General features: G+C 34.7%; 3 protein-coding genes, 2 long non-coding RNA genes and 1 pseudogene across 8 annotated transcripts; 1 reads left to right on the forward strand and 5 right to left on the reverse strand.

The window, feature by feature from the left end:
- Positions 1-18615: 18615 nt before the first annotated feature.
- On the forward strand, positions 18616-29147 carry LOC146948818 (E3 ubiquitin-protein ligase RGLG4-like). Of its 4 annotated transcripts, none has more exons than XM_085745013.1 (11): positions 18616-19162; positions 20020-20104; positions 20242-20382; positions 20475-20588; positions 20821-20918; positions 21012-21091; positions 21244-21349; positions 21581-21708; positions 21940-22051; positions 23059-23115; positions 28787-29147. In XM_085745013.1, exons 1-11 carry the CDS (start codon positions 18923-18925, stop codon positions 28871-28873), a joined length of 1248 nt encoding a protein of 415 aa, XP_085601139.1. In that variant the 5' UTR covers positions 18616-18922; the 3' UTR covers positions 28874-29147. The 4 variants fall into 4 exon arrangements, with proteins under 4 accessions (XP_085601139.1, XP_085601137.1, XP_085601140.1 ...); XM_085745011.1 differs by lacking the exon at positions 23059-23115 and adding an exon at positions 28603-28662; XM_085745014.1 differs by lacking the exons at positions 21581-21708; positions 21940-22051; positions 23059-23115 and adding exons at positions 28024-28151; positions 28415-28517; positions 28603-28662.
- A 262-nt stretch (positions 29148-29409) lies between these two features.
- Positions 29410-31419, reverse strand: LOC146948819 (protein FAR-RED ELONGATED HYPOCOTYL 3-like; annotated as a pseudogene).
- Positions 31420-31947: 528 nt separating this feature from the next.
- On the reverse strand, positions 31948-37042 carry LOC146948820 (RNA polymerase II C-terminal domain phosphatase-like 4). The gene is made up of 8 exons (XM_085748433.1): positions 36897-37042; positions 35467-35543; positions 35284-35381; positions 34035-34215; positions 33575-33864; positions 32720-32905; positions 32605-32643; positions 31948-32496 (listed from the first exon to the last, which is right to left on the reverse strand). Exons 1-8 carry the CDS (start codon positions 37040-37042, stop codon positions 32191-32193), a joined length of 1323 nt encoding a protein of 440 aa, XP_085604559.1. The 3' UTR covers positions 31948-32190.
- A 7048-nt stretch (positions 37043-44090) lies between these two features.
- LOC146948821 (uncharacterized) lies at positions 44091-45105 on the reverse strand. Its single transcript, XR_015027037.1, has 3 exons — positions 45075-45105; positions 44768-45006; positions 44091-44679 (listed from the first exon to the last, which is right to left on the reverse strand). It is a non-coding gene; the product is annotated as an uncharacterized LOC146948821 (long non-coding RNA).
- A 383-nt stretch (positions 45106-45488) lies between these two features.
- LOC146948822 (uncharacterized) lies at positions 45489-47580 on the reverse strand. The gene is made up of 4 exons (XR_015027036.1): positions 46773-47580; positions 46608-46668; positions 45873-46505; positions 45489-45788 (listed from the first exon to the last, which is right to left on the reverse strand). It is a non-coding gene; the product is annotated as an uncharacterized LOC146948822 (long non-coding RNA).
- A 2771-nt stretch (positions 47581-50351) lies between these two features.
- LOC146948823 (protein GAMETE EXPRESSED 1-like) lies at positions 50352-53178 on the reverse strand. Its single transcript, XM_085745010.1, has 6 exons — positions 52528-53178; positions 51735-52322; positions 51527-51653; positions 51247-51433; positions 50899-51046; positions 50352-50780 (listed from the first exon to the last, which is right to left on the reverse strand). Exons 1-6 carry the CDS (start codon positions 53001-53003, stop codon positions 50519-50521), a joined length of 1788 nt encoding a protein of 595 aa, XP_085601136.1. The 5' UTR covers positions 53004-53178; the 3' UTR covers positions 50352-50518.
- Between the last annotated feature and the right edge of the window lie 18911 nt (positions 53179-72089).

Here is a 72089-nt window from a genome sequence, read left to right on the forward strand (position 1 = left end):
TAAATAAAAAATATAATGTTATTTAATAGAAACACTACATGGATGTTGATATTATGAAAATAGTCGAGTTTCCAAAATTTTATCATATCTATTTTCTCATATATGTACATAAAAATTTATTTATGCATATATAAGCAAGCACATAAAATCTGCAACGGGTGCGGTGTAAATGTTAAACGATGTTTTGCATATATAAAATAAAAAGTAATTCAATAGAAACACTATATTAGTGTTTATATTTTGACAATATTAATGAGTTTCCACACTTTTATCGTATCAACTTTCTCATATATTTACATAAAAATTTGTTTATCAAGATAAAAAGCATAAAATCTGCAACGAGTGCGGTGCAAACATTGAACGATGTTTTGCATATAAAATAAAAAATTATTTAATAGAAACACTACATTGATGTTGATATTTTGGAAATAGTCATGGGTTTCTAAAATTTTATCATATCGATTTTCTCACATATGTACATAAATTTTTTATGCATATATAAACACATAAAATCTGCAACGGGTGCGGTGCAAACACTGAACGGTGTTTTGCATATAAAACAAACAGCTATTTAATAGAAACACTACATTGATGTTGATATTTTGAAAATAGTCATGAGTTTTTAAAATTTTATCATATCGATTTTCTCATATTTTTTATTTTTTATTTTTGCAAAAAGAGTGGTAGCTAAGATGCTAACCAACCCAAAATATATATTAAAGAGAGAAGGATAAAATACAAGATGGAGGGGACAAGACCAAAAAAAATCCATCAAAAAGAGATATACCTAAAAGAAGGCATCCCTAGTAAATCTCTAACATAACAATCATTAATAAAATCAGGAGTATCATTCCAAACACCCAAACTTGCAAGGTAAGGCCGTGATTTGCTAGATAGTCAGCAACTTGGTTTCCTTCTCTATAGATATGTGTCACAATACAGTGCATATCCCTCAACATGACTTGCATATTGTTCCATCTATTTCTTAGTTGCCAAGGCACAAGTGTAGGTTTTTGAAAGGCTAACACAAGCACGGACGAGTCTGTTTCCAACCATATATTCGTCCAGTTGTTATGAAAGGCAATCTCAATAGCTCTTAAGGCTCCACAAATTTCAGCGTGAAAAGAAGTAGAGTGACCTAAAGGCTCAGTAAAGCAAGATAAAAAAGAAGCATCATGCTTCCTAAAAATACCACCACAAGCAGAAGGACATGGATTTCCATTTGATGCACCATCTATATTACATTTGAGCCAGTTGAAATGTAGGGGAGATCAGATGACTTCTTTAACCAATGTAACTCTAGGTTGGTGAGTGGCAACATTAAAAATCTTCAATATAGTAAAGTCCCTGATAGAATTATTGGAAGCTTTATAGGTTGCATTACCTGCTAATGAAGTAGCAGAAATGATAAGGGTTATAACATATGCCTCCAAGTAATGTTTTTGTTGCAAAACCTTGCCTGCTGACAAACCGAATTGCGTTGAAAAGGTTGATTAATGCAGATGTAACCACCACGTTACACTGAGGAGACCAATTCATATCATAAATCTTCCAAATATCTTCCAGACAGGTAAAGTTTAGGGAAAGATTGAGAGCAGAAGCTAACCAAGACCAAATATTGATAGCATAGGAACAAGTGAAAAACATATGGAAAGTGTTTTCCACATGTTTGTGACATTGATTGCACATTGATGGAATGTTGCTGCCCCGTAACATGAGATTTTCATCAGTTGGAAGTTTGTTATACATGAATCTCCAGACAAATAGGGACTTAGAAGGAGGAACATCTACTTTCCAGATAACTTTAGCCCAATGTAACTCCTGAAACTGAGGTTGCTTGAAGGTTTATGCTTCCTTGAGTTGTAATTCACCGGATTATGTATGCTGCCATTGAAGAGAATCAGTAAAGGGTTCCAGAAGAATTGTAACGTGTTGAACCAGGTTCATCAAATTTTGAAATCTTTGTTGTAGTTGTAAAGGAATATTCCATTGACCGTTTAAAATATAATCATTAACATTTGAGGTCAATTCTCTGCTAATGTGATCAGGGATATTGAAGGTTTCAGCAAGGGGAGGGCCACACCAACTATCATTCCAGAAGTTGATAGTTTCACCATTTCCAAGCAGCCATGTTGAATTTGCAGAAATAGTTGTGAATTCTTCTTTGATACTACTCCAAATGGAGGAGTATATATGGTGTTGGATAATTTTGCCACCTCTAAGGACCCTATCTTTCAGAAGCTTTGACCAGGATTTCTCAGACTTCAAAACATTCCAACAAAGATGAAGATTAGTTGCTGAATTTAAACTTTGAAGAGATCTCAAGCTCAAACCACCTTGTTTCAGAGGTCTACACAACTTTTTCCAAGCAACCGTTACCATTTTTCTCTTGTCTTTGTCCCCACTCCAAATGAAATTTCTGATGCATCTTTCTAGATCTTTGATGAGAGAGGTAGGCCAAGAGTAAAGGGAAATGCTATAGATCAACATGCTTTGAATCACAGACCTAACTAGTTGAACCCTGCCAGCCATAGAGAGAAGAGAGGCTTTCCATGCTGACAGTTTCATAAAGATTTTATCAACAACAAGTTGAAGGTGGATCACTTGAGGCTTCCCTCTAAAAATTGGAACTCCCAAATAATTGAAGGGGAATGAACCAGTATTAAAGTTAAGAAGTTGAACAATATTTAGAAGTCTAGATTGGGAAATGGATCCAGAAAATATGATGGATTTTGAGGTGCTAATTACTTGGTCAGAACTGAGGGCATATCTGTCAAATAATTCCTTTAAAGCATGCAAACCTGAAAGTTTTCCTTTATAAAATATCATCAAATCATCAGCATAAAAAGAGTGTGAAGGTACTGAAATGTTTCTGGTGCCTTTGATGAGATCAAGCTTTCCTTGCTCCACTAATTTAGTAATGCTCATGCTAAGGACCTCTTCAGCAATACACAAGAGAAGAGGTGACAAGGGGTCACCTTGTCTCACACCCCTTGAACAAGTAAAATAACCTCGAGCTTTACCATTGAGATTAGCATCCTCTGAAGCAATACACAAGCAATCTTTAATGTTCCTTTGATGAATAAATCCCATTTGCTCCTCAGAAACTATAGATGGCATGATAGGTGCTAGTCTGTCAGCAATAACTTTGGATATGATCTTGAATTTGAAATTAGCCATAGCAATTGGCCTGTAGTGTTCAATAGCAGTAGCATCAGGTGTTTTAGGAAGCAAGGCAATAATGTTAGAATTATAACCTGGAAGAATCCAACTGGATGTGAAGAACTCAAGAACAGCTTTAGTCACATCTTCTCTGATGATTTCCCAATAAGTTTGAAAAAAGTAAGCTCCAAATCCATCAGGACCTGAAGCACTCTCTTTATTAAAAGAAAAAACTGCACCTTTGATTTCTTGTTGAGTAGGAAGCATAGTCATGATAGCATTCATCTCATCTATAATTAATTGAGGGATTACTTCTTCTGCAAGTAATTGGTCATGCAAAACCATGTTCGAAGAAAATAGACTTTTATAATAAGTAACAACTTGATCAGCTATTTGTGATTGGTCTGTGAGAACATTCTCTCCATTTTGAAGGGAGGAAATGATTTTTGAAGACGTTTTGATCTTTGCAATTCTGTGAAAGTATTTTGTGTTCCTGTCTCGCTCTAAATGCCAATTGAGTTTTGCTTTCTCTTGCCAAAAAGATTCTTGCTTGTTCAAAGCATCATCAAGAGTCTTATGCGATTCTCTCTCTTCAGCAATAAATGAGTCAGATATTCCATGTAGTTGAATCAGTGCCTGAATGTCATTCAAATTTTGCTCAGCATTTTTAACATATTCACACACATTACCAAAGCTCTCCTTGTTCCATACCTTCAATTTATCTTTCAAAATCTTAAGTTTTTTGTTCAGGATAAACATAGGGCAACCAATAACAGGATTATTCCAACAGTCTTGGATAAGTTGCGTCCAATCAGGATGTTGAGATCACATCCTCAAAAACTTAAACTGGGAGGCATGACTAATATTACTCAGATGGAACTCTGGAAGAATGGGGTGATGGTTTGAACAGTGTTTAGTTAGAGTGGAAACAGATAAAGAGGTACAAGTGTCCAGCCAAAACTGATTGCATATAGCCCTATCTAGTCTTCTTTCAGTGTGTCTTAAACCTCCTCTATTGTTGGACCAGGTCAATTCAGAACCAGAAGTAGGTAAATGAATGAAATTGTTTAAATCAGTCCAAGATTGAAAATCTTGTATAGGAATTCTAGAAGGATTAATTCTACCTCTGTGCTCATGAGCACCTAAGATAGAATTAAAATCACCAATGAGGCATCAGGGTAAAGGATATTGAGATTGCAAAGAAGTCAGAGATTGCCATAGGTTCCTTCTTGTTATGTAATTTACGGAGGCATAAATAGCAGAAAAAGCTAGTGTTTTATTGTCTTCTATCAAAGAAAAAGAGACATGTTGGGAATCAATAGCCAAAACAATAGGGTTAAGAGACAGTTTGCAAAAACACCACAAGTTGGGAAGAAGATGTTGTCTATCATTAACTGCAAACATCTTAAGATTCAAATTGTGAAACCACCTTATAGGGAAATCAGCATAGTCTAACCAAGGTTCAAAGATAAATAATAAATCAGGTTTATGAAGAGAAATAAACCTTTTGAGTGCTAACTTAGATGGGGAGTTAGCCAGTCCCCTTATATTCCAGAATAAGATCTTCATCTAAAAGGTTTTTGCAGAACCTTCGATCTGGTTGAGTATGAATTCTTACTTGCATTCGCTACTTTCTTCTGAGCTTTTTTCTGAGCTTTGGATAAAATCATCTGAAAACAAACATCATCAGGTTGTGCATCCAAAGTGGGGGCTGGTTCTTTCTCAAGTGTTGCCAGTAAATCAGCTTCTGCCTGCTCATTCTCAGTCATGTTTTCCCAGGAATTGTTGAAAAATTCCATATCTATTTGCACTCTAGTCGGAGTAGGAACCTAAATCTCTTGTTCTGCATCTTCTGTAGGATTTTTCTGCGTGGCATCCATAAAGGAACCATCTGAACTATCTTCGTCAGTAAGATCATCTCTTCAACAATAATAGGTTGTGGTGGCTCAACATTGAGTTTAACCTCCAATAATCTATCTTGTTCTTTCAGCACAGCTGCAGGACTCAGGGCAATCTCTGGAGATTTACCTTTATCAGTAACCTTATTCTTACTTTGAGCTTCCTCATCATTTTCACCAACATTAACAACTTCTGTTTCAACATTAGTCACCTCTTTAGATTTGTTCTGTTCCACTCTGCCATCTCTAACTTGCACAAAATTCTGTTTATTATCTCTAGCTTGTTTCCTTGGCATCAATTTCTCTTTATTCGGCCCAGGTTCACCTTCAGGATACCATTTCTTGAAAAAATCAATGTGATGCCTTATTGCCCTGCAATGAGTGCAATAATCTGGTACATTTTCATATTCAATATCCACATAAAACGCAAACCCTTTCCGTTCAACAAGCAGTTTGTGCCTTAGGGCTTGTGTTAGGTCAAGTTCCACCAAAACTGAAGTAAACTATTTTCACAAGAAAGGGGGGTTTGAATTGTGACCTGTTTAAAATATGTCTGATAAAAAAATTTCTCAAGTATATATATACTTGGATTAGGTTAGTATGTTAATTAATAAAAAGAATAATATTGTGAAGTGTGTGAGACAAAAATAAAAGAGATAGGGAAAAGAAAATCACACACAAGAAGTATCCTGGTTCACCCAATATGGGTTAGTCCAGTCCCCACAATCCTGTGAGATTATCCACTAGGTAGTTGTGTTAAGTAACGTTAACCACAACTCCTCTTTTATCTTCTTTTTACACAAATGAGTAACTTTTACTCTTTGCTAGATCCGACTGATCTTTCCTGCAACCGAGTAAATCTACCTTTGCTTTTACAACCAAACAACAAACGATTACAAATCACCCTTGCTAGATCTACCTGATCTATCCCTACAAACGAGTGATTTAACCCTTGTTTTTTACACACTTGTTACCTACAAGCTTTACAACCCAATAAGAAATAAATTCTTACTTGGACCAAATATCAAATAAAATTGAGTAGTGCTTTACTAAAAAATAGCTCAAGAACAAAAGAGCAATTTCTAGTTCACTGGAAATAAAAAGAGATAGCTTTGTGTATTTTTGCTTGTGTGTATATTGCTTTGCTTTCTCAAAAATTCGGTGCATATAATCTTGTGAGAGGCTTGCTATTTATAGGCCAAGGAAGTTGCTTGCCTCTTGCCACCTATGCATACATGAGGAGCGTGTGTCTCAAGCCTGTTTTTCTTCTTTCACCTTCTTCAAATTTTTGCGGGTCCCATACATGCTCAAATAGCCAACCAAAAAGGACCTTGTATATTTTCTAACCATTCTTACCATGCCATGTGTCCATGTATACAAAATATCCCTTATGTCTTATGTAGATTCAAAGGATCCATATCATGCTTTCTTTCCTTCTCTCACGTGACTTTAAGAAGAGCAAAACAGCTCATGTGTTTCTTTCCTTCCTTCCACGTGCTTCTTGTTGATTGGATGCAAGAGAAAAATATCCATTTTGATTGCAAGACAGCCTTTTTCCTTCTTTCCAATTTTTAGCCAAAAGACCAAATTTGTTTGTACTTCCTTTGTTCCTTTGATTAGATATGTAGTGGTATTGGAGACAATTAAAACCAAAACCATGAATCAAAAACCAAAACCAAAACCTCTTATATGTGTGTCATCGTGTCCTTGATTTTGGGCAAGTTTATCCAACTTTTATCCATTGCATTTTATCTACTAATGTCTTGCTTTGTCCATTGTATAAGTCTCAAATAAATTGTTAGAAATCTTTGTTTTATCATTTCTTTTGAGTATAAGTTCCTGCACTAAAAATACTCAACCAAAATGTTAAATACAAAAATCAGAAATCAATTTATATAATTAAATTTAAATATATCTTTATCATTTTTAAAACAATTTTTAAAAGAGGATTTATGAATATTATCTCAACATTCTCCCCCTTTTTGACAATGACAAAATATATTTGAATTTGATTTTATAAATGTGTTCCGATTAAACTCCCCCTCAATATGATATAAATCTTGAGGGTTTGAAATAACCTTATTGTTTTTAAAAGAGGCTCCCCCTCAAATTGATAATCTAAGTATCAAAGCATAATTTTCTTTTGACAGATAATGATGAAATGATCAAAACAAATTTATAATAGACAAGAGCAACTTTTGAAACATTAATATTAACATTCCATTTCCAGCATAGTTAACTAAGACATAGATTGTATACAATCTTAATGTTCATATTTAGCAATAAGTTGCTAAAATACAAAAGACTAAAGTTAAAGATGCAAAGGATAAAGAAATACACTTAAGTGCATACAAACAAATAGGCACATGGGCCAAACAGTCTACTACCAAAACATATATAAGAGGCATTTTTCAAATTCATAACAGAGTGTGTGTTAAACAACACAGGCACACTCTTTCTCCCCCATTTTGTCATTCTCAAAAAAAAGGGGCACAACAGAAGTTGATTGAAGGAAGCTTGCTACTGATTATTTCCAGGTGGATTGGAGGAAGAGGCATAAAAACCAGGAACAGGGGGCGTAATATCATAGCAGGAGTAAATGAAGCTTTCAAAACATTCAAGCAGATGATTCACACTTGCATGAACAGAAGTGAGTTCAGTGAGGATTATTTCATTTGTGATGACAGGTTTCTTAGTTTCAACAGGAGGTTCATTTCTAGGAGATGTTCCTGTCGATTTATAACTTCCAAAAGAGCTGAAATGAGATGGACCTGGTGGAATCTCATTGAGAGGTGAATCATTGAGGAATTTGTTCAAAAAATCTGAACCAAATAGAGCAGAGCTATTAACGCTAGGAAGTGGAATAGGAGAGATTTGAAAGGGTGAATTACCAAGACCAGTTGAAAGACGGAGTTCAGTTGAAACATTTTGATCAAGAGGAGGAGGTGAATCTAATATTTTTGGAGATTCATGAGAGTGGATGGATGTTGATGAGGGAGAAATCTGGTGTCCAAGAACAACCATGGCATTCACGAGTTTGAGAAGAGGGCTTTCTTCTGCTTCCTTCCTAAGAAAAGGCTCTCTTTGAAGAGGAATCTGATGGATTCTCAAAGCTTTAGGCCCATCATTCACTTTGATATGAGAGATGTTTTTTGCAGTGAAAGGCTTCCAATTTCTCTTGACATCTTCTCCTATAAAGGAGATTTTGTATTCCTTGAAAATCTTAGTGAGTCCCATAGCATAAGGGAGGCCACCTTTACCATTGGTGTCACGTATGGCAGAGATCATGTGTTGAATGATCAAGTATGGAAGATTGACTCTCTTTCCATTGGTTAGGTGATAGAGCACCATGAGATCAGTGTCATTCACACGATATTTGGCACTACTTCTTGGCATCAAGCTATAAGTACAAAGATTGTGCAAAATCTTGTACTCATTCTTAAGTGCAGTGACAGGAAAATCTTTTCCAGGTTGAACATTTTCAAACATTTCTCTAATGACAGTGTTTCTATCTACTCCAGCAATATCATACCACTTACGACCAAATAGCTGAACACCAGAATTTGGAATTTTAAAAACCTTAGCTAGAATGTCAGTAGTGATAAGAATATTTGAGTTATTGACATCAGCTGAAATTAAGTCATGGCCTTCAAGAATGGTAGCTGAATGATAGAATTTTTGAACCAAGCCTGAGTAGATGAACTCATCAATCTCACAGAAGGCTTTCCATCCAATAATTTGCAGCACATCATCAAGGTGGACATGTCTTTTCTTCATATCCACGAAATCGAAAGTCTTGCTTTCAGAGAGAGGCCTGTTTGAGGATCCTACAGGAACAAAGCTGGTTTGATAAGGACTGGTGATTGTTGCGGTATTGACAGGTTTAGCAATGATTTCATCCAACATTTTCTCCTTCTTAGCTTCCTTGCGATCATATGGAACAAAGGTTGAAGATGAGGGTTTGAAGCGTTTTTGGTTTTGAATGCAGTCCTTAGAATCATCATCCAGATGGACATAAGAGACTCTCTTTTCAGACAGTCTAGTGGACTTTCTCACTTCATTTGAGATGGATTGTTTGGTGTTGATTCTTGGTGTGAAGAGTTCAGTGAAGTTTTCAGCTTTCACTGGTGCTGAGATGGTGAAGCTTTTAGGTGGAGAATACAAGAAAGGATCGATTGGGTCTTCAGGAATGATGTTTAATGGAGTTGTGATTTCCTCAGAGATGTAGGTGAAGGAAGCTGGAGGAGTTGGTGGTGGTGAGTGTTCAGGTGAGTGACGAGAAGGAGAGGGATGAAGCAGTTCGATTGCTTCAAGAGTTTCAGAGAAGGGTTTGTTTGGTTCAGCCATTTTGATAAGTTCAGAGAATGGGTTGGAAGGAAGATGAAGTGAGGGGTTTTTAATGAAGAAGAAGAGGTTGTAGAGGGGACAAGAATGACTTGTTTGAGTTGATGTTATGCAGGTAATTTACGTAACCCAACACTGAAATGATGATTCTAGGTTTAGCTCACTAGTTTAGGGAGAGATCAAATGGATCAATGGCTGAGATTGAGAGTCATTTAAATATGTCTGCTAAACTAGAAGAAAAAGGAGAGAAGAGCGTGAGTGATTAGAAAAAATAGGAAGGTGATTTTTAAAAAAAAAGATTTTGTGGGACATAGGAACCGATTTTAGAGAAAATCAAGTAAAAAAAACTTTCCTTCCCCTTTTTTTTTTTCGTAAAAAAAATAAATAATAAAACAAATAATTATTCTAGGTAAGGATTATTGATTATTTTTAATTTTTCTTTTAAAAGATAAAAACGATCTTCTACTAATGGTTTAGTAAAAATATCTGCTAATTGATCGTTAGTGTTAACGAAAATAAGTTCAACTTCCTTTTTATTCACATGATCACGAATAAAGTGATGTTTAATTTCGATGTGTTTAGACCTAGAATGTTGAATAGGATTTTTTGATAAATTTATAGCACTGGTATTATCACATAATATTTGAATATTTGCGTACCTTAATGAGAAATCTTCTAATTGATTTCTAATCCATAATACCTGAGAGCAGCAATTTGCAGCGGAAATATATTCAGCTTCTGTGGTGGATAATGCTATAGTACTTTGCTTGCGACAACACCAGCTGACTAAGGCTTCTCCTAAGAATTGACATGCGCCACTTGTACTTTTTCTTTCGATTTTATCTCCGGCGTAGTCGGCATCACAGTATGCCATGAGGTCAAAATGTGATCCCTTTTTGTACCACAAACCGACACCTGTAGTGCCTACAAGGTACCTGAAAATTCTTTTAACTGCAATGTAGTGTGATTCTTTTGGTGCAGTTTGAAATCTAGCACATAGACCAACTGCAAAAACAATGTCAGGTCTACTAGCAGTTAAATATAAAAGAGATCCAATCATTCCTCTATATTCTTTTTCAGGAAAATCTTTTCCATTTTCATCCTTGTCAAGACTAGATGAAGGATGCATGGGAGTAGTCATAATTTTGGCTTCATTCATCTTGTATTTTTTAAGAAGATCTTTGACATATTTTTCTTGACAAATGAAGATACCATTTTTATGTTGTTTGATCTGTAATCCTAAAAAGAATTTCAGTTCTCCCATCATGCTCATCTCAAATTCACTCTCCATGAGTTTTGAAAAATCATCACACATTTTTTCATTTGTGGATCCAAAAATGATATCATCAACGTACACCTGTACAATTAATAAATCATTTTTGTCAATTTTTCTAAAAAGTGTGGTATCAATTTTTCCTCGAGAAAAACCATTTTTGATCAAAAAGATACTCAATCTTTCATACCACGCTCTTGGAGCTTGTTTAAGTCCATAAAGAGCTTTAGTTAGTTTAAGCACATGATTTGGTTTTCCTAAATTTTCAAAACCTGGAGGTTGATGAACATAAACTTCCTCATTTAAAAAACCATTTAAAAAAGCGCTTTTTACGTCCATTTGAAAAAGTTTTATGTGTTTATGAGATGCATATGCAAGAAGTATTCTTATGGCTTCGAGTCTAGCCACAGGAGCATAAGTCTCATCATAGTCTATGCCTTCTTGTTGATTGTAACCTTGGGCTACCAATCTAGCTTTGTTTCGTGTTACTTTTCCTTCTTCATCCATCTTGTTTCTGAAAACCCATCTTGTACCAATGATGGAATGAGTTTGAGGATTAGGTACAAGAGTCCAAACTTGATTTTTTTCAAATTGAAGTAGTTCTTCCTTCATTGCTTCGATCCATGATTCATCAATGATTGCTTCCTTTATCGATTTTGGCTCGATTTGAGATATCATTGCTAAATCATTTGTTTGAAAGGATCTTCTTGTTCTTACTCCATCTGCGGTTTCACCAATTATTTGATCTTGTGGATGGTAATCAACTGTTCTCCATGATTTTGGAGGACTTTGAGGAGCTTCTTCGTTTGAAGATTGTTGGTGAGAGTTGTTGATGATAGGGTTGATTTCTTCATCTTCTTCAATGATTCTTTCTTGATTTTCAATTTCCTCAAATTCATCAAACTTAATGTGCATACTTTCTTCCAAGATTCTTGTTCTTAGATTAAAAACTCTGTACGCTTTTGAAGTTGTGGAGTAACCAAGAAATATGGCCTTGTCTGATTTTGAATCAAACTTACCCAAGTTGTCTTTGCTGTTTAAGATGTAACAATAACATCCAAAAATATGAAAGTAAGAAATGTTTGGCTTTCTTCCTTTCCAGAGTTCATACGGGGTTTTGTTTAAAATCTTTCTTATTGAAACTCTGTTCAAAACATAGCAAGATGTATTTATGGCTTCAGCCCAAAAATATTTCTCAACATTTGATTCATTTAAAATAGTTCTTGCCATTTCTTGCAAAGTTCTATTTTTTCTTTCTACAACACCATTTTGTTGAGGTGTTCTAGGACAAGAAAAATTATGAGATATTCCACTATCATTGAAGAATTGTTCAAAGGATGAGTTCTCAAATTCTCCCCCATGATCACTTCTTACAGAAATGATGTTGGCTTCTTTCTCATTTTGAACCTTTTTGCAAAAAGTTTGAAATGCTTCAAAAGAATCATTTTTGTGTTTTAAAAATAAAACCCAAGTGAATCTGGAATAATCGTCAACGATTACAAAGCCATATTTTTTTCCACCAAGACTTTCTATTGAGATTGGACCAAATAAATCTATGTGAAGAAGTTCAAGAGGTCTTTGTGTTGAAATAAAATCTTTTGAATGAAAACTACTTTTGACTTGTTTTCCTTTGACACATGCTTCACATATTTTGTCCTTCTCAAAGTTGATCTTAGGAAGTCCTCTTACTAGATCAAGTTTTGATATTTTAGAAATTGTTTCCATACTTACATGGCCAGCCCTTTTATGCCAAATCCATTTGTCTTTTTCAAGAGATATAAAACAGGATTCGACAGGGAGTTCATCTATGTATAGAACGTAAACATTTTTAAACCTTGATCCCGTAAATAGAATTTTTCCTGAAGATTTTTGTCTTACTTCGCATGTGTGTAGTTTGAATAATATTTCATATCCACTATCACACAATTGACTGATGCTAATTAAATTATGTTTTAATCCTTCCACAAACTGAACATTTTCAATTTTTGCAGAATCTTTCTTACCAATAACACCTGTACCTTTGATTTGAGATTGCTCATTATTACCAAAGGTAACGAATCCTCCTTCCTTTTTGATGAAGGAGAGGAAGCTTTGTCTATCTCCAGTCATATGTCTTGAGCATCCACTGTCCAAGTACCAGGGCTTTTTCTTGACTGTTATGAGACATTCCTGCAGTAGAAGTTAGTAGTGCCTTAGGTACCCATATTTTTTTGGGTCCTTGATGGTTAGTGTTATACTCAGAAAATTTCTTTTTATGAAACTTAACGGGACTTGTTTTGTGATTAACCCTTGGTTTTTGAAAGATTTGATTCTTCTTTTTCCTAAAGCAAAAAGGTTCTAAATGTCCATATTTTTTACAAAATGTACATTTGTATTTTTCACAAGTTTTCTCATTTCTTTCAGGAATAAAAAAATTCTTATAAAGTTTTTGTTTATGATTAGTTCTAAAACCTAATCCTGCTTTATCAAAGACACTTACTTGAGATCCCATGATTTTTTGAAATGTTTCAGTTGATTTAACAAAATTTGAAATATCATTTTTTAATTGTAAAACATTTTCTTTTAAAATAATGTTTTCCTTTTGAGAGTCATTTTTATTTTCAGAGATTTCTTTTGATTGAGAATTTTGAATATTTTCAATCAGATTTTTGTTCTCTTTTTCCAACATTTCTTTTTCCCTTTGTAGTTTAAGATTTTCACTTCTCAATTCTGCACATGTTTGTTCTAAGATTTGAGAGTTATAAAAAAGATTATCAAACAAATATTCGGTTTTTTCACATGATGAGCAAGGATCAGGATTTACCTCTTCATTGTCTGATTTTGCCATTAAGCAAAGATCTGCTTGTTCATCTTCATTTGCTGATTCTTCCGGTTCATCCCATGTAGTTAAGAAGGATCTTTGATTTGATTTGAAGTTGTTTGATTTTGTTTTGTTTAATGGACATTCATTTTTGTAGTGTCCAAGTTTGTAGCAACCGTAACAGGTAACCTGACTTTTGTCAACTTCAGTCTTTGTGTTTTCTTTCCTTGCTGAAAAGTTTCTTTTGTTTTAATCTCTTCTGTGAATCATTCTTTGAAGTTTTCTGGTGAGAAGAATGATTTGATCTTGATGATCTTCGTCATCGGGTTCTTGTTGTTGATTGTCAAAATCCATTTCTAGTTCTTGATTTTGTGATTCTTGATTTGTTTTGAAAGCAATCATTTTACTTTTGTTTGAGGACTTGTCCTCTTGCAAAAGAACTTCATGTGCTTTTAGAGATCCTATAAGATCTTCTAATCTGAGTTTTTTCAGATCTTTTGCTTCTGTTATAGCTGTTACAATATGTCTCCAAGATTTTGGGAGACATCTTAGAATTTTTCTTACTCTTTCATGGACTGTAAAGTCCTTTTCAAGAGAACGTAACTCATTCATAATGATAGTAAACCTTCCATACATTTCATCTATGGTTTCGGTTTCTTTCATTTCGAATAGTTCAAATTTACGAACACCAATGTCAATTCTTGTTTCTTTTACATGACTGGTGCCTTCATGATGTATTTTTAGTGTATCCCAAATTTGTTTGGCATTTTTGCATTCTTGTACTCTATCGTATTCTTCCCTGCTCAAAGCCATGGTTAGAAATAATTTAGCTTTAAAGTTTAATAACATGCGCTTACATTCCTCCTCTGACCAGTCTTCTTTACTCTTTATATTTAGATCTTCATCATATGGAATATAGTCTCCATTTTCAACTATGGTCCACATGTGATTATCTTGTGATTGTAAAAATAGTTCCATTTTTCCTTTCCAGTAATAGTAGTCTGCTCCTTCAAAGAGCGGTGGTCTATTTGAGGAGCCTCCTTCGGACATAAATTTTATTTTAGACATATTTCCTTTTCTTGGATCTTCTACACCGTTGGGTGTTTAGGCTTTGAATTTTCTTCCTTCTACACCGTTGGGTGTTTAGGTTGTGTTGAGACTTTTCTTCTGAATCTTTTTCCTCCTGCACCGTTGGGTGCGTAGGCTTTTTAGAGGCAGAGCTCTGGTACCAATTGAAGTAAACTATTTTCACAAGAAAGGGGGGTTTGAATTGTGACCTGTTTAAAATATGCCTGATAAAAAAATTTCTCAAGTATATATATACTTGGATTAGGTTAGTATGTTAATTAATAAAAAGAATAATATTGTGAAGTGTGTGAGACAAAAATAAAAGAGATAGGGAAAAGAAAATCACACACAAGAAGTATCCTGGTTCACCCAATATGGGTTAGTCCAGTCCCCACAATCCTGTGAGATTATCCACTAGGTAGTTGTGTTAAGTAACGTTAACCACAACTCCTCTTTTATCTTCTTTTTACACAAATGAGTAACTTTTACTCTTTGCTAGATCCGACTGATCTTTCCTGCAACCGAGTAAATCTACCTTTGCTTTTACAACCAAACAACAAACGATTACAAATCACCCTTGCTAGATCTACCTGATCTATCCCTACAAACGAGTGATTTAACCCTTGTTTTTTACACACTTGTTACCTACAAGCTTTACAACCCAATAAGAAATAAATTCTTACTTGGACCAAATATCAAATAAAATTGAGTAGTGCTTTACTAAAAAATAGCTCAAGAACAAAAGAGCAATTTCTAGTTCACTGGAAATAAAAAGAGATAGCTTTGTGTATTTTTGCTTGTGTGTATATTGCTTTGCTTTCTCAAAAATTCGGTGCATATAATCTTGTGAGAGGCTTGCTATTTATAGGCCAAGGAAGTTGCTTGCCTCTTGCCACCTATGCATACATGAGGAGCGTGTGTCTCAAGCCTGTTTTTCTTCTTTCACCTTCTTCAAATTTTTGCGGGTCCCATACATGCTCAAATAGCCAACCAAAAAGGACCTTGTATATTTTCTAACCATTCTTACCATGCCATGTGTCCATGTATACAAAATATCCCTTATGTCTTATGTAGATTCAAAGGATCCATATCATGCTTTCTTTCCTTCTCTCACGTGACTTTAAGAAGAGCAAAACAGCTCATGTGTTTCTTTCCTTCCTTCCACGTGCTTCTTGTTGATTGGATGCAAGAGAAAAATATCCATTTTGATTGCAAGACAGCCTTTTTCCTTCTTTCCAATTTTTAGCCAAAAGACCAAATTTGTTTGTACTTCCTTTGTTCCTTTGATTAGATATGTAGTGGTATTGGAGACAATTAAAACCAAAACCATGAATCAAAAACCAAAACCAAAACCTCTTATATGTGTGTCATCGTGTCCTTGATTTTGGGCAAGTTTATCCAACTTTTATCCATTGCATTTTATCTACTAATGTCTTGCTTTGTCCATTGTATAAGTCTCAAATAAATTGTTAGAAATCTTTGTTTTATCATTTCTTTTGAGTATAAGTTCCTGCACTAAAAATACTCAACCAAAATGTTAAATACAAAAATCAGAAATCAATTTATATAATTAAATTTAAATATATCTTTATCATTTTTAAAACAATTTTTAAAAGAGGATTTATGAATATTATCTCAACAAAAACCCTAGCATACAAGCCAAAAGTTCTTTCAAGCATAGGCTTAGCTGTAACAGAGTCAGTGCATAAAGGGGAACCTATACCACTAGCTATTGAAAACAATATGTTTTTCCTCCAATATTCTTGTGCCAGGCCATAGATTCGAGCCAAACTTGCGCAGATGAGTTTTGTTACGTTCTAGGGTTAAATTCCTTTGACCAAGCAAACAATTTTAGAATACCAGGGTTTAGATTCCAAGTAGCAGTGGATCTAACCCTTCTAACATCCTCTAAAGATGAAAAAATGAATTCATAAAAGCCCTTACAAAGTGAGATGATTCCCCATCGAGCAAAATCTTTCCAGATCAAGGATAACTTGGCTTTTAAGGCAACAACACTAAGAGGAGAAGAACCCTTTGGCCAAAGGATCCTGCCTTGCAGGTTGAGCTTGCAAGCATCCATACCTGTTTGATATTCATCTTCTGGAATCGGTATTGCATACTCATCACCCTTAAAAACTGCTTGAGGAAGCTGAGAGTCAGGAATCTCACAAATATTGGAGAGAACCTGCGCGAAGGTTTTTGTTGGTTTGGATTGATTGATGATTGAATTATAGGTTCAGAATCAATGTCAAGACATTTCCAAGGTATGTTAAAAGGTTTAATGGTGGAAGAAGCAAGAAAAAACTAAGGCGGTTTAGGGTTTCAAAACAAGGATGACGGTGAACAGTGTTTGATCGCCAGAATTTCTCTCTCTAGAAACATTCTCTCACCTCCCAGAATGATGAAATTTATGATTTGGTTCTCGATTTTCTCATATATGTACATATAAATTTATTTTAAAATTTTATCATATCGATTTTCTCATATATATACATAAAAATTTATTTATGCATATATAAGCACATAAAATCTGCAACGGGTGCGGTGCAAATATTAAACGGTGTTTTGCATATAAAATAAAAGTTCTTCAAGGATAATAAATGAAAATTATCAACATTAATTAATATAATGTTTATATTGAATATATTTTTTCTTATATATTAAAAAATATGATTATAAAAATTGATATAAATTTTATTATTAATTAACAATACCTTTTATGTCATCTTACTTTTATTAGCCAATGAAACAACTAATTTTATCTGCTATTTTTAACAAATAGAGCCTTAAAAGTACTAAAGGTACCTACTTAAAACCCGAAAATGAACTTGTTGTGTGTCCTTATGACCAATTATGTGAATGAGTGAAAACAGTGAATCAAAACTTTAATCAAGCCATCTGTAAAAAAAAAAAAAATCTATAATCAAGCCAAAGTCTTGTAATATCTTAGATTATTTCCTAAATGTTTTGATATATTTTTTTGGGAGGCATATAAAAGTTTCTATATTCTTTGAAGAAAAAAAAGTTTATATATAATTTACTGGACTGTTCCCGACAATTTAGAGGCCCGGTTACAGACTTGACATTTTTTATTTAAAAAGAATTGAAAAAATAATCCAGCACTATTTATAGCAAGGGCGGACCTGAACAAGGCATATGGAGTGGCAAGTGCCACACTTGTTCAGGTCCAATTTATTTTTTTTTTTTATCGGCTCATTGTATATTTTTACTCATATATTAATACAAAACCTAATTTATTTTTATGTTTATACATGCGTCTACATTTTTACTCATATATTAATACAGAGACATATTGTATTTGTAATTTATACACGTGTCTATAATTTTACTTGTATAAAAGAACCTATTTAGTTTTAATTTACATGTGTTTATATTTTAACTTATATATTAATACGGGGACCAATTTTTTTTTTAATTTATACACATGTCTATATTTATATTCATATATCAATACAAAGATTTTTTTTATAATTTCTATGCAAGTTGCGACTTGCTTCCAAAAAAGAGCGCAACACACTCACCCGTCCGTATGCACGGGTATCCTGTTAGAGGTCATTTGACATCTCTTGTAACCTATATATAAAGAGATGTTCTTAGAACAATTAGTAATGATATAATTTTAGTTCATTTTCAACAAATAGATTATTTTCTTTGTAATTTTGGTTGCTACAACTATTTTTAATATAACTTCTTATTAAATTTAATATTAGTATTGAAAGTCCAGATCCGCCCCTGATTTATAGTGATAGACAATTAAATTGTAGTTAAATATATAAGCAATGGTTCAAACATATGACTTTTACCTATGGATAAATAGACCTTTACGTAGAGACAATTCTTAATTGATAGCAAAATTGTTGTCTTCCAAACCTTTACCTACGGAAAAAAGACATTTAGTGACGGATTTTGTCCGTAAATACAAGTTTTTTTTTTTTAAATTTGAGGCCCCTCTAAGTGTGGGGCCCTGTGCCAAAGTGCTGCTTGAGCTTGGCCAGGGTCGGCCCTGTCATTTAGCATTTTATATTAGGCAAAGACAGAAGAATATAATTGTACAAAACTAGCAAGCAATATAAAGCGTCAAGAATAGAATCAGATACCAAGATATAGTACATAATTAATTTTTTTTCAATCTTCTTTAAAACTTCACCGCTTGTTTTGTTCATATGCTTTTCTAGGAACCACACTATCTGGCAACTTCGTTTGTATTTCGTTTTTTTAACCTCAATCTATTTATTTTTTTTCGTGATCACAATATTACATTACACACACATATATATACCTCTAAATCTTTCATTATGCAGAAAACCAAGTTAAATCTCTTCAAACAAAAAAGAAAACCTAGTTGAACTTGATTCCATGGGAAACCTCTTAGGTAAAAGTAAAAAGCGAAATCCTCAAAATTCTAGGAGTGATAAAGGAGGAAGAATCTTGTCCAACATTCCAGTTCATGAACCTATCCCATTACCACCTACACCACAAGTTGCTTCAATGTCTAAAAAATCAAGTTTTGGGACACATAATTCTGGACAAACTTCAAACACCAAGAAATCTTCCAAGTATGCTTTGATTAAAGATAACTTCACAACTCTTGAACAGGTATATATGTTTCATATAATGATTTTCTCTATTACTTTTTTTATCTCAAATATTAGTCATTATTAATTAATCAGTATGTTTTTTTTCCTTGCATCGAAAAAATAATTACTTTTATTAATTGAGTCATGCGAAGAATCTGTGAGAGTTTACATGTATTCTTCAACTTTTCTTGTTTATGTGTCTTTTGTTGCTTCATTCTGAGTTTTTCTTCTTTAGTACAATTTATGGAAGTCTTCCAGAAACAAAATTTGATTGAGAACTTGTATATCAAATTAAATTTGTGTCAGTCCAATACATTTGTTGGCCTAAACTAAATTTTAAGATGAGTTATTTTTTATTTTTAAAAAATTAACTTATAAGAGTGAGCAACATAAAAAGTTGGTATAGCATAAAGAGTTAAACATGCTAAGGAAAAAAGTTTGATAAAGAAAAACATACTGGAAGCATATAGGTCCACATTATGTAATTAGCAACAACTTTCAAGATTTTAAACTCTTCAATGAAAGTGTTTGTTAATGGAAGTAATAACTATTGAACCACACTAACTTGAAACATGGACCACATTTTCTATTTAAATTTAAATTAAAGGGAAAAAGGAACACCAAAATGTGGCGATGCTTGTTACTTTTTGCTTAATTAGTGTACTAACTTTTTTAAAATACATTCTTTATTTTTTCTGAAGAAGCTAAATTAGTCCACCTAAATTGGTATCGGGGAAAATCGAACGTGAGACCTCGAGGAAGAGCACGCTCCCAAGTCCCAAGTCAATAAAAGACATTCTTTATTAAGAATCGCTGTTTCATTTTTAAAAGAGAAAAAAACCAATATTATTTAATTTTCATTGTTCTTTTTTATAGGTTACTGCGGCACTAAGGAAAGAAGGTTTAGAATCATCAAATCTCATCCTTGGAATTGATTTTACAAAGAGTAATGAATGGACTGGTATGTTGATGTACATGAACAAATTTTAGACTAGTGATTTCATCTTTCCATTATACATTGCAAATTATATATAAAAAGCCATGATTAAGAGTTAAACTTTTCTATGCATGATAATGAATGTATCCTTTTTTTTGAAGGCCAAGTCTCATTCAATAAGAAAAGCCTGCATGCAATTGGAGATACACCAAACCCCTATGAGAAGGCCATATCAATTGTTGGCAAGACTTTGGCTCCCTTTGATGATGACAACTTGATTCCATGCTTTGGCTTTGGTGATGGTAAGCTCTAATTAATCCTTAGAGTAAAATGAATGTAATTAATGGTTTTTGCAATTCAAGTTATGGCTAAACTTTTACCATTATATATACAGCTACCACCCATGATCAAGATGTATTCAGCTTTCATAGTGATCATTCACCTTGCCATGGATTTGAAGAAGTTTTGGCTTGCTACAAAAAAGTTGTTCCAAACTTGAAACTCTCAGGTCATTATTACATCATCTTCACTTTTTATGTGTGGTAAAACAAATGTATAATTGTAGTTAGGGACGAATCTACGACTACAATAACAGAGTTTTCCCTATCAAGCTGCCATGATTCCAATATTTCAGTAGAATTTGATCTATTATGAGTATTGCTCCCAAAACTTAAAATATGTAGATTGTATTCTTTTGCTTAAGATACATGACTGAAGGAATGATTGGATTTTGTATGAAGGACCAACTTCTTATGCTCCGGTGATAGAGGCTGCAATAGACATAGTCGAGAAAAGTCATGGCCAATTCCATGTTTTGGTTATCATTGCAGATGGTCAGGTACAAATATAAAATGTTACCTTAATTAAATTATTATTCAACTGTTTGCATATGCTTGAAAATCATATTCATATGAATTTGTTGGATTTTAAGGTTACGAGAAGTGTAGACTATGATGATAATGAACTCAGTCCTCAAGAAGAGAAAACGATCAAAGCAATTGCTGATGCAAGGTAGTCATTTAGAAACCATGAACACAATTTTCATTATTTAGGAACTAATATGATGCTATTTATTATTTTCTTATTGTTCTGTTTTTAAAGTACTTCAAAACTGTTTCATTTGCTTGATATACATTAATGTTCATTCTTTATTTATGATACAGTAAATATCCACTTGCTATAGTTCTGGTCGGAGTTGGTGATGGACCTTGGGAAGACATGCAAAAGTTTGATGACAAACTTCCGACACGCGATTTTGACAATTTTCAGGTATTACATAGCAATAGTACAGTAAAAACGTTAGTCTTAAGTCATAACCTATTTTGATTCGTCCGCTATTACTCTACTTCTACGCAACTCTTTTCAGTGAAGTGTAAGGCATCAGATAATCTAACTGCCCTGTAGCCGTTAGATTAATGTAATTGTCGACGTTTGACTGAAGATAACTGAGACATTATCTTTTTCACCAGTTGGTCACATATTGTTTTTTGTTTTGTATAGTTTGTTAATTTCACGAAAATCATGTCGAAAAACACAAGCGAAACTGAAAAGGAAGCAGCTTTTGCTTTGGCTTCTCTGATGGAGATCCCCTTCCAATACAAAGCATGTGTCGAATTTAAAAAACTCAGGTATGATCCTTAAACATTAAGCTACGTTATTTTTATCTATTTTATAAAAAGTCTTCTACAAATGACTTGTGCAATCCACGAAATCTCTACATATAATATTGATATTATATATACTTTGGATTCATTATGGTGACAACTTTCTATGAAACAATGCAACTTTTTCTTTCAAGTGACATTATTTAAAGTGATTAACTTTTGTTGTTATCTTTGTGTCTATGAAATGGATAACAGACGTGTAACTGGAAGAGCAAAGAGAATAGTTCCAAAACCATCTCCTGTTCCTTATTCTCGGCCGGCACCAAGCAATTCGCCGGCATCAACAACAGATGACCAAAATCAATCTGTAAGCACTAACTAAAACTTAGAATGCTGTATGTTATTATCCAAAGTGAGCAACTCAGTCTAGAGTGTTATATTAACTGATACTAAAAAAAATCAATGATTGATATTGTGTATGCATATATCGAATCCAGAGTTCAGTACGTAAATCAATGAATATACTTAGACCCAAAAAATATTCATGAAATATATATCAATCTTTATTTTATTTTTTTTGGCTTAAATGCACTTTTCATCCCTTATGTTTCAAAAAGTTGTGATTTTGGCCCCCTTTAAAAAAAAATGGATATTTTGACCCCCTAACTTTTGGCCCTCTTTTGATTAGCTGATTTTATGCCAATTTCTCAGTCTCTGACGGTGTAAACTGACATGGGGATAGAAGGATGCTGATAAGTAGAGTCCAAACTTGCATGGTGTCCAAACTGACATAATAAGTGGAGTCCAAACTGATAAGTGGATCCTTCTTTAAAGGGGCCAAAAGTTACACAATGTCAGTTTGGACTCCACTTATCAGCATCCTTCTATCCCCATGCCAGTTTACACCATCAGAGACTGAGAAATTGTCATAATCTCCATCAAAATCAGCTAATCAAAAGAGGGCCAAAAGTCAGGGGTCAAAATATCCATTTTTTTTAAAGGGAGCCAAAATCGCAACTTTTTGAAACACAGGGGTGAAAAGTGCATTTAAGCCATTTTTTTTACCAAGTGGAGTACTTTCTTTAGAGTAGTCAAATCCTATATCAGTTACTAGAGAACACTAGGTAAATTTGATGTCAAGAAAAATATGTTCTTAAGAAGTTTAATTTTAGTCCTACAATTAAACATGTTGTGTATTTTTAGTCCAACAACAGGATGAAAAAATTGAATCAATATTTTATAGGGATTAAAGTTAAATATTATTGAATTTATTAGAACCAATGAGAACAACCATCATATACTTATAGCATTTAACATTCTTCCTATTTTTTGGTTTGTTACTTGATGATTTATGTAACACATGGAATTATGTAGGCCTGCCCTGTTTGTCTGACCAATGCAAGAGATTTGGCGTTTGGATGTGGGCACATGGTGAGCTTATAACCACTTTGAATTTATTTATTTATTTATTGAAATTACTACATTCGAATTAAATCTTTGAATGTGTAGTTCATCAATCAAATTAAACCCTTAAGAAAGGAATTTTAGGGTTTACTTTGATTGATGAAATACACATCTAAAGACAATTTGATGGTAAAAAAATCATCTTAATTATTTCTCTAATTGATGTTACATTTAGTTACTTTTAACAATATTTTGGAATGCAGACTTGTAGAGATTGTGCATCAAGGTTAAGAGATTGTCCTATATGTCGAGTGAGGATCACTAGTCGTCTTAGAGTTTACAACGGTTGATTGTACAATGCTTATCATGCAACATGAAATAGTTTGCATAAAATTTATATGTAGTGTTGATGGTGTTGCTCTAAGAGCTTAAATATTGGACATAGATTTCTTGTAATTAAAGTAATAGCTTGGTAGACGTTGAAATGTTTCATGACTGTTGAAAAGTGATGAGAAATTCAAATTGATTGGTATTTTCTAATTTCAATGCAGACTTTTTTTTTAAGAAGCTAATCTAACCTTCAGCAACAATTAATATGAATCGAATCGAACGAAATATGTCGATGATGTTTTAGAACTGCTATGTACTGTTGCAATTGGGACTATGTACGATGGGCCAAAGATTCAAAACTCAAATGAGTATGAAACAATGAAGAGAGCTTCTTTTTCTACATTTGGAAATTGTGAAATTAAGATGCCACAAAATTAAGCAAATGATTGAGAATTCTAAGATTGATACATTTTAAGGTTTCTGTGATTATTGGGGAATCTTAGAATTTAATCTGTTTAGAAGACTGATTAAAAATATTAAATTAATCAAACTCTTCAGTACTAAACTCAGAAGAGCTTAGTTGTTGCGTTTGAAGGTTTATGAGTAAAATGTTTCTTTTATGATGCAAAGTTTTGACCTTGTTTGACAACTTGCTGGTACATATTTCTCTGGTGCAAATTAGGGATCTTCACCATGAATGTTGATTATTTCAAGAAGGACAATGACGAACTTATAGGCCAATTCACTCAGGGATTGTCGAAATCTATCGCAATTGTTTTCCTCATTGCTTGAAACATGCATACTCTCCAACCCTTTTTCCTCCATAACGTTCCAACTCTCATTACATACCTACGATTCATAAAGGTTTGAGAGCAAAACAAAATACAAACTTAAAGATTGGAACTTACAAATGTTCGACAAAGATAAAGATCGGAAGGCAAAGCAAAACAAAAATAAATTGGGAGCAAAAATAACGCTTGACCCCCAGATAATAAAGCAAGATAGAGTATCATTATAACCAAAACATTTTTACAACATTCTAACAAAATTTTGTAGGCAAACTACGCGCAGACAAATAAGGATCACACCATGATAAAGGATAGCTTTAATTGACGACAGTCTCAGACCAACAAAAAAATCACCTGTTGCAAAATCATATTGTCCTTGAGACTATAGACATGAAAGTCCATTGTTGACCAACATATTGTCCTACAAAAAAACATAATAAAGTAGTGGCGAGGACTAGAAAACTCTGCAATCAAAATAAAGTCCACAACTTGCTATTGATAGTTATCCAACATATTGGCGAATCATATTGTTCTTAAGACTATAGGCACAAAGGTCCCTTGTTGACCAACATATTATCCTCCAAAACATCATAAAGTAATGGTTAAGACAATCTGATTGACCAACTAAGAATAATATAGTCAATATCGCAAACTCTTCACATTATTAATAAACTAAATGATGTAGAAGTGACTCAAAATTGAAGGTTGGAATTTCGTCAAAATCGGAGTACGATTTTTAGAGCAGAATTGGCACTTCCCATTCGTAAAAAATCGGAGCACGATCTGACAAAATCGGAGTACGATTTTGAGCTGACACAGAAAAATAGAATAGTATTTTGGGGCCTGATTTCGTTCCAATTTTTGAGGGGTTGCTTTTACTATAAATACAAACCTTGTATCAGATGAATATTGTGTAAAAAATAGGGTTTAGAAGCCAACATATAAACTAGGGTTTATAAGAATTCTCTTCGCAACAAACACTAGGGTTGGGATTGTTTTGATTCACCTTGAACAAAACACAGTTAGGATTGAGTCTCTTGGTCACAGGAAGAGATTGAGACTTGGGTAGAATTAGGTTTGAAGATTGATTCTTGTAACCCTCAATATCTCTTTGTAAAGAAACTCATATCATTATAGTGGAACGGAGAGTTGCTCTCTCCCCCGAAGTAGGTCATCATTAGACCGAACATGGTAAACAGATTCTTGTGTTCTCCTTCTTCCTTTATCTCTTGCTTTTTATTTTTGGTTTGAATTACATTGTCACCTGCTTGATTTAATTGTTTGGTTTTATTTACTCCATGCATCAAGTTTTTTATTAGTGTGTGTTTGCAACGAATTCACCACAATTGGCGCCTATCGTGGGGCAAGGGTCAAATCAATAACCAGGTATGATGGGTTCCAAATGGGATATTGAAAAGTTTACCGGTAGTAACGACTTCGGGTTGTGGAAGGTAAAGATGAGGACAACTCTAATTCAACAAAAGTGTGTTGAAGCATTGAAGGGAGAAGCATAGATGCCTGCACATCTAACATCTGCTAAGAAGACTAAGATGAATGATAAAGCGGTCAGTGTCATCATTCTATGTCTTGGGGATATGGTGTTGAGAGAGGTAGCAAGAGAGACTACTGCCGTGTCTATATGGAATAAACTTGATTCATTGTACATGACCAAGTCCTTGGCACATAGACAATGTCTGAAACAACAACTCTACTTTTACCGAATGGTGGATTCAAAACCTATAATGGAGCAACTGACGAAGTTCAATAAGATTATTGATGATCTGGCGAACATAAATGTGAATCTGGAAGACGATGATAAAGTCTTACACCTACCGTGTGCTTTACCTAGGTCCTTTGATAATTTCAAGGATACAATGTTTTATGGCAAAGAGGGCACTATCACTTTGGAGGAAGTTCAAACAGCTTTGAGAACCAAAGAGTTAACCAAATTCAAGGAGTTGAAGGTTGATGACAGTGGAGAAGGCTTGAATATCTCAAGGGGGAGAAGTGAAAACAGAGGAAATGGGAAAAGCGAGAATTCCAGGTCGAAGGGTGGTGGTAATAAAACAAAGTACAAATGTTTTATTTGTCACAATCCAGGCCACTTCAAGAAGGATTGTCCAGAGAGAAAGGGCAATGGAAGTGGTAGTTCATCCGTTCAGATTGCAAGTGAAGAGGAAGGTTATGAGAGTGTTGGAGCACTAACTGTGACAAGTTGGGAACCTGAAAAGGGCTAGGTTTTGGACTCTGGATGCTCTTATCACATCTTTCCTAGAAAGGAGTACTTTGAAACTTTAGAGCTAAAATAAGGTGGAGTTGTTCGCCTTGGTAATAATAAGACTTGCAAAATTCAAGGTATATATGGGTACTATCCGTCTCAAAATGTTTGATGACCGTGATTTCATTTTGAAGAATGTGAGGTATATTCCCGAACTTAAGAGAAATTTAATATCAATAAGTTTGTTCGATGGTCTAGGATATTGTAATAGAATTGAACGTGGTATGATGAGAACAGAACAATAGGAAAAGAATAAATAGATCATATTAGTCCCTAATTATGTTAGGGAAAAGAATCAAAGCATATCTTGAATCAAATCAAGCCATTGCATCCCAAATTATGGACAAGCCTATGTTTCTCTAGCCTATGTTTTGCCAAAATTATGGACCACTATGGTTTGTAGAGCCACATGAAACTTTTTTAACTGTCTTCAAATCCATTATTAAGCTATTATCCCTTTTTTTTAGACAAGTGATTTCATCTTATAATTAAGAATTAAAGTTTTCTATGCATGGTTGTAATCGATGTTTTAAAAATCAGACCGAACCTGAATCAATAATAAGACCTTTCAACTATGGTTCAACGACTTTAATCCGTTCGAACTGAAATGAAACTGCAGTCAAACAAATCAGTTTAATAACTGAACCGTAGACAATGTCAGTTCAAGTCCTCTTCCTAACATGCTTCTGACATGCTTCTGATCATTAGAGTCTGAAGTTATAGCTTCTGATCACTAGAGTCTGAAGTTAACTAGTTTTACAATTGAGATTGTACTTGGATTAGCTTGTTCATAGGATGATTGTACTTTACTTTCTTCCTATAAATACCTCTTGTAAACTCTTTCACATTCATGAGAAATGAGAATATTCATTTTACACATTTCATAACACCTTAATTAAATGTTTCAACCGTTTGCATACATTTGCAAATCATATTCATATGACTTTGTTGGATTTTAAGGTTACAAGAAGTGTAGACTATGATGATAATGAACTGAGTCCTCAAGAAGAGAAAACGATCAAAGCAATTGCTGATGCAAGGTACGTAATTTGATGGACTAGACGTCATTTAGAAACCATGAACACAATTCTCATTATTTAGGGACTAATATGATGCTATTTATTCTTTTCCTATTGTTCTGTTTTTAACGTACTTCCAAACAGTTTCATGTCTCTAATATACATTAAGGTTCATTCTTTATTTATGATGCAGTAAATATTCACTTGCCATAGTTCTGGTTGGAGTTGATGATGGACCTTGGGAAGACATGCAAAAGTTTGATGACAAAATTCCGACACGAGATTTTGACAATTTTCAGGTATTACTAGCAATAGTAGCATACAAATGTGGGGCTCATGTAGTAACCTATTTGAATTCGTATCCGGTATTAATCTACTTCAAAGCCGAAATCTAGCTGTTAAATGAATCTATTGATCGAAATTTGACCTAAGATAACTGATCATTATTTTTCATCAATTGGTCAAAGAATTTCTGTTTCGTATAGGTTGTTAACTTCACATAAATTTCTGTTTCGTGCAGTTTGTTAACTTCACAAAAATAATGTCTAAAAACACAAGCGCAGCCGAAAAAGAAGCAGCTTTTGCTGTTAACGCTCTCATGGAGATCCCCTTCCAATACAAAGCATGTGTTGAATTTCGAAAACTTGGGTATGATCTTAAACGTTAAACTATTCTATAAAAAATCTTCTATATATTAATGATATCATTGATATGTGCATCATCTTTTTTTCGTCATTTTTTCTATACATCTATGCATTTACGCGAAATCTTTACTATAATGTTGATACGATACTTTTGATTCATTACGTTGACAATTTTCATTGAAACAATGCAACTTTTTCTTTCGAGTGACATTATTTGAAGTGATTAAATTTTTCTTCTTCTCATCTGTGTCTATGAATGGATAACAGAAGTGTAACCGGAACAGCAAAGAGAATAGTTCCAAAACCATCTCCCGTTCCATACTCTAGGCCTACACATAGCAATTCAACAACAGATGACCAAAATCAATCTGTAAGTATCAAATATTATCTTCACTAATTATTTCTGTCTACATTGAAGTTTCTTAATGGTTTATGTGACCAATGGAATTATTTAGGCCTGCTGCCCTGTTTGTTTGACCAATGCAAAGGATTTGGCATTTGGATGTGGGCACATGGTGAGCTTATAACCACTTTTAGTGTAATTAATGAAACAATTAACCTGGACCAAAAAAATTAAATAATAATTGTCTTAGTTATTTCTTCAATTGCTGTTAGATTAAACAGTATTTTGGAATGCAGACTTGCAGAGATTGTGGATCAAGGTTAAGACATTGTCCAATATGTCGACACAGAATCACTAGTCATCTTAGAGTGTACAATGGTTGATTGTACAATGCATATGATGCACATAAAATTGTTTGCGTTATATGTAGGGATGAGCTAGGCACTCTTAATCCAATTTGCCTTAATTTGATTGTATCTTTAAAAAATTCAGATTCTTTATCAAGACACTATTAATCCAATTTTCCTTTAAAAGTACCATTTCATGTATTATTGTTGCACAATTCTAAATAAGCAAAGCAATCTACTAATATTGTTTCATTCAATCTAACAATGTCTAAGAAAGGTTATGAAATGCCAATATGTCCGTTTTGCTTGATTGTGTCCCTTGGATTGTAGCTTGACATTGAGTTCAATTATCAACTAAGCTTTATTTGTGGTTTGACATCGAGTTCCATTGTCAGCTTAACTTGATTGTGTCCCTTGAATTGCAGCTTGATGGTGAGTTCCATTGAGAGAAATTGAATTTTAGTCAAGTGGTTGCTGCATAATATTAGAAAAGTGAAATGAATGACATGGTTAAACAAAATTTAATACAATGATAAGAAAATAATGTAAAACACTTACTGATAACTATTGTACTACATTTTCTTGCGATTTTCTCTTTTTTGGGAATGTAAGTTTTTGTTTCTCTTCCTAGATGCTTTCTCAACCCAAGATTTGGCTTGTTTTTTTTAGTTGAACGTGAACAATCTTGTTTCTTTATGCCTTTTTCCCTGACAACGGTTTCCGTGTTGTTGTCAATTTCATCATTTGCAATTGATATGGTTACATGAACCATTCCCTCCATCGACATATTTTTTGGCCAACATATCTTCAAATAGTTTGCTGGACTCTTCATAAACTTTGGACAAAAATGTGAGTTTTGAGTTTTCGAAGCTTCGTTGGTCTCTTTAAGCATTTGAGGACACAACTCACTGTATCACTTCATGAAATGGGCTTTCGTGTCTGATTCAACATTCATCCTTTTCCAATCTTTATTACTTCCCAACCCTGTATCTCTTGTTCATCGCTTTAGTACATAATATGCATGACATCCATAACTTGCAAAACATGACTACATAAGATGTCATGTGTCTCAAATTTATGACAATCACAAGAAACTTTTTGTTCCGTAGGATTTCCCATAATTGTCCTCTCTTTTACATTATCATAATTTGTGACAACATACAAACTTTCTTTCAAAACCTTTATGCAAGTGTCTTGACATTCCTCATATTCCTCCTAGAATTCCTCTAATATTTTTGGGGTGTAAACATTTCTGGCTTGGACGAGCATACGGGCCTTCTTCATTTTCAATCTAGGAAGCTTATGTATTGATTCATATTCAACTTCAAACTCATTGTTCCGTTTACCATTGACAGCCCTATTATGAAAGTGTGTAAACAATTGTACCAAATCTAAATCCGATTTCAAATGGTTTTTCAAATCAGCATTAAAGCTCTCACTTAATTTTGTAGATCTCATACCTTCGGTGAATGTTTTCCGAACATAAGTCCATGCCTATTTTTCCTTCAATTGAAAAAACATATGCAACCACAAACCTTCCAAGACATTATGCTCAACAAGTAAAGAGTTCCATGCATTCAAAAATTCATCTCCCTCTTCGTGTAGATCTATGCCTCCTTCAAAATCTGAACAAAAATGTTAACTCTGTTGATATAGATGGTTCACATGCCTTAGTGCACAATCCATGAAAAGGTATCGTTTCATCATATATCAATGCTGCCTCAAAAATGACTGTTTTCCGGTAATAATTAAGTCCAACAAATACTCCCAACGGCCAATAATCCTTAATTCTTATTTTATAAACGTTAGAGAGCTTTGGTTATAATCAATGTTATAAAAATCAAATCAACATCAAATTGACGAGATTTTTCGAGGTCATGGTTCAACTGTTTTAAACTGCTCGAATTAGGATGAGGCCTCAATTGAAACGTTCAAATTAATTATAACTGGAGCGTAAACACAATGTCAATTCATGGTTCCATCAATTGATTACTATCTTGGCTTGAACATATTTTTCTTTTTTCAAAGTGTTCGCTTATGAAGCCAATATGCATCCATTTTTTTAAAGGCGAAGTCTCATTGAACAAGAGAAGCCTGCATGGAATTGGTGATAGACCTAACCCATAGAGTAGAACATGTAAAAAAAATAAAGTAACTAATAGTTTTTCCAATTCAACTTAAGCTCAAATTTTACCATTCATCATACAGCTACCACACATGATCAAGGAGTATTCAGCTTTCATAGTGATCATTCACCTTGCCATGGCTTTGAGGAAGTTTTGATTTGCTACAAACTTGAAACTATACATGACTGAATTAAGGAATATTATTGGATTTTTTGTGAAGGACCAGTGATTGAGGCTGCAATAGACATAGTTGAGAATATACTTGGTGGCGTTTTCTTTGTGGACCTGAAGAACGTGAATAGACATGCCACCAGCAGTGGAAAGCTTCTTATGACAAAAATGACACTTAAAGTGCTTGGCTTTCTGATGCTGAACCAAGATCTTTTCGTCATCGAATTCACGATCGCAGTAATAACACCAGACCTTTGAAGCAACACGCTTCTTTTTCCTCCCCATCGAAATTCCGATAACGATGCCGCTAGGCCAATTCCATGACTGAATTAATTAATTTCTTCAACTCTTTGCATATGATTGTCAATTCATGTGAATTTGTTGGATTTTAAGGTTACAAAAAGTGTAGATAATGAACTCAGTCCTCGAGAAAAGAAGACAATCAAAGCAAATTTCATTTAAAAACGATGAACATAAGTTTCATTATTTAGGACTATTATGAAACTCTTTTTTCTTTTCTTATTGTTCCATTTTTAAAGCACTTCATAACTTTCATTCTTTATTTACAACAATTACACAAAGTAATTGCACAGTCTAGTAACTAACTATAGTTAAGCTTGTAATCCACTATGTTTTTATGGTAATGAGATTACAACAGCACATAATAAAAGGATAATTTTGTGAAACGATCAAAATTTTCGCTCATTATAGGACAAAAGCCACAATTAATTCAATTTTCCCTTAAATGTAACAGTAACATTACATGTATTGTTGTTGCACTATATTCTAAATAAGCAAGGCAATTTAATAAAGTTTTTTCATCCAAGCAATTATTTATTGTTTTTCTTGATGTTTAAAAACATTTAACAACAGAAACATAGGAAGTATAAAATCCTAAACTTTTGAGAACAACAAAATGTCACAAATAATGGCTTTCTCTATACTGAGTAAAATCCAAACATCAATTATGAGAGTGAGACCTACGTATCAAATGAAACTCAGTTCCTTCCACATCGATCTTCACAAATACAAAATCCTTGTAACATCACTCTTTAACTAATTAGCAGAAACTAGTGCATTTTGACAAAGAAAGTTCTCCTCAGGCTGCTTTTGCAAAAAGAAATTTGCAGCCTCTAGCCAACGACGATTAACCAAAAACTTCTTCTCTTTCACGGCCCACCGGAACTCCTTAGTTACAAAATCTGTGGCAACTACATGTGTCACAGTGGGATCAAGTTTTTTCAAACAAGTAGCTCCTAACCGCTCTGCTATCCTCCTGAGTTTTCGTAAATCACCACGAAAATTAAGGCTGAAAACGATCACACATCCTCTTAAGACTTCACCTCGAAATGATGACAAAACCTGGAAAACAAGAATTGATTGCATGGATACAAATTAACTTATATTTCCATCAACAAAAATACAAAATGCAAGAACTAGAAGGTAAGTATCAACAAGATAAATAACTACCTGCCTCACATCTCGATCAACAAGATCTCCTTGAAGTTCCTACAAAACCCCACCACACAGTTTTAGCAACATATCAAATACAACAAATTTTTTATCAACAACTCATCTGACATACATCGAAGAATTTGTAGTTGATCTGTCTTAGCACTTCGAGTATTTTGGCAAGCGCACCATCAGTTTCATTCTCATCAATATGCAATGCAGCAAGTGATTTGCATTGGAGGCCGAAGTCCCGACAACTTGAATTGAAAAAGTGGTATCTATCCATCAATATCAGATTATCTCTATACTTTGGCCATACCTACAACATTTTCATACAACTCAATAAAGGAAGTGAATTCGGTTAATTGATTCTCAAATGATAAACAATGACATCTGAATCATTAAATGAATAGATCTTTAGCGCATTTCAAACTATGAACTTCATTTATAGGGAATAAACTTTAGAGGAATGATTCATTATAATTCGGAAAAAGTATTAAAATAAAAACACCAAGTTAACCAACAATCAGGAAAAACTACTACATTAAAACCCTCACACATGAAAGACAAGAATCGGGTATGCTAGTAGTAGTAGTAGTAGTTAGTTCAAGTTAATTGAATGAACTAAAAATTGAACTTTCTCTTAGATTAGAGACCGCAATATAAGTTGGTAGGGCTGTTCCAAATCAATTTTACTTTGAAATGAGATATAGGGCATAAGATTCATATGGCTGTTCCAAATTAATTTTACTCTGAGTTTCCTTCCAATGATTAAGAAGCTGTTAGTTCAAGTATCCAATGATGTGGGAGATAGGGCATAGGAATTAATGATTGTAGATTTCTTTGATTCATATTATAGAACAGTGTTTAATTTGTTAATACGTCCACATAAATTATGAGATTGCCATCCTGTTAGAAATTCTCAAATTTCAACACATCCAATTAAACAATTCAGCAAAAATAAGTCAGAAACTAGCAGTGCACTCACCTCTTCTTTATCATCAAGAATTAAGATAGAATTTTCTGCGCCCAACACAAGATCCAGATCCTTCACGTTCTTTTGAGTCCCATCATCTCGAGAAATTACCTTATCTTTGAAGTATACCCCTTGAGGATCAAGCAGCCTGGCCATCTCTAATGAGTACTGCCGATCACCCATGGTGTAGATGTACATTTCAAACATTTCACTTGCTTCTTTAAGAAATGTGCGGACAAAGGGCCTCAACTTGGTCATTACTTGCATATGCTCCAACATGAAGAGGCTACCTTTAGAGATATCTATTGTTTCATCATATACATGTTCAGAAAGGCAGCATATATAAAAAGCCATATAAACCCAGAACATCAAGAAAGAGTAGTAAGAAAATGCATTCATGACCATGAAGCATATAAATGAGTTTGAAATGCATTAACTGACACTTTTAATAAAAACTAATGATGACAACTACCTTCTAGAGAATCTGTATGGGTTTTTAAATGCATTTCTTCTGAGCTCAAACGATAAAGAGAAGTGGTATTTAGCAGTGTGTGATCTAGGTCCAGAACCAAACAAAGCTTTCTACGATTCAATAAATTCTTCACGTCTATGTCGCGCACTCTAGAAATTTCCTTATCATCAAGTTTTAGTCCCTGAAAATACAAAAATCTACATATTTAACAACCTGTTACTTGGATAAATTATGCAGAATAAATAGTTGGGTTGTGTGTATGATAGGATACAACAAGAATTCAAAGGTAAAGACAAAAAACAATTTAAACGATTTTATAAGGAAATTTGTTTGGATCAATGTGACCTGAGTAAAAATGATATAAAAGTGCTAAATTCTAGAGTGTCCCAATTCTGACTTACAACAATGACCTGAGCTCATCAACTATTAGTTACATTTCCCTCTCTATAGATAATCTCTCAATCTATTGAGCATCAAATCCTTAATCCTAACTCATCGATAACAGCACCTTGCTTGAGTAGTCTAGGTGTTGTTCTAAGTTGCTGAAAAATACGAGGATGTCATAAAAAATTGCAGAAGAAACTTACTCAAACAGGGTCTTATGAATTCATTAATGACTTAAAATGTAGTGGGAATTTTTTAAGTCCATAGGGAATTACCGTGTATTCCTAATGGCCCTCATTAGTCCTGAATGCTGTCTTGGGAACATAATTCGTGCTTAGTATTCTCAAGAGAGATAATATTCTCTAGAAACTTGTCTATGATGAGCAATATTTATTAGCAAAATTGCAAATTAGATAATTTTTAACAGATTTTGAAATACCATCCCGGAATTTGCAAGTTAGCAATTGTCTTGTTAAATGTTATGGATTCTATAGGCTAAATGTTTATATTTACTTATGGAACTTCTTTGTTACAGTGCGAGTAGCATGTACAAGTACTTAGGTACCGGTGAGCAAGAGTATTGAAGTTGCTACCCATACAAAATTGTTTATTTTTATTGAAAACGTGGCTACGAGGACCGACACTAACTATTGCCATCCTTAACCAACAAACCAGCTGTATGCCTATAGGCTCGGAGCAATACTTGTTGGGCATGACCACTGAAGCAGGAATTAGCTTTTTAACAAATATTTCAACTTGATCCAACAGTCATTCGAAAATAATAGCGACATGTAGCAACAACAACTATCCAAATCTATGTTATTAGTATCCCGTAAGATAATCATTAGAAACAATTAATTTTTACCTTGTGTATATACCCAAATGACACACCAGATTCCCCATCCACCTTTTGCCCACAATGTATACAAATGCCTCCAAATGAGCCAGGGTGCATGCATACATCTACATTCACAGATGAAAGTGCAACAATTAAGTATTAACATAGAGAGAGTGAGAGAGAAAGAGACAACCACAACGATAGAATTACCTAATTTTTGTTCCGCGGTTCCTGCTGAAGTGGACGTCTCAGTTTCACTGGTGCTATCAGACTTAAGTCTTTTAATTCTGTCCAAATTTGTACAATAAAGTGTAGAAGAGTGAAATTTAATCAAAAAACATGAAACAATAAAATAATAAAATAAAATTCAAAGAATACATTACACTCTCTTAGACAAAATAACATGAATAAGCAAAAAATAATAAGAACCCTACAACCATATTTCTCCCAAAGGTTGATGCTAATTGGTCCACAATAACAAGAAGAATCAAAGTATTTTCCTAATAGGTGGATTCAGCTTCATGGATAAAACAACACAAAAATGTTATCTTATGAAACATGTCTAAAAATAGGTCATTTGAGTCCAGATATCTCTCAATAGTTTGACCTATATAATTTTCTATAATATTCCTTTATGCTTACTATTATCTAAAAAATAATATTTCATACATAAGCAAATGATAGCTAAAAAATTGTTTTAATTTATTATCTTTGAATTGACATAGTGAAGTTAGTAATATAGTATATTACTATTAGCTAGATCTGCTGCTGGCATCCTAACAAGTTTCAACTTTCTAATACTTCCTTCACCTTATGTTTGTCCAAACCAGTTACTATCATATTCTTAGCTAGAATTTACCGCCATGCACTTTAAAAAATTTCACGTATCCATATCTTATCACATCCAACTACGTATTCGGACTTAGTAGACCAAGACACAGTGCTGCTGCTGCATCTCTGTCAAAACACCTCAAAACTAGTATGCATTACCGCCATGAACTTTGCAGCCCTACACATCAGGATTCAATTGCGACAGAAACTCCACAAATTATGCTCTAGCCAACCAGGACAAGACTAAGTATATGAGGCAATTAAATACAAGACCACTGCTCTTGTTGCATCATTCACTCATAACTATACTTACATTAATTACTTTGCCAAAAAAGGAGCTAACGTTGAGAAACATCAAAATCCTCAAACGATTCCCTCTTAATGTTTCAGTCCAGCACTTAAGTGCAGTACCAATATTCCTAATTCTGCAAAACAGAATTTAGCAGCAACATCACATTAACTATTCTTACACTGCCGGCTCCATCTATTGATTTGTATTTCACCCTTTAGGTAATTAGGTTATCCATTTAATAATATAGTTGATGGCGGAAACTTGCATGACAATCTTTCATGAGATTTTGGAAACAAGAATCACTCTATCAAAATTGAGACCACTACAATAATAAACATTGTTCCTACTGAATAGACCACAGTACTCTATATCTAGACAATGTTTAGTCCTCTCACAAATCACAACCTAATATGAATTATTCACACCTACTAAATTTCAATAAATTAGTAAAATCAACTAGGCAATAGCTTAACTAATACTGTAACACATGTAATATGAAATAGGTGATGGAGAGCACCTGGAATCTTGGCTTTCAGCTTCTTCATCGGACGATGAGTTGTCTGAACCATCATCATCTAGTTCATCCTCAAGATTTTGAATTAACTCATCAGTACTGCCAGATGAATCGGTACTGTCAGGAAATTCTGTCTCGTCATCACTCATCTGTATTACAGTCACCCAACAAAACCAAATCAGAAACAATATCCATAATGAAGAGACGACAAAAACCACAATTCATTGGAAAGTAAAACAAGATATAACAAATAGAAAGCTGGCCCATCAAGGTGCAATTTTTCAACAAAGTCAACACAAGAAAGCATATAAATATGCAACCAAACAAGTCAATATGAATTATGGTTACTGTTGTGTTAGTAACAATTGACAAACAGAAATCAAGGTACATATACCAAAAAGTGATCATTCATCAAACAAGGAACTGCATGATCCTATACAATGTCTCAACAGGGAATGTAACACCTTATATCAATAGGGAAATTAAGGAATGTTTAAGTCCCAAATCAAAGGAAATTACTCGGTGAAGCACCTAAGTTGTTAGATTCTTTGGAATTAATCGTAGTTGGCAAAACTTTTAGATGAAACTTTAATTAATTTAGGGAATGAACTTTTAGATGAAATTCAATATTAATTCAATGATGATTAAGGTACTTGTGTGTGTGTGTGTGTAGATTGAGGAGAGGAATTTGACACCTTTTACGTATACCAATAATCAACCAGTCATCTAAGAAAGAAATTTCTACATCTCAAATCAACGATGCTTTACAATGTCTCGGTGAGGAATGTCTCAAATCAAGTAGGATGGTGCTCGGTGAAGTAACTAAGATGTTTAATTCTTTCCCCTTGACACTTAGCTTTTAATTGAATAATCCGAAAACTTCACAGAAGTAAAAAAATAAATTTAAATTTAAAGGACTGCATATGTTACAGAAACACTATGACTATAAACTCTTAAATATGAAATTTGTTAATTCTTGTATAATACCTTTACTCTTAGAGATCACCAAATTCCAAAGATTGCTTTTCTTTTTGTGATTCGACCGTAGGGACTCTTGCTGCATACAACAAATTGAAAAGAGGAAAAAACACATATTCATATTTTCTCAAATTAAATTATTGTAAAGATCGCTCAAAACTATTGAATAATCGAAAAACAAAATGCATCAAACGGTATTCAAATTTCGTTCAACCATTGAAACAACATTTTATCAAGAATGAATCCAAGTTTTCCATGTTAAGAGAATCAAAACAACAAGGACCGTAAGCAAAGATCATTTCAACCATTGAAACTGCATTTTATCAAGAATGTGAAATTGAAAACGCCATTCATTGTGATATCAAGAATTGCACACTGTTACTGAAAACACATAAAAAAAAAAATCGGAATCACCAGTGCTTCGGAGAAGAATGAAGTTGGCTTCTCCAACGAGAATGCAAAGACGGTTGCGGTGGTCCGAAAATGGCGCGGTTAGTTGATGTGTTGGTGTTGGAGGGAAATTTTTCAAAAAACTTCATAATCAAACCAACTTATTTTACCATTCACATTTAAAAGCTTTTGATTAGATAAAGAAAGATAAAATTGTAAATAAATTAGTTAAATTGATGTAAAATTAGATGAAAAAAAATACACAATAAATATCTTAGATGTGAGAATAGATTAGGCTCGCCTACTGAGGTGTACGACCTAACCTGCAACAACGCCTAGTCAGACTATGATTTTATTTTATTTTTTTAAAATAGAGAAGACTTATACTTTTTTAGAAGCATATTAAGCATAAGGCCAAGCAACATGCCATAGAAAAAGTTTTTTAGGCGTATCGGACCGGCCCAGAAGAGTAAATATAACCAATATTATTAATTACTAATATTATTATATTAGAATTTGCACTTTGAAATTAAATTAGAAATTTGTTAACATTTTTGGAGAGTCAAACTTAGTAGTCTACATCACTTTTTTTACATATTCAAATGTATTATTATAAACTACAGTTGAAATATGATATCATATATATTAAAATTCACTAAAAATTCATGTTAAATATCAAGAGTTTAATCTCATTTATCTTTTAATTCGCTAGTTTATTTTAAACTTAGATAAAATTACTTATTCATATGAGATAAGCTTTTAAACGGACTAGCAGTTCATACCAAACTTTCAAATGGTTGAAAAAAACTTTCAAAAGGTTAAATTCGGGCAAAAGTAATTTTATTGTAACAGCCCAGGTGGGCCCCTCGCAAGGCACTGCACCCCCCTGCACTGCACTGTTACTCACAAGCTTAATCACTATCCCCCTGATAGTGTTTTTGCCTCCCGTGGGAATCGAACCTAGTACCAGGGGTTAAGTACTACTTCAATGCATTCCCACTACCAATTGAGCTACATATAAGATAGGTTCCAATCTAGTCTTGAGCTTTGAAAAATTTCACAGAACAGACTTTTACAAAGTCTAGCTCAACCTAGCATATTCACACCCCTATTCACGTCTATTCATGTATAAGTAGATATATATTTTTTAAAATAGTGAATGAAATAAATTATTAATCAAAATGAAACTATCTTGTCAAAAAAGTAAAAACAAAGTGACACTAATGATCATTTTTACAACTGTCTTTGAGATAATTTAAAGTCGATATTTTAAGATTAAAATGCTAAATTTTTACTAGGTTTGTTAAAAGGATCTAAATTTTAACTATTGAATTGGTCATTTTTAAAAAATTTACGAAGGATTTTTCATTGAAATGAAAGAATACATACATGTTAAAGTACGTAGCCAAACACAGCTTTATATGTGTAACTAACTCTTTTGTCAAAAAAATATAGAGTGTGTAACGAACTCTGTGTTGAGTCATCACTCATCACAAAGTTAGCTCATCTATAAATAGCTATGTTGTTGTATCAATTCTATGAATTCTCAGATTTTAACTATAAAGGAAACAATTCAATGAAAAACTCATTCTTTAGCAATTATGAGGAACCAAAGAACAAGAGTAATTGAATCTAAATTGTTTAAATTTAAAGAGAGAAGGGCAACTAAGATGACACCGAAATATATTCTAGTTCAGTGGCATATCCTATCGTGTTACCTATATTTTGTCCTTATGTTTAACCATGATATCGTGGGAAGTCTTGTTGTAAACTAAAAGAGAAATATCATAATTAACAAATAAATATGACTAATAATAAAGTAAAATAAAACACAAGGAACTTATCAAATTTGGTTGCCGACACGGCTCCATCAAAAGCTTCATTTTCAAATTAGAGGAAACCTGCAAAACAACATGTAACCTGAGGCATGACATAGTCACTGTCCTTGAAGATTTTATCTACTCATAAGTGCATATCCTCCCAAGATACAACAAGTCCTTCCTTCCCCGGTATGAATCATAGCCGGATCAAATTTATCTCAAAGATAACAGGAGATTTTATCTAGAGACCCAGTATTTTGGATGTGAGAAAATAATGTTGTGTCAAGAGAAACATGAACTGAGAGAGTATGTATGTGTGCAGTGACGGACCCAGAAATTTTATATAGTGAGGGCCATATCTACATATATATTTCTAACATTAAATATTTACTTATATATGAAATATTTTTGTTGGTTTTTTTTTTTTCAAAAGTTAAGACAATAAAGGAAGTGTTTCAGAAAATATATTAACAACTTCTATAATTGTTAACTCAAGTTCATTTTCTATGAGGAAGACAATTTTTTATCAGATTTTATTTATCTTCTGTTTAAACTTTCAATTACCAGAGTCGTATTGCCCTCGGAATCATTGGGTTAATTAACACCAAAGAAAAATATTTTAAACACATAATATTATTATTATTCCATGCTTTGTCTAAAAGTAAAATAAAAAACAAAATCAAAGAAATAATGGGGAAGTGCATTTAAATTGGGGTACGCATATTATATTACCCTTTATAATATTACACTTATAATAACTATGAGCTACTGAAGAAATTATGTGGAACTGTGAGGGGGTGGGGTTCAAAAAACTCAAACATAGTGAGGGCCATGGCCCACTCTTCTCTCAACGTGGGTCCGTCCCTGTATGTGTGTATACTTTGTGTGGATTGATATTTTTCTCTACTAACTAATGGTTTATTCCATACATATGTATATATACAGCAAGCAATGGACATTCTCATAAGCTAACAAAAAACCGTTAGTGATGAGACACTAACCTTTGACTAACCATAATAACAGAAACACATGGTCAAACGGAATAAAATGAGTATCTCTTAACAATGATGAGTCATGGAGATATTAAAAGGGGATACGGTTTAGCATTTGGAACCGGTCAACAAATAGAAATTGAACAACAATTCTAATTTAAATTGCTTGCTAGTAATAAGAAAACTTTTGAAATAATAATAACTCAAAAATACAACAAGTCAAGCTTAGCCAACACTTGCTCTCTTTTGATATTGACCATGTCGAACCTGAGATCTTTGGATGGTGGTGTTGAATGGCCTCTGAGTGTAGGCCTTCGTTGCAAACCTTCTTCTTTGACGGCGAGGTTGGTACTTGCGAAGACAGTCCAATGTTTAACTGTATGCAGATCGCGGGTCAAAATTCTTGCATCCCAGTTTGGGAGAATGCAGAACAAGTGGATCTCAGGAAAAAAACGGATCAACGTTTAAAGATTGAATTGATTTACAATTTACTGCTGAAATTTAAAGACGTAACATATCTTTATTTTGTGGGTGCAAATTATAAATTCAAAATTTGAGAACGAGCAAACTAAAATAAGGAATTATATTAGTAAGCACTAAAAATTATATCCATGAGTATTACATGGATGAAGCCAAAAAAATGTCAAAGGAAATAAATGTGAAATATGTAACATTTTTTTCAATTATCACGAAGTTGTGAGGAGCAATAATGGTATCAAGTGTCAATGTGTCATCAAATTTTATCTCTACAAACTGATTATAATTAAGCTCAATTTTACTAAATGCAAGTTAATAGGTTGATCATAGTGTGAGCATCATTATTATAGTCCAAGATTTGCATACACATGTAAACCTATTCACGGATTTAAAAGGTAGTTTTAAAAATATAGAGAAGACAATATCTTCGGGAACATGAAGACTAACCTTTCGATTTGTTGGAGCAATAGATATCTCAATCTTCTGAATGTTTATGTTGAAAGCAAAGGAAGAGAGTGCAAACGGCGGTTGGAGATGAGATTAATTTGCAAAATTGATGCGGCGGAATTGTATTTATATCCGTTTTGTTTTGTTGAGGGAACCCTATCTATTATTATTAGGGTTTTTTTTTTGAAATAATTATTATTATTAGGGTTAAATAGGTTTTTGGTGTAAACTAGACTTTCCACCCGTGCTACCGCACGGGTCATATACAATGCAAATGTAGTAAGGAAAAGCAAAAATTCATTGTATAGTTCGAACTTAATATTCAAATGTTATTTAAAATCAAAAGTAATTGAAGTTTTTCGAGTTTACACATTTTAGAAAATTTCTTTAAACACTACATTTGAAGTACTATCAATGCAAACACCATCTTCATGAAGTAGGTGAAGAAAAGTATCCCACAGTGAAGAAATTAAACTCATGAAGTCCACCCTATTTCATTTCAAACTCAGCAAATTCAAAGTATCCCACAATGAGACTTTTTATCATAAATTGGCAAGATAAAAATGACATTCATAATACAATAGAACATGAGATGTTGCATTTTTAATCTATATTCTTGATAACTGTCGTTTTTACATAAAATATGGATTAGGACATGAAAAGAATATATGGATTTTAACATCTGCAGAATATATGGATTGGAACATCTGCAGCAGAACACAAACTCTAGCTGCCTCATACCAAAGCGGGCTTCGAAATTATCTTCCGAGACCAGAAAAACGTGAGTTGAATCGGCAATAGAACAACACCGGAAGCAGAAAAAATGGCCCAAAAACTCTACAACAGCAAGTCAGCAAAACATGACATAGCATTAGTAGCAGACCTCTCAAATGGAAAAAGTGCAGATATACTACCAGGAAAATTCTCCAATTCCTAAAAAAGAGTAGGACTCTCTTAATGTGCACTTTTGAGTATTCATAACAAAGAGAATAAAAATATCCTAAGTACTAAAAAGAAATTAGTAACTTTTCAATATGGTACAATTTTTGACAAATTCAAATGAGAGAAGCAAACTCAACAATGTATGGTATGAGTCCTTGGAAAATTTTAACGATGCACAAAAGAAAGGGCAACTAACTATAAATGTATAAAGATATATCATTTGTTAAGGATTCAAGTTTTTAAGGATACATGAAGTTTAAAATACCAAAAGCTTGTATGCAAAGAACCTAAAACGTCCAAAACCAATATAACTAAATATGCAGAAAATATATAAACAGAAAACATAGCCAGCCCAAAAAACAACAAAATATACACAAATATATTTAATATAGTTAACCATCTGAACAAAGGTATCACCTATAGCTAATATAGTATTATGATTACACTTAGTTAAATCACACTTCAGGTAGCTTATTTTGTCCAGATATATTTGCATAAATAAGGCAAACTTGACAGCCAATGTTGATATTATTTAGGAATGATGGCTCATATTTTAAACTATTTTAAACTATAATGACAAACTTCTATACTGAAAAAAAAAACCTTTATAGTGAATTATGAGATTTTTTTAGCATCAATTCTTGTTTTTTTCGAGTATAGTGCCATAAGTAACTTAATCTGGCAAGTAAAACCAATGACTGCATTGAGTAGTTATAATAGACCTATGTACTATCATTGTTGAATGGTATATAGCTGAAAAATTTGAAAGGCTGAATCTGCACGCTGTCAATGTAAATACAGTCTTGTTATTAACATTCAAACATTGGTCGACATCCTATAAGTTAAATATGGCACATATCCTTTGTTAGTCCCTTTTTTTCAGCTTTCAACCAAACAAATATAGTGAAGGGCAAGACTGCATAATAATGTTCCAAATCAATTTTAGGGGTTGCTTATTCATCAAGTAATTACAATGCAGAGGCCGAAAATGCAGAGACTCTAACTAATGACATATTTTGGTCTTCAATTATCAAAAGGTAAAACAGTGCAAATTCTTTCATTAGAAGATGCCTTAAGTTCAATCAACACATGATTCATAACTTCATCCAAAATGACTCCAAAGTCTTAATCATGAAAACATAGCCAAAATATAAATGAACAACACAGATTTATGATTGCTTAATCTTCAAGTCACTGGAATACAACACAGTACACATAAGTAGCTGACATAACAAAGTAGTACACATAACGACGGATAAGAGCTCCTCTAATAATTCCTTCATTGCTCAAACACTAAGCCACTTAAATGCAACAAAAAAAAAATACAAACAACCAACAAAGTACACACCTAAAAACTAACAGAAACACATCACATCTGAGCTGCGAGAATGAACTCAACTAATTTTTCTAGAATTACTCCTCAAATCGATAATACGGGCCACCTTCACCTGCACATGCAGACGGAGGCATTTTGGTTCTCAGAACCAACATGAGAGGTGCACAAAGATAGACAACCCTATTATTGGTTGTTCCAGTAACACCTAATTTGATAGTCATTCCTTTAGTCAACTTACGGGCATCGCACAGTGCTTTCCACTGTCCGGAAAATACGCACGACACTCCTTCATCATGACAGAAGTCCATAAACAATTTCCAAGTGTACCCAAGTTAATCAATGACAGTAAATTCAGATGACTCATGAGGAAATGCAGCTTGGCAGAACCAAAGCCAATTCATCTTCTGATTACATACAAAAAACATCTTGAATTAAATATAAACAGAATTATACCAACACACTGAAAAAGGAAAACGCTAACAATAAACTCACCAACTTTTCAGTAGTAACATCAGCGTGGGTTAACCCTTGACCATTACATGACAGAAGTTAGTGGGAAGAAAAAGGGCATTATAACCATATCGAATGAAGGGATTTATGTACTCATGAGCACTCTGATTTGGCAGTAGCAGTCTCTCTGGAGGAATGAATTGAGGATACATCAATTCCTCTCCGTGCATATTTCGAACTTCAAGCAGGAAAAGGTGTCGGTTTGCATGTACAACTGTAACCTACGTGACAGCAAAAATCTTATAAAACCTCTTCAAGATCTCCCAACCATCTGCAAAATAAACCTTACCATTCTTCTTTTCAACGGCCTCCTCAATCGCGTAGCATCACGAAAGGAGCCACCTCTAAGCCAAACCCTCTTGCAAAGCAAGCAGGCAGCCTTCCCTTTTTACATAAAAACATTGGTTTGACATTAAATAATCTAGTTTGTCACCAAACAACAACACAATAAACAGAGATTGACCAAATGAACACAGTCATGAGATCACAAAAGAATAATATATAATATAATAAACAAATACATATGCGCTTCATGTATGTGATTGAAAAAACACAATGATTGAGTGACTAAGAGTTTAACCGAGTGTTGTATATGTCCAATAAAGCATCGATCGTTTTGTTCATGCAACACAAATGATTCTTATAACAGAGTACATCACACATTGAGTGAAAAATGGATCAAGGATATCACGACTCACACTGCAGATATCATATTCCATGTGACAGGTCCTCAGATTAACCAAGTCCCTTCTAAAAGCACTGTCAATAGTCGGACCAACATTACCCTGAACTGCCAATACCAGATCAAAAGTGCACAAATAACGAATTTGTCTAAAGTGACAACATTAGAATAAAATGAAATGAAAAAATGACTTCTGAGTTAACAAAATCCAACGTCAAATTGCAGCCTAAAATAATTGAGGAATGAAATTGAAGCATATAGAAGATAGAAACGGACCTCCGAAACCCCATCCAACACCGAAACCGCAACCAACACCAAAACCTGCAAAAGAAAAAAAAAACAGTGTGAATTAGATAGAGATTGGGGAAGGTGAATGAATGAATGGTGATAATGAAATTAGCATACCAAATCCGATGCCAGCACCGTTGAAGTTTGTGATTACCACTTCTTTTCTTTTGTTTCTATGCAGAACAAAGGAAAGCCAGTTAAGATATGGTGTACTGTTCATCGTCAAAATCCTCCATGTGCGCTCAATCCCAACTCACATATCACAACATACAGATCACAAAAAGAAAGTAGGAAGCTTAGTAGAATTGTGATACACAACATACAGATCACAAAAAGAAAGCAAGAAGCTTAGTAGAATTGTGATAATATGATGATGATCAGAACGAATTTGAAGAAAATTAGAAACAGTGAAAACCCTATGAAAAAACAGTTTCTATAACAAAGATTGGATAAATCATTTGACCAGACTAATTGAATTAACAATTTGCACTGCCAATTCAATTGGTGAATGCTTCAATATGAATTATTAATTCTCTTATACACTATATGATGTGCAGCAATGAAAATAGTTGACCATACATCTTAAACATTTTCAGAATGTACGTAGCTTACACATCTCAATGACAGTTAACACACATACACACATATTCAAATAGCGAAGGAACAAACAGACCTGAAGTAATTCACCTAAAGCCTCTTCGGGCGCCATTCTTAGTCCACCCTTTCCCAAACCAAGCCGCTGAGATAACACTGCTCAGCTTCGACGCAACAAAGCAAACTCATTAATATCTGAGACAATAAAAGCAATTGAACAAACAAACTACATACACAGGTTTACAAAATTATGCATACCTTTCAAATCTACTTTGGTTTCAGCTAAAGCAGAAACAATGTAAAACCTGTTCTTCTTATCCTATTTCGCAACAATATTAATTATCAGGTATCATATATCATACACATTCAATAACAATAATCATAAAAAAAAAGTAACTTTTTTTACTTATATTATAAATGTACCTTCAAAAACAAATTTTTACCGAGGTCATCATTGCCAACATACTTTGCCTGAAGAAAAAACAGACACTATATATTATCAGATAAAAAAATGATAGAAATTTTAAAGGATAAAAAGTAATTTATTTACCTGTGCCTCAACAGTTAAAACAACTGGATGTTCATACTTGGAAAATTCAATTTGAAGCTCCTGAAAAAAATAAAAAGTAAAATAAACATTGCAGTTAATCAGAATCATGAAATCAACGGTAGTGAAATTAGGGGTATATATGAAATTGAATAAAGTTAATCTTTAACTGATGCAGAAGCTGTTCCTTTGAGATACCCATCGGCGGCGAAACGGTATCGGTGGAATCGCAGAGAAGAAAGGAACTACAGTGGAGTAAACACGAAACCCGTTAATGAAAAAAAGATACAAAGGAAAGAGAGAGAGAGAGAGAGAGAGAGAGAGAGAGAGAGAGAGAGAGAGAGAGAGAGAGAGGGAGAGTGTTGGCGGTGGTGATGATGATAAGAGGAAGAAGAAGAAACGCGTGAGAGAAAGAGAGGAAAAACAGGAATTTGCGGCTTTGAAAGAAATTTGCGTCGAGAGAGGGAGAGGGTTGGCGGTGGTGATGATGGTAAGAGGAAGAAGAAGAAACGCGTGAGAGAGAGGGAAAATTTGTTTTCCTATGGCATTATTTGTTTTCCTTGATTTTTTTGATTTGCCGTGCCTTTTTTTTCTCTTCTTTTGTTACTATAGCTTTTTCGTGATTATGGTTAAGGTTAGGGTCAAAACAGTAATTTTATTCTCTAGGGTTTAGGTTTAATTAGAGCAAAAATTATGGCGTTGCGTAACTTTTATATATAGAATGATTTGCCGTGCCTTTTTTTTCTCTTCTTTTGTTACTATAGCTTTTTCGTGATTATGGTTAAGGTTAAGGTCAAAACAGTAATTTTATTCTCTAGGGTTTAGGTTTAATTAGAGCAAAAATTATGGCGTTGCGTAACTTTTATATATAGAATGATTTGCCGTGCCTTTTTTTTCTCTTCTTTTGTTACTATAGCTTTTTCGTGATTATGGTTAAGGTTAGGGTCAAAACAGTAATTTTATTCTCTAGGGTTTAGGTTTAATTAGGGCAAAAATTATGGCGTTGCGTAACTTTTATATATAGAATGATGTAGTCAATTTGTTTTTAACCCTCATGAAAAAAATAACATGTTTTGATCTTTATAATTTTTTTATGTAGTTTTGGTCCCTATTAAATTTAAATTTGTTTAAGGCTAAAGTGTACTTTCCCCCCTAACTTTCAAAAACTTGCAATTTTGCCCCCCCCCCCCCCCCCCCCCCCCCCCCCCCCAACTTTCTATTAATGTGTTTCACTAATATTAAATATATTGGTCATATATTTTTTTTTTTGAGCGAATATATTGGTCATATTTATTATCCAAGAAAATGAGATAATTTTATAACAAAACAAATTATATTTTAGTTGAAAATAAGCCTACTAGAGAAATTAATCTTAATGTTGTCTTTCAAAGGTTCCAAAAAATTAAATTATATCATTATGCTAAATCACGTGAGACGCATTTAGGATCATGTGGCCCACTCATGTTTTTTTGTTTTTTTGTTCTTTTTTGGTAGTAAAAAGCGGGGGGAAAACGAAAACAAGACATGATAAAATCACAACAATGAGCTAAAAAAAATTATGATGTATTATGTAAGGGGTCCTTTTCTCATATTATGCCTAACGCATGTAAATCTCTAGGAATGGCCCTGCACTTCCCTACCACTTATTGCTCTCACAAAGCCATCACAGTCACAAGCTAGAGAAGTTTCAGTTGGCTCTTTCCTCCCTAATTCATCGTCAGTGGAATGAGTGAAGGAAGGAAGGGACAAGGTTCAATGTTGATTCTCAATCTCTGAGAGAGGTGAGGGAGTGTCTGCAACGAAACCGAAGGATTGATAATGTGGGGTTTGTATTCTGCAAAAAATCGACGATTGCAGTTATATTGTATGATGAATGACTGCAGTCAGAAATTATGAAGAAGATGATGAATGATTTGAATGGAATTATAGAGAAGTTATATTGTGTGATTTGATTAATGGAACCTGGAAGTGCTGCATTTCTTGTTCCATGAACTCATTTTTTTCTTTCTTTTTTCTTTTCCTATTCTATTTTTTTTTTCAATTTTTGTGGTTTTTTTAATTTTTCGATTTCTTTTTTAATTTATTTAATTCAGAAAATGATTATGTGAATTTTTTATTTTTTAAAATTCAATAATTACACACGCGGCGTGCCACGTAGGCATTGACCGGTCAAAATTGACCAAAAGGATTAAAGTTGCAATGGGGCTAAATCTTAGGGGGCCAAAATTGCAAGTTTTTGAAAGTTAGGGGGGAAAGTGCACTTTAGCCTTTGGTTAATTATGCTTAAACTTTTAAATTTTTGAACGAATTTTTTTAAAGACTTGTTTAAATCAGTATAAAAAGATTTTAAGGTCAAAATTAGCTCAAAAATTTATAAAAAAATTAGCTCAAAAAAATAAAAAAGACAAGTAAACATAAGTCGTCCAGTTTCTCTCTGCTTACCTTCATCATGAATAGCCTAATTAACATAAATAAAATAAAAGGATTTGGGTGAAACAAAATGTTTCAGTGAATTCCACATATCCTAGGTTATTGGCAATCTCGGGGAAACCTATGATCGCAATATGTCTGTACATATACATAATCTAGGATCAGCAGTTGTCTTTATACTACCATACTTCGTATCATAAATTCATTCATAACATGTAATCATATTCATATCTTGCTAAGTTAGCGTGGATCAAACAATGTTATCTGAGTTGATTTTACGGAATGAGCCGAGTGGAGTAACCCCCGACACATTTCCATGAACATATCTGGCAAAAATTCCTATCGTATCAGGCTAACGTCGGAACTCCTCTTATTGTCGTGTGCGTCATCCCATTTGAAAAGTATCCCATCCAACTATTCGTGGATCCATTAGGATCACCACTTACATATATTTAATCTGATGAAGTGTCATTGCATAATATTAATATTATTATGTTAATTCACCCGAGTCATTAATCTATCCAAAATTAATCATTCAAAACTGATTCTTACACTCTTGCAATGCATTAAGTATTAATTAAATGTTTAGCTTTGATTCACCCTTAAATAAATTCATCCGGGGGTAATTTAAAAGCATAAGATACAAGATTCAGTGAGCCGTGCATTTTCTAAGTTTTTGAATGGAGTTCTCGCAGTTTGCTATATGCATAAGGTAATCGATTACCAGTTGTTGGTAATCGATTACCACGAGCCCAAGATCACTCTTCAGTGCAACATAATCACTTTTCCCACATCAAAACTTATCAAATCGCTTCTTTCAACACCAAGGAATCAAAAACTGTAAGCATTACATGGGGGAATCTAAGCATAGTAATCTACAATATAAGTCGTATAACTCAGTCAAATAAGCACTTCTATCCGGGGAAAGTTCTAAATTAAAAGGAACTCACGTAGATTAATCTGGCCACTTTTAAATTCTTGTGTATGGATCATTGAAGTAATTCTAAACTGACAACTTTAACTGATGTGTGTCCAGAATGTCAACCTTCACATACAATGATCACATGCATGCATATTCATTAGTAATCCAAAGTCATGAAAATACATTAAGGAAATAAGTTGCTGTACATAGATTATTTCAAGTTTCTAATTACTACAAAATAGTAGTGTGTGCTTGTGGTGGTAAGAAAAATCAATGTAAACGATTGCGTGAACGCAAGTTATAATTTCTTGTTGTGGAGGTTGTGATTGAATTCTCTGCAACTTCTTCTGGAATCACAAAGTCCGGATCATCAAGGCAATTCACATCATCAGGTAAATCAATATCTAACAATTGAGACCAATCCACATAATCAGTAGTATCGAAATCCCAATTTGAATCCTTCAACTTTTCCATGCTGTTTATCTTATTAACCAGTGTTAGGAGCATATTATGGTTCAACCTTTCATAGTCCCTGCATGATTAACAACCAATTCTCTATTATTTATTGTTTTTATCACTAAAATTGAAATGAGTTTTGGATAGGTATAAAACTCAGATACGAATGAAATGTTTATTTCTTGTATACTTACCTGTATGTGAAAATTGCATCCAAAAGTTGAGCCGATGCAGCTATCATAAAAAATAATCGGACCTTGTTTATTATCCATGTTTGTTGCTCTATGTCGTCATTCGTTAAACGAATAATGAGTACTTCCACAAAGAGAGCAACACAAAGCTCTGTAAATAAAAAGTCCATAACATATTATGTTTATCCAATAATTACTTGGACATTTTAGAAACTAGAGACATAGTTTGTGAATGAGAAATTTAAATGGTTGATGAAGAAATAAATGGTTGATATTATATGTACATGCATAACAAATCATGGATGATTACAATATAACTTTAGGAGACAAACTCCTTGTTGGTATACTTACCAATATAAAGTAAGGGTCGGACATTGTAGGTTTGCTTCGTGCTAGTCAACATAAAGATGACGAAGATTGATATCGCATAAATGAAGAAAGCTTTAATCATTCTTGATTCAAGCAACATGGCATTTTGCAAAGCAAATATTTTATCCAAAGCAACAAACATGGTAGCCTGTTTTGCCTCAAAAGTTTCCTATAAAGTATAAGTAGAGATAAGTATAAGTAGACGTCTTAATCAAAAAAATTATTAAGGATGCATGTGTATTCAGAAACAATAGTTGCAAACCTGAGCAGATAATATTGTTTTTGAATTTTCCATTAACCGATCGTGAAGTCCTTGCATCTGTTCTTGACGTCGTAAAAGCTCTTCTTGTTGCTTATGTCCATATTCAGAAAAATATTGTAGGCTTTTCCTACATTTCACCGATTATAAAGTTAGAATTTTGCATAATATGATTTATGAATACAAATTTATAACATTAAACCAATCTTACCTGCTTTCCTCTAATGCTTTGAATTGAACCTCGTTCAATGAATTTAGTCCCTTGAGTGCCGTGGATTGTCCGTCCAAAAGTTCTTGCTGTTTTTCTAAGGAAACCCCTGCCATATTTCCAATATCTTCCGCTTTCGTTTGTAGAGTGTTCATCTTTGATGCCATAGTATCCCCAACTTTGATAACTTCATTCTCAATCTCAATGGCTTCATCTCTTAACTTTTCTATTTCTTTTCCCAAATAACTATAAGATTCTTTGAGCAATGCTACACCATCCTCTAATTTTCTCTTCATGTCTTCTTGACCTTCTTCTAGTTGCGATTGTGATGCTGCAATTTTTGTAGTTTGTTCGTAAACATTTTCGGAATGCCTTAATACCACATCAATATGAGTTTCAACATTCTTAACAGTTTGAGCAACTAGTTGTGTGTGACTATTAACCAATTCAAGAGAATCAAAAATCTGATTTGAGCCTTGTAACAAATTATCTGATTTTTCTTCAATGCTATCTAGCTTGTCCTCGACATACTGAGCCGAACTTTTCAATTCAGTCACAAGTCTCTCAGTTTCATGCTTGAATGCATGTGTCCTGAAAAAGTAGACAATACATTATTCAAGTTGAGACAAAAACACCACTTCTTAAAATAAATGAGATATATAAAAAAGCAATCAAATAAAGAATTGATATCAACAATACACTATTTTTTTTTTTATTGCATAGTGCAACAAAAACATAAAAAAGCAATCAAATAAAGAATTGACAACTAGTTTGGTAAAAAGCAAATGCACTTAACTGTAATTGATAACAAATGGAGTTGGTTTCGAGGTAGAATTCAAGGTAAACCTTATGAGCAAGATCGTCTAAGTTTCTTAGGCATGTCGCAATTGATGTTTTCGTGTCACAATGAGGAAAGGAAACCCTTCCAGAATCCCTTTGAAAGCAATCACTTAGATGCCAAGCCAATCTCGACCTTTTCTCATCAGCAGCCAAAATCTCGGAACATCCAGCAAAAAGATGTTGATAAGCATTTTGCCAACAAGTATTTGATCCAACCATTTTATTCTTAGCATTCTCTATTAGCTTCATTCCCTTTGGATCATTGAAAGCCTCAATTGAGAACTCCGCACTCGAACCTCTAAAACTTCCTTGGTTTCCATAAGACCTCTCATTAGAGTGACTCTCCTTAGTTGATGAAAACCAACCCCATGATTCACATCTTAACGAGAAAGAGACCAATATAAGAACAAGAAAATGAAATCTAAGACCCATTTGAGAATTATCAAACTTTCGGTTTGAAGTTCCACAGGTGAAGATTAAACCTGCATCAAACAAAATTGTAAATTAACAATATTTCAACATGCTAACAATTCTAAGGAAACAAATTAAATACTTTTTCAGGTTGAACACATGAAAACCAAATATGTATGAAGAAAAACAAGACACATATATACGAAATATTTTTATTTAAGGAAAATATATGCAATGATTTTTCCAACAAAGTGAAAGTTGTTTTCTGTGAAATGGACCTAACAATATTCATAATGTTCTTTTGAGCAAAAAGTGAAACTGAGAAATTAAATTCGTGATTTTCCTTCCAATTAGAGTAAAAATATATGAAGAAAACTATATTAGTTGTCCTTATGTATCTCTTTAATGAAACAAAATCAAAATTTACCTTGATAGGTACCAAAGTATTGATCATATGATCGTTAAATATCAAACAAAGGTTTGTGATAAGTTGAATTTGAAAGGGATCGGTGAAAAAGAATATATTATATAAAGAAAGAGAAACTTGGGATTCAAGTTCTGTCAACAAAAAAAAAACTTGGGATTCAAGAAATATAAAGTCTTGAACATAAAAGAAAATATTTTATATTTGATATGAATAATCAATTAAAATTAAAAGTAAAATTAAAATGATTTACATCACTTGGAAGGGACTTTCATCCTCTGTAAATATAGTATAAAATCAAGTATTTTATGTACTAATAAAAATACAAAGAAAATATCTGTGTCTTGAGAATGAGTTCCCAATATCCAACATGAACATGTTAAAGGATTTTATTTTATATACAAAGTAAAGTTAATATTTTTAAAAAAAATGTTTTGAAGATTTTGATCGAAATAAGACTGTTATATTTGAAAAAAATATTTTGATTTTTTAATAAAGTAAAAAGTACTTTTCAAAAATATAAATTTCAAATTCGGTATTTTTTTTACTTTATTTAAAAAAAAATAGTAAAAAGTACCGAATTTGAAATCTAGAAATCCAATTTCTATTTAACGATCACTATGTGCTGACTCTCAAATAAATTATTTTTTATCCAATCATTATCATTGATATTCTTCCTCAGAAAAAATATATATTATCATCATTATTAGAAGATAGATTTCAATGGGGCACATAACAAGTAAATTAACGTTACGTAACCGTTGGTTTGCTGCTATATCCAGATAACAACAAGAAGAAAGTACAAGAAGAAAAACAAAGAACGAAAATGAATGTTTGAGATGAAACAAAAATAAAAGAATTTCAAGCAAAACAACAAAAATATTGAAACCGGGAAATAAAAGCATTTTGCAGTTTAAAGTTCACATACAATTACGTCCATGATGATGCATGAACAAAGTAATAAATATAAAATATGCAATTGACAAAACTGTACATTCAAAATCCCAGAAGAAAAAAAAAAGACAACATTGAAAAACATACATACCTGTAAAATGGAATGGTTGAATTGTGACAACATAGAGAGTCTTTTGTTTCGTCGGGTGTTGCCAGACGATCAGTTGCAACCCTTCTGATTTGCGTCAACTTGCTCTAGTTTAATTGAAGTCTCCTTTAAACCAATTTATTATTAGTGAATTTTTAAAATAAGATAAAATAAGGAGGGTGTATTGGATTGGGATTTCCAAGGATTTTAAAAGACTTTTTGGTTATAGAAAAAACTTGAAGTATTCAATCAAGATTTTAAAAGATTAGAAATAATTTAGGTGGTATTCAATTAGGATTTTAATGATTTTTTAAAGAGTCCAACAAAATTCAATGGTATTCAACTAAGATTTTTAACAATTTAAAAATTGTCTTTGGTATTAAAAAAATGTATAGATTTTAATAGATTACTTCATAAAAAAAATAAATTTCATCTAATTTGATCTTGTGTGATTTCTTTTATCTTTCATCTTTTATATATTATACCATTGGCAAATGAAATTATAGATTGCATAATGCAATTACCAGGTTCTGCTATAATGTCATTGCCGGTTAAGAGGCCATTATTTGACAACAGAAACTCCTTGAACACTTCTGTTAAGAAATCAAAGGTGTCACCATTTGATAATCAATGTAAAGATAGAGACGATACTCCTTTGTCGAGGAAACTTGCAATGCTGGTTGGTAAATCTGCTGATAGGTCACTTTCTTCCTTGAAGAAAGAATTTGATTTGGTAGAAAAATTATTTGAAGAATTCAAAAAGAAAAGACAAGAAGAAGAGGAGAGATTGCAGTTATCCGAAAAGAGAGGTATTGGGAAGTTCTCCAAAGAGCTAGGAAATATGAAAAAGCAATTTAGTTGTGTTGAAAGACCTAATGAATCTCACAAGAAAATGCAGAGCGAAAGCAAGCACAACTTTGTTTGATGGACGACTTGATTGTGTGTAAGGATGAGAAAGAGAATTGCCATTGATTCAACTGTTGTTGACTGTTTGAATATTGTGTAGCACATACATTTTAGATTGACGGCGTGTCCGGTGTCCATGCTAGGTATTCATGTCTATCACTGTTTCATCAACTATTACATAAATGCAATATGTTTTACACCTACCTGATACTATAATTGAAGTAATTAGTTTTGAAGAAACCAATAGAATAAGCAAAATCTTTCATTCATTAAACTCTTCATTTGTATTGGTAATTACAGTGGAACAAAAAAATAACTAAAAAGTAATCAATTTAATCGTAATATAATCCTAAACTTTGCAAAGAATACAAACAGGGTTGTTATGGATTATCACCACCACTGTTGCCAAAGAACTCCAATATTCGAACTTTCAGAATACGTCTTCTAAAACTTAGCCAGGACAACATCTCAGCCACCTATTATAATAAAACTCGAGACAAAGCGATTTTACTTGCATTGTTAACTAATTACAAGTAACTATTGTGTTTTCCTGACAATGTAGTTCTCCTCAGCCTGCTTTTGTAAAAAGAATTTTGAAGCTTCTAGCCATCGACGATTAACCAAAAACTTATTTCAGGATGCTAGTATGTGATTGATGATTGAATGCATGTGGGTGTGTATGTTCTGGTGTACTGATGTCATACCAGATGTCCTAACATCCTAAATTGTGAGAATTTATTTTTCTCTAAAGCATTCTATGTAGGGGTGTTCGCGGTCCGGTTTGGATCGGTTTTGAGGTAAAAAATCAACCGATCCAAAATAAAAATTATGTGCGGTTCAGTTCGGTTTGGATGATTATGTTAAAAAAAATCCGAACCGATCCGATCGAAATATATGCGGTTTAATTTGGATCGGTTTTTGGATATCCAAAGTGCAACATGTAATTTTTTTATTAATATTGATATTACTCATACACAGTAAAATAATATGTTTGATACAAAATATGACACAAATTTATAAAAAAAAGATAACATTGCACAATGAAAATGATTGATTATATTTGAAATAGATGAAGTAGTAATAATATAGATTAAATTAATGCAATATATAAGATTAAATAGCAATAAGAAATATATTGATGCAATATATAATACTAATAAAATAATAAATAAGTTTAAAATTTTACTTTTGCGGTTCGGTTTGGTTCGGTTTTGAAAAGGCAATCCGAAATCCGATCTGATCCCAGCGGTTTTTCCAAAATAACATCCAAACGCATCCAAAAATATTCGGTTTTTTGCGGTCTTCGGTTTTTTTGGATCGGTTTGCGGTTTTATTTTAGATCGGTTTGGATTTGAACACCCCTAATTCTATGTGGGAGTTTATTTCTCTCTGGGTTGATGTTTATTGTTTTATCTTGGTTTTCGGGTGTCAAACATTGATTACGTTTGAACCTTTTTAACCGGTGATATCTTATTTTTTCTTGGGAAGGGAAAAAGTAAGCAAAACCCTTGAGAATCGAGGTCCGGGAGTTGTTTTCGCTACGGGAAGGTGTTAGGCACCCATAACGACTATAGTATTCTATAGGAACCGTCTTTAATTTCTACGCGCGCGCTTTATTTTTAAATGCTATTTGAAAGTGATATTAAGCCTAAAGGTATTCTAAATGAAGAATTGGAGGGAGAAGAATGTGTTTGAATTTTTATTTTATTTGAATTGAAGGAATTGTGTTCCTTGCCTACGTACCCGATTAAGGGATCAAATCCACCGTAGTTCTCTTCCAAAAATGTTTTTGTTTTTGTTGGTTGATTTTAAGTTTGAAAATTGGAATTTTTGAAGAATGAGGGAGAGAGGCCTCAAAGGCATGAGAATGTGAAATTGTGAGGTTGAATTAGTCATTTTGCAAAAAGGAAGTCAAAGTATGATTAAAATTCATTAAGTTTTTATTTAAGAAGAGAAAAGGAAAATTCAATGGGATTTTGACCCCAAGGTTTATTAAGAAAAATATTTGAGTGATGTCATTCATATTTTTTGGAAAATTTATTTTTCTAAGTGTAAATCCTAAGCATTCATCTAAACATTCAATCCTAAACATACATCTAAACATGCATATCCTAAGCATACATCTAAAGTGAGGTGTGTGCATGTGTCGGTGCTTGTGTCGGTGTACATTATTAGAGTCCATTGTCCATATTACATCCTTCACCTACATACACACTACTTCCTTGTGAGAATTTAGTCCCACACAGATGAATTAAAAGCAAAAGAAATGTAAAGAGATGGGATGAGAAAGTGTGATAGAGAGCATGCTTATGATGTATGAACCATGAAACACAAGAAAATGGTTAGTAGCACATGATAATATGGAGAAAAATAAGGCAAAGAAAATACCATAATAGAAGCATGGAATCTAACACAAAACAAACCAAGACAAGTGCAAAATATGCCTAAAAATTCACCCATGGGATACAAGCATCACATAGCTCATAACTCTCATAGTCCTATACATTTTTAAAGGTATATATTATGTTCTTAAAATGAGAATCAAAGCCATGTGATGAACCCTACATCTTCAAGTGAATTTAGACATTTTTGCACTTTTTATTTATAGACACAACTTGCAAGGCAAGTAACTACCCAAGATTCACACTCTTTTTTTTTTTTAAGCAAAAGAGGATAGTGTAGCAAAGGACCACACTACCCCAAATATATTACGAAAAGCAAAGAGAAAAAGAAAAAAGTACAAAGGAGGGGGACTAGACCAAAACCTCCTCAAGGATTAACAAACCTATAGCAAGGTAACCCTATCAAGTTCTGCACATAATAACTTCTAATACAATTAGGAATGTCATACCAAACAGTTAATCAATCAAAATCTAACCCTTCATTGGCAAGGACATCTGCACAATGATTCCCTTCTCTAAACACATGAGATGCTAAAAAGTTCATATTCCTAATTTTTTTCATACAATTGTTCCATCTATTTCTAAGCTTCCAAGGGATCAAAGAATGGTTCTTGAAAGCATTAACAACCAGGATTGAATCCGCTTCCAACCATAAATTCTTCCATTGATGTTGATAAGCAATTTCAATGGCCCTCATGGCACCAGAGAGTTCTGCGTGAAATTATATACAAATAATATCTAAAAATTCCAAGAATCATAGGACATGTTCTACAAACAAATTATCAAGAATTTGAAAAGAGATTAGACAATTTTTTTTAAATTTTGTATAAAATCAAGAAGTAAAAACAAGAAAATGTACTAATATTTTTTTAGTAAGATTTTCAGTAAACAAATTGCATAAAAACACCACAAAATTGACAAGAAACATACACCAATTTTTATGGAATTTTTCAAGGAATTTTAATACGAATGGGAGTGTGAAAAGCATAGCCAGTGGGACAAATAGCAAAAAGGAAAGCAAGGAACGAAAATCTACCAAGGACAAGCCCAGGCCCAAGGTTATTGATGGATCTTGGACTATCCAAACGCCACAGGGACGTTGAATTGATCCAACTCCATCACACCCTAGATCCAAGGGCTGAGAGCATGCAGCACATGGTAACAAAACTCAGACACATGGAAACAAAGGATCACAGGCATACACGTGGCAAACCATGAATCAAACGGTGCAGATCAAGAAGAGAATGAACCAAAATGAACCAGACCGGTTCAGGTGTTTATATAAACACGAACCTACCGGTCCAATTCATTCCTCCTTCTCTCTTCTCTCTCTACAACGTTTTAGAGAGAGAAGCTCTGCAACTTCTCTCTTCTTCTCCGTCGTCTTCTCCGACGAACACCACGACGGAGGTACGGTGGCTGCCGGTGGCGCCGCCATACCTGAACCCTTTTTCAAAAACTTTTCACGTTGTTGTGTTCGTCTTGGACTCCTCTTCATGATTTTGACACTTATTTTTGGAAATGAGTCTTAGATTCGAGCAGATCTAATCCTGAAGCTTACGTTCCTAGGGTTTCGAATTTTTTTTGAAATCTTTTGGAATGAAACCCTAACTTGAACTATTCTCTACTCTGATGTTGAATTTGGACTCTATTCTGAAAAATAAACGGTGAACCTTCGTGATTTTATATCTTAGGGTTTCGTTTCAGATTTTTTTGAATCTTTTCGAATTTCACATCAATTCACCGTTTATTTTCCATTATGAACCTTCGATGATGATTACGAATGAGAAGGAGAGGGTTTTCATGTATTTACCTAGATTTGTTTGGAGATTCGAACAAAAGAGATCCTGCGTTCGTTCTTGATTGTTCTGGTAAGCATTCAAAACCTTCGCAACCAAAAATAAATCGGTGAATCTTCTTCTCCTTCTTCACCGGTCTGATTCTTGCTTCGATCTCTCTCTTCTCTTCCCTCAACAAAACCCTTCGTGATCGCAAATTCGTCTTTGACGGATTCTTGCTTGAATTGCGAAGGTGAAGATTCAGTGATGAGGTTTTCTCTGAGAATCTTCTACGAATTCGTATCCATTTTGTGTAGATGTTGTTGAATTGAGTTTTTCTGATGATGATTGGTACGAATTGGTATGAATCTGAGGGTTTGTTGCGGTGGTTTTGAGTTTGTTACGGTGGTGACTTGGGAGAGAGAGAAATTCTGTTAGGGTTTTCTGATGATGTGTCAGTGATTGAATGGTAAAAATCCCTGTGTAATTGGTGATGTGGCTGCTTTTATAGGCTGCCATGTGTGCTTGGTGGCCAATGGCTTGTTGACATGTGTCCTTGGGCTTGCTTGGGTTCGAAATTGGACTATCTCTGGATTTGAGGACCTCTTTGCAATTTTGAAACCTTTGAGGACTGACCTGCAAAAATTATTAAGGACTATTCTGCAAATAAAACAAAGACTTTAAGAAAAAATAAAATTTCAAAATGGACAACAACAAAAAAGACTTTAAAAAAATAAAATTTGGACTTAGAAAAAGGACTTGAGTGCAATTTTTGGAAGTTTGAGGACTTAAAAGAAAATAAAAAATAAAATTGGATTAAAAACGATAAATTTGACTAAACGTAAAGTAAAACGATTAAAAATGACAAAACGGACTAAAATGAACCAATTACCTAAATGAGGTACTTTAAAGTAACCTCTCTCTGCCGAAATTTCGTGTGAAATGACCAAAATGCCCCTGGGGACTAAAATGACTAAAAATGACTCAGATGCAATTTAAAAAATGGACTTTTAACAGGAAATTAAAGCAAGAATTTTTTTAAATCAATTTAAAAGACTCAGAGAAAATTTTTAGAATTTAAACAGAGTTTTAACACTTGAAAAGACTAAAATGCCCCTAGGGGCTAAACTGACTCAAAATGACTTCAAATGCAATTTTTGAAATGGATTTTGACGTGGAATTGAAATGAGGACTTATTCTAACCATTTGAAAGGACTCAAACAAATTTTTTAAAGGGCTGAAAGAAATTTTATCATAGGAAATGACTAAAATACCCTCCTATGTGAATTTTGCAAATAATGTTGAAATAAAATGCAAAGAGAGATGTAATTGATCAGAGACATATCAAATGACTTGAAATACAAGAAAAGAATAATTGAACAAGTATTTTTAGGTCCAAAATTAGGGTATAACAGCTGCCCCTATTTAAGTTTCTTTGTTCGGAGAGTCAAGAGACGAAGTCTTTGACTTGACGGGACGAAGATACTTAAATATTAACATTTGCACTGCTTTTGGACATAAAAATACGCTTTCAGATTTTCAAAAACCTGAATGCCATGCAATACTTTGATTATGAATGCAGGACAAACGACTGGAGTCTATGGAGCATGTCACGTCACTGGGGATTCAGGTGGACATTGACAGGGTAGACGAACCAGGGGATAGAAAAATAAGGTACAAGCTGTTCTTTGGATCGAACTAGCCACTTGACCAAGGAATACAAAACAAGAGATAGGTACAAGTTGTTCTTGGGATCGAACTTGGCACTTGACCGGAAACATAGACATATAGGTAGATACAAGCTGTTCTTTGGATCGAACTTGACACTTGATTGAAAATACAAACAGATAGGTAGGCACAAACTGTTCTTTGGATCGAACTGCTGTTTGGCTGGAGATATAGACAAAAGGGTAGATACAAATTGTTCTTTGGATCGAACTTGTCGTTTGACTGATGACAAAGCATAAGCTGGGTACAAACTGTTCTTTGGGTCGAACTTGCTGTTTGTCCGGAAGCATGGGCATATAAGCAGGTACAAGTTGTTCTTTGGATCGAACTAGTCACTTGACCGATAACAAGATACAAATTGGAAGTTTGATTCAGAAAGATTCAAATTGAGAGTAAGTTGATATTGACTTGATTTGAAGATAGACATGACCATTTTTGTTGGCCCAAAGGAAAATTGAGAGTGGATTAATATTGACAATGACATTGAATTGAAAGTTTGATGTTGAAAGAGGGATTAAAAGTTGAGATTGATCAGAGACATAGACATTAACATTGAATTGAGAGTTGAAATTGAATTGAATTGGAAATTGACATTGAATTGAAATTGAGATTGGATTGAAATTGGAAATTTGATTTGAAATTGAAATCGAGATTGAGTTGAAACTGAAATTGAGGTTGGATTGAATTGAAATTGAGGTTTGAGAGTTGAGATTGCATCGAATTTGAGATTTGAGATGATTTGAAATTGAGATTGGAGAGTTGAGATTGCAACGAATTTGACAATTGAAATTGAGACTGGATTGAAATTGGAGATTGAAATTGAATTGATTTAGAGATTGAGATTGAATTGAATTTGGAGATTGACATTGAAATTGGATTGAAGGTTGAAATTGAATTGAATTTGCCAGTTGAAATTGTGATTGGATTGAGATTGGAGATTGATTTAGATTGAAAATTGAAATTGGAAATACAACATGTATGTATGGTATAACAAGATTATTGAATGTATGAGCACATAAAATGCATGATTATGCATGTATGAATGCTTGAAATGCATGATTGGTTTGTAGTTTGACAGAGAAGTTTCACAAAGGCAGACAAAACATTGGAAGATTGGGCACGTAGTGGCTCGTGCTGCAACATATTCACAGGGGAAAACCTCTTTGGAGAGACCGTCGTTGAAAGACGTATCGAAACCATGGCTGAGGGCAATAAAACTTGTAGAGAAGGGAACCTTGGAAGATTCTTTGATACAGGTCGCCGTTGTTAGGCGCGTCCGTGCTGGGTAAACATTGGATGTTCGTATCTGTGGTCAATGCTTTTCAATATTTCATTCTTTCATTCTTCATTTTTCAATCCCATTTTTGCCTGAACCGCCCTTTCGGATTTTCGATTCACCGGGGAGTAAGATTCTTTTTATTGCCCCATTTTTGCCTGAATTGCCTTCATAGGTTGTCAATCAGCGGGGTGCTCATTTTTGCCTAAGCCGCCCTTTCGGGTTTTCAACTTAGCGAGCTTTTTATTTGCACTTTTTTCCATTTTTTCATTTTCATTCTGTTTTTTCATTCTTGCCATTGACCACAGATCATCCTGGGGAGTAACCTGCTTGTAACATGTATTGAAATAGACATTGACACTCATTCATTCATGCATGTTTCATTGAAATGTTCCCTATTGCTCAGGTTTGCTTTTCAAAATAGACAGGAAAATATGTTTCAATTTTCAAAAATGTTTGTTTCAGACATTGACATTTGTCAAATAGAAAGAAATATTTTGTATATAACATTGAAAGTAGAAAGAAAAATAGAGTTTCAAACAATAGCAAAGGCTCAAATTGATGTAGAAGAATGAAAATTAGCCAAAGGCATAATTCCACGGATTTACAAAGCTTGGAAAATGGTAATTTTATCGGTTGGTGATACATTGAACACGATGACCACTACATTTCCTAGAAATTTTGAATTCACAAGTACAGAAGTCTCTGATGAAGAAGATCATTGACAGTTGCAGGAGCCCCAAGGGGTGATGGTGATTTGCCAGATATAGTTACTTGTCTTTTATTGTTAACCTCATTTTTGCATGAACCGCCCTTTCGGGTTTTCGGCTCATCGAGGCGCTCATTCTTGCCTGAGTTGCGTACAATCTCAGTGAGCTCTTTTATAATCATTTTTTTTTGTCCCTAACTTTTGCCTGGATCGCCCTTTCGGGTTTTCGATCCACCGGGAAGCGCATTTTTGCCTAGGCCGCCCTTTCGGGTTTTCGACCTACCACGCTGTTCTTTTCTTTTTAGAGAAAGTATTTCTTGACTATATCGGCATTAACAGGATTTGGGAGTTCAACACCATCCATGTGTGTAAGAATCAAAGCACCACCAGAGAAAGCCTTCTTGACAACATAAGGACCTTCATAGTTAGGTGTCCACTTGCCCCTTGGGTCGGGTTGCTGACTTATCGTTCTTTTCAATACAAGTTCGCCTTCCTTGAATTCTCGAGGTCGGACTTTCTTGTCAAAAGCATTCTTCATTCGTACTTGATACAACTGTCCATGAGCCATAGCATCCATACGTTTCTCTTCAATCAGATTCAATTGATCATACCGACTTTGACACCATTCGACCTCAGTTAACTTTGCTTCCATGATCACTCGAAGAGATGGAATCTCCACTTCCAGAGGGAGAACTGCTTCCATACCATACACAAGAGAGAAGGGAGTTGCCCCGGTTGAACTGCGCACTGTAGTACGGTAGCCATGCAAGGCAAACGGTAGCATTTCATGCCAGTCTTTGTAAGTGGTGACCATCTTCTGAACAATCTTCTTGATGTTCTTGTTAGCGGCCTCAACTGCACCATTCATCTGAGGTCTATAAGGAGAAGAGTTGTGATGTTCAATTTTGAATTCTTCACATAAAGCTTGCATCATGCTATTGTTCAGATTGGAACCATTGTCAGTGATGATCTTGTTAGGAACACCATATCGACAGATGATGTTATTCTTGATAAACTTCACAACCACTTGCTTGGTCACATTTGCATAGGAAGCGGCTTCAACCCACTTGGTGAAGTAGTCAATTGCCACTAGAATGAAACGATGTCCATTGGAAGCTTTTGGCTCAATTCTTCCTATCATGCCAATGCCCCACATAGAGAAAGGCCATGGGGAAGATATAACATTGAGAGCGCGCGGAGGCACATGAATCTTGTCAGCATAAATTTGACACTTGTGGCATCTCTTAGCATATTTGTGGCAGTCACGCTCCATAGTTATCCAGTAATAGCCGGCTCTTAACAGTTTCCTCGACATAGTGTGGCCCGAAGCATGGGTCCCAAAAGTACCATCATGTACATCATGCATCAATTTCTCAGCTTCTTGTTTATCAACACATCTTAACAAAACCATGTCATAGTTCCTTTTGTATAGGATTTCTCCGTCCAGAAGGAATCTACTAGCCCATCTTCTCAAAGTCTTTTTATCCCTGTTGGAAGCACCAGGCGGATATTCATGATTTTGCAAGAATTGTTTGATGTTATAATACCAAGGTTTTCCATTACTCACATCTTTATCAGCTTGACTTGACACGTTTTCAATAGTAAACACATGAGCGGGTCTATCGAGACGCTGCACTTTAATCACGGGCACATCATTCCAATGATTGACACGAAACATAGAAGACAAAGTAGCAAGAGCGTCAGCCATCTGGTTTTCATCCCGAGGGATGTGGTGTAGTTCAACCTTTGTAAAGTATGTCAACAGACGTCTGGCATAGTCACGGTAAGGGATCAGCTTCTCATGATGAGTCTCCCATTCACCCTTTATTTGATTAATAACAAGTGCAGAATCTCCATAGATGTCAAGGTGCTTGATTCTCAGGTCAATGGCTTCTTCAATGCCCAAGATGCATGCTTCATATTCAGCTATATTGTTAGTGCATTCAAAAGTTATTCGAGCAGTGAAAGGGATATGGTGCCCCTGCGGAGTTACAATGATGGCTCCAATTCCTTTACCATAAGCATTAACAGCACCATCAAACACCAATCCCCATTTGCTATTGGGGTCCGACCCTTCATTGATCAGTGGTTCTTCACAGTCTTTTGCTTTCAGATACATAATCTCTTCATCAGGGAAATCAAACTTAATTGGTTGGTAATCATCAAGAGGTTGACAAGCAAGATGCTCAGCAAGGACACTTCCTTTGATTGCTTTCTGAGCTTTGTACACAATATCATATTCAGACAACAACATTTGCCAACGTGCAATCTTTCCAGTAACAGCAGGCTTTTCGAAGATGTACTTGATTGGATCCATTCGGGATATCAACCAAGTTGTATGATTCACCATATAATGACGTAGGCGTTTGGCAGCCCAAGCTAAAGCACAACAAGTCTTTTCAAGCATTGTATACCGAGTCTCACAGTCGGTGAACTTCTTGCTCAGATAGTAGATAGCATGCTCTTTCTTACCAGTCTCATCTTGTTGACCGAGAACACAACCCACTGAATCATCTAACACCGACAGATACATAATCAAAGGCCTTCCTTCCACTGGCGGGACAAGGATAGGTGGCTCCAACAGGTATTCTTTAATGCTATCAAAAGCTTCCTGACATTCAATTCATCATTCCATACAACAGGTTGATTCTTTCTGAGCAATTTGAAAATTGGTCCACAGGTAGTAGTCATGTAAGATATGAATCTTGAAATATAATTCAGACGCCCGAGGAAACCTCTGACTTGCTTTTCAGTTTGAGGGGCCGGCATCTCTCTGATGGCTCGGACTTTATCAGGATCAACTTCAATGCCTCTTTGACTGACAATGAAGCCTAGCAGCTTTCCGGATCTTACACCAAATGTGCACTTGTTAGGATTCAACCGCAGCTTGTACTTTCTCAATCTTTCAAACATCTTTTTCAAATACACAACATGCTGCTCCTCGTCACTTGACTTCACAATCATATCATCAACATATACTTCAATCTCTTTGTGAATCATGTCATGAAACAGAGTGGTCATACCCCTTTGATAGGTAGCACCAGCATTTATTAAGCCAAACGGCATCACTTTATAACAGAACGTTCCCCATGGAGTGATGAAGGACGTCTTTTCTCTATCTTCTGGAGACATTCGTATCTGGTTGTAGCCAGAGAAACCATCCATAAAGGAGAACACTTTAGATTGAGCAGTACTGTCAACAAGCACATCAATATGAGGCAATGGGAAGTTATCTTTTGGACTGGCTTTATTCAAATCTCTGTAATCAACACACATTCGAACTTTCCCATCTTTCTTTGGCACTGGTACAATGTTGGCAATCCACTCAGGATATTCAGCTGTCATGAGGAAACCCGCATCAATCTGCTTTTGTACTTCAGCCTTGATCTTAAGAGCCATGTCTGGACGAGACCTTCTTAATTTTTGTTTGACAGGAGGACATTCAGGCCTTGTCGGTATCCGATGTTCCACAATCTTGGGATCTAGACCCGGCATATCTTCATAAGACCATGCAAAGACATCTGGATAATCATGGAGAAGCTGAGTGATCTTCTTTTTCACCTCTGGCTCAAGTGCAGCACCGATCTTGATCTCTCGCTTGTTCTCTTCAGTACCCAGGTTGATAAGCTCAATTTCTTCCTGGTGAGGCTGAATGGCTCTTCTTTCTTGCTCAAGCAGTCGAGTGATCTCATACGGTATCTCCTCATTATCTTCCTCATCTTCAGCTTCATATACAGGGAATTCAAAATTTGGAGGAACCATAGGGTCACTGTGTTCAACGGGTTTATTGTGGTTCAATCTGCATAATATGATTGGGATGATTTTAGAAAAAATGTTTTTCATGCAGATTTTTGAAATTAATAAGAAAAATATAGATGTTTTGGTTTTTTCTGGCATTACCATTATTTCCAAGAAAAAAAAGGCACTAAAAAGTAAAAAACAAAGAGTCGTGAGAAAGACGACAACTTTTATTGATAACGGCAATGCCGAAACAAACATGCCCTTACAATGATATCACTTTCGCCTTGGGCAGAGCGAAAGGATTGTTATTTTGAAAACAAAGAAAACATGAGCAACAAGACACATTACATGGAAGCATGCATGACTAAAGGAACATCAATGGCCTCCCAATTTCTCACAGTGCCTCCTGGTACAACAAATGTAGGCACATAACTACTCTCAGCAGCATATTCAGCAATAGCATTGATAAACCCAGCACTGTAGAAAGTTCCTGTTGAAACGCTTGAGGTCGGGGAGAATCCAAGGCCCTCTTTACGCTTGTTTTCCAAAATCTGAATCACTTTGCCCCAGCCAGCAGCTTGCCCTTCTTGAACAGCTTTCTGGGCGTCTTTCAACGAAGCCATGCTAGCACCAGCTCTTCGGGGTTCTGTACCCTCAACAGTCAAACCTTGAAATGACGTCCCTTCAGCGGACCCTGCTTCAACACAAGAGAAAGATGATACTTGGCTAACTAGATATGCTTCTTCACCATGCACAGTGACAATCTTACCGTTCTTCACAAACTTGAGTTTTTGATGTAAAGTAGAAGTTACTGCCCCAGCGTCGTGAATCCACGGTCTTCCGAGGAGACAACTGTAAGAAGCATTGATGTCCATGACCTGGAAAGTAATCTGAAATGTCTCGGGACCAATGGTAATTGGCAAGTCTACTTCCCCAAGAACATCTTTGTGAGATCCGTCGAAAGCTTTAACCAAATAGCTGCTTCCCCTTAGAGAAATTCCATGATGACTTAACTGTCTCAGTGTAGATTCAGGCATTACATTTAAAGATGATCCAGTGTCCACCAGCACATTGGATATCATGTCAGACTTGCAGTGTACTGAGATATGCAGAGCTAAGTTGTGATGTTTCCCGGCTTCGGGGAGTTCATCATCACCAAACCCCAAGTTATTGCAAGCAGTAATGTTACCCACTATTTCGTTAAACTGATCCACAGAGACTTCATGATCAACATAGGCCTGTTCTAGTACCTTCATTAGCACTTTCCTGTGAGCCTCCGAGCTCAAGAGCAGAGACAAAATGGATATCTTTGATGGAGTTTGTAGCAGCTGGTCAACAATCTTATAGTCACTCTTTTTAACAAGCCTCAGAATTTCATCTAGATTAGATTCCTCAATAGATTGGCCTAATGGGCCGGGGCTCTTGTCAACAGGAGGAGCAACTGGTGGAGTCACCGTGGCAATAGGTGTAACCACCTTCTTTTGGAACAAGGGTGGACGAACTTTTTCGCTTCTTAGGGCTGTAATTTCTCCCGCAACATTATCAACTGTAGCTGGGGATACCAGAGGCACTTCCACTCCATTCTCAATCATGGTTGCATTGTACTTATAAGGTATTGCTTTTGTAGAGGCATAAGATACAGGACCAGGTAACCTGATCACCAAAGGTTCAACATTTCTTGTCTGAGATACCGTTTCAACAGGAGAATCATGAAACACTGGCACAATCACACATACATCACTGACAATCAAGTGTTTGTCATCCATCAGACTCTGTATATCATCTTGCACCACATAACAACCCATAGGATTTTGAAGACATTCTGAACAAGAAGCATGATCGTGATTGAACAAAGCAGCCTGGCAAAGTTTGACATGTAGCGGTACCAAGGGAGTAACAACATTGCGGACATCCAACACGGGATCCTCTTGAGGAACAGGGATTCTTTCGAAAGCCTCGATCATGTTAACAGCAGCATGGTTTGGAAGTGGATTGTCAAGAACATGAGGAACACTATTTTCAAAAGTCAACCGTCCTTTTTCTATCAGGTCTTTCACAATATATTTCAGAGCATAGCAACCTTCAACATCGTGGCCTTGAGCGCTCTGATGGAATTCACATGTGAGATCCTGTCGGAACCTGGGAGGCAACAGATTAGGCGGAGGCTTGCCTGGTCTAGTGACACAGTGTCCCTTAGCAAGTAAAGTTGGGAGCAGCTCAGCATACCGCATAGGTATTGGTGGAAAAGAAGGTTTGGGTAGGGGACCCTGTTGTTGCTGTTGTTCTTGCTGAACAAGAGGCTGGTGTTGCACTTGTTGAGCAATGGCATTAACGGGCACTGGTGGTTAACCCGGTGGCAGAGGATATTGCTGATAGAATGGCGGGAAGAAAGGATGTTGAGAGTATTGCATGTATTGGTAGGGCAAAGTTAATTGAGTAGCATTTGTAGATGGGTTACCAGATACCATCCCTACTTCGGATTCTTTCCTCTTATGATGGCCATTACCATACTTCTTTGGTGCACTGGCTGAAGATTCACCCTTCTCAAGAACAATGATACCCTCTCTGACAGCCTCCTCTAGACGACTTCCCATGGTAACCATGTCGGAGAAGTTGTTTGGAGCAGAGACTATCATTCTTTCCTTATATTCCTTCTTCAGAGTCTTCAGGAATGTCTGTGTTAATTCTTCCTCATCGAGTCGAGGAGAAACACGGGCAGCTGCCCCTCTCCATCTCTGGGCATACTCACGGAAAGTTTCATCTGACTTCTGAGACAAGGACTTAAGAGAGTCCCTATTTGGCTTCAAGCGGGTATTGAACTCGTAATGACTTTCAAAAGCAGCAGCAAGATCCTCGAAAGTATGGATATTATCTTTGCTCAAACCAGTGTACCAATCTGCCGCATCCTCTGCTAGGCTGTCTTGGAAGCAGTGTATCATCAGTGCATCATTATCTGCATAATTGGCCATCTTTCGGACGTACCGAATGACATGGCTATGTGGACAGGAAGATCCATTGTATTTGTCAAAATCTGGCACCTTAAACTTCTTAGGAACTTCAAATCGGGATACCAAGCATAGATCACGAGCCTTAGCAGAGACATTGTTTCCACGGCTAGCTTTGACCTCACGGAGTTCTCCAGCCAACTCCCTTAACTGTCTTTTCATAGCTTCCATTGCAGGATCTTGTCCACGCGGAGTATCGACATCAATCACCTGTTGCATAGTGTGGACAATAGGATCGGTAACAACAGTGGTTACTTGAGGCATAGCAGTGGATACAGGAATCTGTCCTTGACCAGCAAAACCAGAGATACCAGCAGCAGTATTAGGAGAATAGTAAGCCGAGAGTCCATAAGGACGCCCATTGGGCATAACAAACTGAGCATCAGACACCACAGTAGACAGTGGGATAGATGGAATTGCTTCAGTAGAAGCTGGGACAGATGTGGCTGGTTGTTCTTGTGCAGCCATCAGAACAGACATAGTGTCATGAGCCTTAGCCAAGTCTTCTTTCATAGCAGCCAATTCGGCACGGAGCTGAGCATTTTCTTCTTCAAAGTTAGCCATAATCCTTCTCTTGTGAAATCTTGTTTGATGAACTCTATCTGGTTGGTAAACCTTGCGAGCACGAGACACCTTTCTGGCTGCGGCGGACAAAACCAGGAGGCAATGAGCACGAGAGAAGTTTTTTGTGACCAATGAATGCATATGATGCATGAAATGGGTTAATGCATATGCAAAAAGACTCCTTTTTTGTGTTATCGAAGGGTTTCAGACAAATTAGAAGTTTGTAAACATTACTAAACAACGGTTAACATAAACGGGAAACAAACAAACAACATATAATTTTTGCAAGACAATTCCCTTTGAAATGCTAAGCCAAGGGATAGACTTTGAAATGTAAAAAAACACAAACAAATGGAAATAACAACAGGAAATGGAGATCCTCAAGCGTAGGAAGTGGAAGCATCATCCTCAGACTCAGACTCATAGCTGCAGTATCGTGCATAGAAGTCACGGGTACCCCTAGCCCTCTTAGAGTCTCTCATAAGCAACTTATATTTCTCTTCAATCTCTCTCTTAGCCTTAGCTAGCTCTTTCTTCAGTATCAAGACCTCATGAGTCTTCTGCTCATCCTTTCCATCCAAAGTCATGATCACGTTCTCAGCCTCATAGTATCTAGCCCTCCACTGATGCTTCTCCCGACTCTCCATAGCTAGATGCTCCTGATACATCTCCTGGGTAGGTGGGAGTAGAGGCAAAGGCATGGTAGGAATAGATGCAGACACATATCTCATAGAGGGGTAAGGCATACCAATCTCCGCAACTTGGTTTATCACCCACTGTGTATAGGCCTCATGAGCAACACCGGACCTTACACCCATGTGCTTCACCTCTTTCTTTCGGAGCTTGGACCAAGCTTCCATGAAATCCTCTCTTATTCCCGTGGGAGCATTGGAGTAGTGAAAGAAGTAAGGAGCTGTAGCAAGATTGATGGGCTTTCCTTTCATCGGGAAACCAAACTGTCGCAAAGCGAGCTCCGGGTTATAGTTGATTCCACCCCGGGTACCAAGAAGAGGTACATTAAGAAACTTTCCACCACCAAAGATAATTTCCTTAACTCTAGAAGCTGGAGTGAGCCAAACCACTTCATTAGGAGTGAGAGCCATAATCCTCTGTGAAATAGACCAGTTCTCCGGATTGTCGTGGAAAGACTTCGGAAGGTGCGAAATAAACCACCTATAGGGGAGAGGCACACAACAAAGAATATATCCACGACCTTTGCCGGAATGATCGTGAATAGCATGGTATGTGTCAGCTAGCAGAGTAGGAACCGGATTCTTGGAATGGAAGATCATAATAGCATTCATGTCCACGAAGTCATCAAGATTTGGAAAGAGAATAAGCCCATAGATGAGGAGTGCAAGAATAGCCTCAAGAGTGTCCTGACAAGTGGTCTTGAGGTTGGCTTTCTCAAGAAGATACTTCGAAGTGAACCATCGGATACGAGCCTTAGTGACAAGATTCTTGGAGACATCGGTGGTCTTGAGATAGAGATCTTTAGCAATAACCAATGGAGTAGGAGGATTCTCAAGTCC

Source organism: Medicago sativa, chromosome 2 (genome assembly GCF_051527215.1).
Source record: "Medicago sativa cultivar Bolivia chromosome 2, Bolivia_mono, whole genome shotgun sequence".
Taxonomy (NCBI): Eukaryota; Viridiplantae; Streptophyta; class Magnoliopsida; order Fabales; family Fabaceae; genus Medicago; species Medicago sativa.

Excerpts from the sequence above, each read along its gene's own strand:
- LOC146948818 (XM_085745011.1), top strand. The coding sequence starts at position 18,923 with ATGGGAAACCTCTTAGGTAAAAGTAAAAAGCGAAATCCTCAAAATTCT. Across the intron at positions 21,350-21,580 it reads GCGATTTTGACAATTTTCAG|TTTGTTAATTTCACGAAAAT; the intron begins GTATTACATAGC and ends TGTTTTGTATAG. Across the intron at positions 21,709-21,939 it reads GTCGAATTTAAAAAACTCAG|ACGTGTAACTGGAAGAGCAA; the intron begins GTATGATCCTTA and ends AATGGATAACAG.
- LOC146948823 (XM_085745010.1), bottom strand. The coding sequence starts at position 53,003 with ATGGGTCTTAGATTTCATTTTCTTGTTCTTATATTGGTCTCTTTCTCG. Across the intron at positions 52,323-52,527 it reads TCCATTTGTTATCAATTACA|GACACATGCATTCAAGCATG; the intron begins GTTAAGTGCATT and ends CTACTTTTTCAG. Across the intron at positions 51,434-51,526 it reads AAACAATATTATCTGCTCAG|GAAACTTTTGAGGCAAAACA; the intron begins GTTTGCAACTAT and ends TATACTTTATAG.
- LOC146948820 (XM_085748433.1), bottom strand. The coding sequence starts at position 37,042 with ATGAGTGATGACGAGACAGAATTTCCTGACAGTACCGATTCATCTGGC. Across the intron at positions 32,906-33,574 it reads TTCTTGATGATAAAGAAGAG|GTATGGCCAAAGTATAGAGA; the intron begins GTGAGTGCACTG and ends AAAATGTTGTAG. Across the intron at positions 32,644-32,719 it reads TCAACTACAAATTCTTCGAT|GAACTTCAAGGAGATCTTGT; the intron begins GTATGTCAGATG and ends GGGGTTTTGTAG.